This window comes from Trichechus manatus, unplaced genomic scaffold (genome assembly GCF_000243295.1).
Source record: "Trichechus manatus latirostris isolate Lorelei unplaced genomic scaffold, TriManLat1.0 scaffold00054, whole genome shotgun sequence".
Classification (NCBI taxonomy): domain Eukaryota; kingdom Metazoa; phylum Chordata; class Mammalia; order Sirenia; family Trichechidae; genus Trichechus; species Trichechus manatus.
The window spans coordinates 16,036,592-16,103,137 of record NW_004443990.1 but is presented as its reverse complement, the minus strand read 5'-3'; the positions used below and the strand labels follow the sequence as shown (position 1 = coordinate 16,103,137).

At 54.9% G+C, this 66,546-nt stretch overlaps 6 protein-coding genes across 13 annotated transcripts in view; 1 reads left to right on the top strand and 5 right to left on the bottom strand.

The window, feature by feature from the left end:
• Positions 1–5,470, bottom strand: part of ERBB2 (erb-b2 receptor tyrosine kinase 2) — a 22,026-nt gene extending 16,556 nt beyond the window's left edge. For 2 of the 3 annotated variants that reach the window (XM_004378033.2, XM_012555959.1), the window contains exon 1: positions 5,137–5,464. In XM_004378033.2, coding sequence (XP_004378090.1) covers positions 5,137–5,209 — 73 coding nt within the window. In that variant the 5' untranslated portion in view covers positions 5,210–5,464. Of the gene's footprint in view, positions 1–5,136 lie in introns of all 3 variants that reach the window. The other variant, XM_012555958.1, reaches the window with a different exon arrangement.
• A 9,805-nt stretch (positions 5,471–15,275) lies between these two features.
• PGAP3 (post-GPI attachment to proteins phospholipase 3) lies at positions 15,276–31,188 on the top strand. Of its 5 annotated transcripts, none has more exons than XM_004378035.2 (8): positions 15,276–15,514; positions 16,848–16,945; positions 17,803–17,955; positions 25,157–25,219; positions 25,899–25,960; positions 26,325–26,461; positions 26,714–26,918; positions 27,084–27,147. In XM_004378035.2, the coding sequence occupies exons 1-8, from the start codon at positions 15,334–15,336 to the stop codon at positions 27,145–27,147; spliced, it is 963 nt and encodes a 320-aa protein (XP_004378092.1). In that variant the 5' UTR covers positions 15,276–15,333. The 5 variants fall into 5 exon arrangements, with proteins under 5 accessions (XP_004378092.1, XP_004378093.1, XP_012411443.1 ...); XM_004378036.1 differs by lacking the exon at positions 25,157–25,219 and adding an exon at positions 31,178–31,188 and having other exon boundaries at positions 15,301–15,514; positions 27,084–27,158; XM_012555989.1 differs by lacking the exon at positions 17,803–17,955 and having other exon boundaries at positions 15,334–15,514.
• Positions 29,722–31,375, bottom strand: PNMT (phenylethanolamine N-methyltransferase). Its single transcript, XM_004378037.2, has 3 exons — positions 31,167–31,375; positions 30,374–30,581; positions 29,722–30,247 (listed from the first exon to the last, which is right to left on the bottom strand). Exons 1-3 carry the CDS (start codon positions 31,366–31,368, stop codon positions 29,806–29,808), a joined length of 852 nt encoding a protein of 283 aa, XP_004378094.1. The 5' UTR covers positions 31,369–31,375; the 3' UTR covers positions 29,722–29,805.
• A 1,878-nt stretch (positions 31,376–33,253) lies between these two features.
• Positions 33,254–34,699, bottom strand: TCAP (titin-cap). The gene is made up of 2 exons (XM_004378032.2): positions 34,297–34,699; positions 33,254–34,044 (listed from the first exon to the last, which is right to left on the bottom strand). Exons 1-2 carry the CDS (start codon positions 34,404–34,406, stop codon positions 33,660–33,662), a joined length of 495 nt encoding a protein of 164 aa, XP_004378089.1. The 5' UTR covers positions 34,407–34,699; the 3' UTR covers positions 33,254–33,659.
• Positions 34,700–36,273: 1,574 nt separating this feature from the next.
• STARD3 (StAR related lipid transfer domain containing 3) lies at positions 36,274–54,347 on the bottom strand. 2 transcript variants are annotated; one of them, XM_004378030.2, is made up of 15 exons: positions 54,198–54,347; positions 44,322–44,591; positions 42,643–42,720; positions 42,072–42,149; positions 41,904–41,957; positions 41,376–41,493; positions 41,063–41,161; positions 40,775–40,830; positions 40,308–40,400; positions 39,565–39,627; positions 39,312–39,407; positions 38,892–38,971; positions 38,692–38,796; positions 37,403–37,496; positions 36,274–36,963 (listed from the first exon to the last, which is right to left on the bottom strand). In XM_004378030.2, the coding sequence occupies exons 2-15, from the start codon at positions 44,538–44,540 to the stop codon at positions 36,859–36,861; spliced, it is 1,338 nt and encodes a 445-aa protein (XP_004378087.1). In that variant the 5' UTR covers positions 44,541–44,591; positions 54,198–54,347; the 3' UTR covers positions 36,274–36,858. The 2 variants fall into 2 exon arrangements, with proteins under 2 accessions (XP_004378087.1, XP_023588585.1); XM_023732817.1 differs by having other exon boundaries at positions 37,403–37,526; positions 54,198–54,314.
• Positions 54,348–54,860: 513 nt separating this feature from the next.
• On the bottom strand, positions 54,861–63,185 carry PPP1R1B (protein phosphatase 1 regulatory inhibitor subunit 1B). Its single transcript, XM_004378029.1, has 7 exons — positions 63,105–63,185; positions 61,398–61,458; positions 61,039–61,061; positions 60,556–60,631; positions 57,589–57,801; positions 55,764–55,883; positions 54,861–55,674 (listed from the first exon to the last, which is right to left on the bottom strand). The coding sequence occupies exons 1-7, from the start codon at positions 63,183–63,185 to the stop codon at positions 55,625–55,627; spliced, it is 624 nt and encodes a 207-aa protein (XP_004378086.1). The 3' UTR covers positions 54,861–55,624.
• Positions 63,186–66,546: the final 3,361 nt, after the last annotated feature.

Below are 66,546 nucleotides of genomic sequence, written 5' to 3'. Positions count from 1 at the left end.
GTGTCCAGCTGAACTCGTTTTTCTGCTCTGTGGAGAAGATGAATCACCTGATGTGTCTGGCCCAGGAGGGTGTAGAGGGGAGAGGAAGGGGGAGGCGGAGGGCACCCTTGGTTACACAGGCCCACAGGTGTCTGAGCTACCCGGAATTCCTGTTGGTCCCCTCTGACGGACTATACTACGTGCATAGTGGGGAGGGCACAGTGGCTGGCTTCAAAGTCTGACGCCAGGGCCTCTGCTCTCCCAGCCACTTGGAGCCTAAGGTCAAATCCTAGGGGGTAATAAGAGACACTCCCTGCCTCTGAGAGCTGGGCTGGTGCCCAAGAGCTGGTAACCTTCCTGTAACACGCGGAGGGGTCTCTATTCCCAGCCCACTGGGCAGAAAGGGAAGGAAGCAAAGAGGGAGGAAGGGGAAAACTCAGGAATAGAACTCAAGGGTCCATCTCCCAGACTGAGAAAGACAGAGACCGCCAGGCCTCCCCTTCCATGCCTCACCCACTGACACCTCCTCCTTCCTCAGCCCCTCCCCCCTAAACTCCCAAGAGAAACAGGAGCCCAGGGTGGCAGGCCAGGCCCAAAATAACGCCCTGCTGCCAGGACCTCCCCCGACCTCAGCAGTTTCAGCTGCTTCACAGGCACAGCTGTCTCCAGGCCCGGAACCCAGGCCCTGGCCCAAGCCTCAGGGACAGGGACCCACAGGTCTGGGGCAGAGGCGTCTCCACCCCCTGCGGCTCTCTGCCACCTCCAAGGGACATCAGCTGTGGCAGCCAGGCAACAGGAAAACAACGGGAAGTGGGAGCAGCACGTTAACTGGTGCCTACCATGTCCCCCTCATAACATCCTCCAGAGCCTGGGCTGCAAAGAAGGAAACTGAAGCTGGCAGGGGTTAGATTCTCCCAAGGTCACAAACTTGTGCGTGAGAGGCAGGATTTGAACTCGGGTCCGTCTGAGTTTAAATCCCACATTCCTTCTACTAGGCCTAACTGCACACACACAAATACACTCCACGCCCCATCCAGCATAAAGACATGCCAACTCTCCTGGTGCCACCGATAAACGTTACAGGGCTCTAGGCAGGGCAGCTGGACTGGGCTAGGCAGGAGGGTCAGAAACCTGGTAGCCCTGCCCCACTAGTGAGTTTGTTTACCTGATTTGTGGTTGCTTTGAGTCTGATTAAGACTCTTAAAGTGTTTGCAGACAGGTGGTAAAATTGGTACTCTAAGTCCTACTCCCAGGGAACTGCAGGCTAACTGACGAATCCCCCCGCCAACTTGACATGAAGCCAAGAAGGCCTTTTTGACACCTCCCTAGCCTTCCCTCCCACCATTATCCCCCCACCTCTTTCCCACTCCCCCATCTCCGCACGAATCTCCCCCTCACCAGTTCTCACCACAGCCCCCATGTTTTATTTGGGGGTAAAAAGTCCTAATTCCACAGGGGGAAGCTCTTTATATCCAGGATACCTGCCCCTCAGGAGCTCCAACCTCCAATTCTCCACGAGAAAGACAGTGAGGCAGGACCAGTGCAGAGCAAAGACAGGACACACAGTGATAAACGGGATAAGTGTTAGATGAATGAACGAATGAATGAATTCCAGTCAAGAGTCTTCAAGTCAAAAGGGACAGGTTGAGGTCATGGTGTCCATCCTTCTGATGAGAGGCTGGTCAAGGTCCTTCATGTCCCTCCTGCTAGACTTGGGTGGTCAGGATTTCGTCCCAGCCCTGGATGGATTCTCTCCTCCCTCCCGGCCTCCAGCCCCAGCTGCTTCTCTTGCTCACCAGCATGGAAGCCAACACTTCCTTTGGTCTCCACGAACGCTACAGGACACCTACCTGTGACCTGGGGTCAGAGCCCACTCTAGTCTCACCAGGGTGCATCAGGCCTGAGCTCAGGATCTTTAGACCAAAACCCTAGCTCTGCCACTCACCGTGTGACCTTGGGCAAGTCCCTAGACCTTTGGATCCTGCATCCCAGCCCCTCCAGGCAGAAATCTCTATGCCTTTCGGTGCCTGCTATTAAGTAGACGTTCAGTGAATATGTGCTGACCTGAACTTGGTTTAAGGAGAGGATCATAAAAACTATAACAACTCTTACTCTCCTCAGAGAAGCTAAATGAGAGCTAAATAAGATAATGAACGGAAAAGCAGTCTGTAAACATGACAAGGCTTTGTAACGGAACTGGGGCAACACAAACACTAGCTAAGAGAATTCTCCGACTCCCCTCAGCTCTTTTCCCCGGGGTGGGGAGGACAGGTGGCCTAGCCAGAGATGGAGGTGTCATCCCAGAAAGGGCTTCTCATAGGCTGAGAGCAGGGAGGGGGTCTCTTTCCAGGTCATTCCGGCCCCCGGGGCAGGCACAGCTGCACTGGGACCTACACCAGCCTTCCAGCCCCAGCCTGCACTGGTCTCTCATGCTTCCACTCCAGCTGTCTCCCTCTGCTCACAGCCATGCATGTCCCAGTGGCCTCCACTCCCATCCTGCCCTCAGTCCCCTGCCGTGCTAGGAGGGCCCAAGAGGAAGGCAGGCGTGGGCTGGACAGGGAGGGAGAGGACTCTGAGGCAGGAGGGTCCCCACTGGGTTGTGGGAGACAGCTCCAGTTTCTATAACCTAGCTAAATGGATAGGAAGGTCATTCACCTAAAAATCAGCGTAGTGTCTCTATGCTCTTCTGGGCACAAGGCTGACCCTAAGCCAGGGCTTTGCTCAATGCATTCCTGTTGAATGGAATTAAGACTTTGACTAACTCTTGATGCCTCCTTACAGGAGTCAAAAATGCCTTGGGCATTATTGGTTAGCTGGGGAGTCTTGGATAAGTCATTTCATTTCTCTGAACTTCAGTTTTCTCATCTGTGCATCTACGTCACAGGAGTGTTGCAAAGATTAAATGAAATTGTGTGCAAGAACTTGGAATACAGGAAGTTAAGGCAAGAGACATTAATACAGCAGAAATATGGGAAATCTCAAACCAAGAGAACATAAAAAGTTTTGTGTTTGACTTTGGAATGCAAAATCTGTTCTCTTTTTACATTTGAGCCTATCTTTTCCATTGTTTTTTTTTTTTCTTGACTATTAAAATAAGGCTACTTTCCCTGAGCCCCTAAGTATAATAAAAGGAGAAGGCTATTAGGAGAACCATACTGGAATTAAAAAATGGGCTCTGAATGATAAAAAGGATGTGTTTGCTGCAATTTACAAAACCTCTAAGAAAGGGTGTCGGTAAAATCCTGACCCTCTGGGACTTCCCCCACATCCCCTCCCCCCACTACATTCCTGCCCCTGCCCTCAGCCCTGAGATATAACAGGGGTGTTGGAGGCAGCTGGGTGGTGGTGTGCTGCCGTTTTAACCATTCCCTGCACAACACACCCAGCATCGCTCCCTGCACCCAGCAGTGCAGGCTGAGGGCTGAGGAAGCCCCAGCGAACAGCGATCCAAGGACCCCTCCCTCACAACCCAGCTCTGCAGCAGCCCGGTCCCTCCCTGCCTGACGGCCCAGCCTAGCCTCACCCTTCTCATCAGAGCACCAGGGGTGACGACGCCCGCCTGGGAAACAGGGAGGGGAAGGATGGGCTCCCCGGGAAAGAGGAGCCTCCTTCCTCAAAGAGAAGGCGTGGAGCCACCTCTGCTGTTTACGGCCTATCTGGCCCAGCACCTTGAGGGAGTTCCTTGAGAGGGCAGAGTTCAGCCAAGTGCCCAAGTAAGCGGGGAGATTGCTGTTTGGCAATGCAAAGCCCAGACACACAAACACCCAGACCACACAACTCAGCAACACCCTGGCGTAGACACGCAGCCTCACACACGCACGTTGACACCCTTCAGATAGCACAGCAATGCACTGACCCTCCGGCAATGTGCAGGCACTATGACACCACCACCCCTTGGCTCTGTAGCCTTTGGGGACCACCCACTACTTTTGGAACACTCTCATTTTGTTTTCTCCACAACTCGGGAAAGCAGGGCACAGTGTCCCCCTTGTTCAAGGCAGATTAATACAGTGATTTCGAATGTGTGGTTGGGGATTGGACTGCCTAGGGTCGAATCTGAGCCCACCATCACTGGCTGTTAGTTAACCTCATTAATCCCAGGTCTTCACCTGGAAAATGGGAATACTAGTGGGACTTCCCTTAGAGGGTGTTGAGGATTAAAGAAAGGAATACATGCAAAATGCCATACACAGTGCCTAGCACCCAGGAGACCTCCAATACACTGTTAGCTTTCAGCATTACTGCCTACAGACCGGCAGATAGGTGCCCCTCTGGAGACACACACTGCCCCCGTGTCCCTTTCCCACACACAGCATGAGGGAAACGGCAGCTTCACAGCCCAGCCTTCTACATACCCCCACCTGGCCCATTTCCTACCCCCCCCAACTGCGCAGGAACCCCTTCCTTGGAACTCTCCCTCTTTATGCCCCAGAACCCGAAGCCCCCACCACCACTCCGCCACCCACTGTGTTCTCCAAAACTCATAAAGCACCCAGTCCCTAAGCTGGCCCTGAAGAAACTTGTTCAAAACAACCGTCTCGCCCTCCCCGCAAGCCCAGACCCCAGCATGAAGCAACTCTGCAGCCTGCCCGGCCGCCCTCTCCTCCCGGCTCCGGCTGAACAGGTTGCTCTCCCCACCTCCCCCTCCGCACCCCGACCCTGCCAGGAGCTGGAGTAACCAAACCCTAGCGACTGAAGGGGGCGTGGAGGGGGCGGGGAGGGACAGGGCGGAGGGGACCCCCCAAAGGAATCCAGTCCAGTCCAGTCTGGGGGCGGAGGCTGCCAACTGGATAAGCTTTGAGAAAGTTTGAGAGGGCTCAAGAGGGGGGAAACACACACACTCTTCACCGCGCAATCTGCCCTTTAGGGGAAAACTTTCTGAAAAATTTCCGAGAACTTTTTTGACAAGTTCCCGGAGCCAGTCTCCTCAATGGAACTTCTAGATCCGCTTCGGTGTAACTGCCCACTGGCCCACCTTCTTTTGACCCCTCCCTGCCCGAGTGCCCGGCTGCCCGGAGCGCCCCGACTGTCCCCAACTTCGGGTCCGGAGAGATCGCGGGCCCTTCTGCCCCGGCCCGTCCGGTCCCCGCTTTCTGCGGGGACCCAGGCTGCAGGGGCTCCTGTCGCTGCTCCATGCGCTCCCCACCCCAAACCCACCTTGGGTGCCTGCGGCTCCAGGGGGCAGGAGGGCGAAGAGAAGCCCCCAGCGGCACCAGGCCGCCAGCTCCATGGTGCTCACTGCGGCTCCGGTCCCATGGCTCCGGCTGGACCAGGCTGCGCGGGCGCCGGGCGCGGCGGGGCGAAGGGCGGGCGCTGGGCGCCGGGGCGGCACCCTGGGAGGGGCAGGCGGTGGCCTTGGGGTGCTCCTCTTCACTCCCGCCACGATCGAGGGGAGTTTCAGCTCCACAACTTCATTCTGTACTTCCTCAAGGCAGCCCTCCGCCTCCTCCTCCTCCTCCTCCTCCTCCTGCTCCTGTGATTGGGAGCAAGCGCGCTCGCAGCTAGCCCCCCCACCCCCTCCAACTGCATTCCAGCAAGTCTCGGGGAGTGGCCCGGCTTCACTTTCTCCCTCTCTCGGCGCAGGCCTGTGAGCGTCCCTCCGAGGGCTGGGACGCCTGGGTTCCCTGCAGCGGTTCTCAAACGCTTCCGTGGAGAACCCCTGAAAGTCTGGGGCAAATTCTTCGGGGGCCGCCTGTTATCCTTAACACTTTTAAGTCGCCTGTTTTATCTTAAACATTCCTGGCGAGTTTGCGTCCTACACATCACATGGCTATTTGTTTTAATATCAAATAATGGTTTTCCCACTGCATCCTCAAGCAAAATTGACAGACAAGGAGGGTAGCGTGTTCTGTTTAACTTGTGGCTTCCGGGACTCCGTGGAATACCTTTTCAAATCTTTTAGGTATCTTCCCCGGTGTGAAAAGCATGGTCCTAAGGGGATCTACAAAGGGAGGAGGGGAGAGACGTTCAGATTGGTGGGACCTCCTCCCCATCCTTGGAAGAACATCCCTTTTGTTTCTTTATGCGGGCGTCCAGCACCCAATTCATTCAAGGTTTCTTCTCTGTCCCTTGCCTTTTACTGTTTTGTTCAATTCCATCTCCCCACCCTGCATTCCACCTGGAGCCCCTGACCCTGTTCCTCAGGCTCCGTGGTGGGGTGGGGTGGGGCTGGGGATAGAAAGAAGGCATGTTTTTGCTGGAAATTCCAACAAAAGAATGCACAGCACATACTTATACTAACAAGTTATTCGTTGTTTACCTGAATTCAAATTTAACTGGGCATCGTTGTTTTTATTTGCTAAATCAGGTAAATCTAATTGGAATGCCCCAGTCAAGAGAGGGTCAGAGGCACCTATTGGGGAGTAGAGAATGAAGGACACTAGCATTTCTTAAACTGCTTCCATGTTCCTGGCATGGTTACAAGCAGGCACTTGTACAGTGGAGGTAGGGGTGGTGACAGCATCAGCAGCTCTGGGATCAGAACGACCTGAGTTCAAATCTCTCTCTTCTGTCACATATCAACTATGTGATCTGGGGCAAGTGACTGAACCTGTCTGGGTCTCAGTTTGCTCATCTGTGAAGTAGGGTCTGGAATAGCATCTGGCATGCTGTGCTAGGGGTTAAATGAAATAATGCTCCTGAAGCACTTCGCACCATACTTGGCACATAGTAATTGCTCAATCAATAGTTCCAACTGTGGAACTGGAGCCCTGGTGGCACAGTCATTAAGAACACAGGCTGCTAACCAAGAAGTCGGAAGTTCGAATCCACCAGCTGCTCCTTGGAAACCCTGTGGGGCAGTTCTACTTTGTCCTATGGGGTCCCTATGGGTCGGAATCGACTGGACAGCAATGGATTTTGGTGGTTACACTGGGGCAGATCCAGGTTTTGTGGGGGCCTGAAGCTCATAAACTTTGGGGCACTCTCTTTAAGAAAAGGAATATCATACCAGTTGCCATGGAGTGGAGTTGATTCTGACTCGTAGCAACCCTATAGGACAGAGTAGAAGTGCCCCCATAGGGTTTCCAAGGCTGTAAATCTTTACAGAAGCAAACTGCCACATCTTTCTCCCACGGAGCAGCTGGGGGGTTAGAACTGCTGACCTTTTGGTTAGCAGCCAAGTGCTTTAACCACTGTGCCACTAGATCTCCAGGAAAAGGAATACAGGAATCCTCCAAAAAAATGGAATCCTCCAAGAAACAGGATACATTAGATGGTCATGAAACCAATTGAGACTATCAAGATCTGTATTTTTTTTTTAAGAGATAAAACAAAATAGAAAATACAAGAGCATCACATGTAGTAAGGGTAAGTATGGTTTTGTGTGTGTGTCCCAGATAGTGATATAAAATAGATTTATTCCTTGCATGACAGTAACAGATGTGTTCAAGAAACCCTGCCATACATGAAGATACAGCAGCCCTTCAAGATGGGCATCCAAATTCTTATTTTCTCTAGAGTTGGGTTAAGGAAACTGAAGCTCAAAAGAGTTAACAATTTGCCCAGTACTGTCTTAGGGCTAACTGGGGAAAAGTTGAACATCCAGCAAAATCAGCCCCTCACCTCCACCCCATCATAGAGCCCAGAGCCTAGTCAATGTGCCTCTCAGCCCTTCAGGGAGAGGAAGAGGAGACGCTGACTTGGTTCTAAGAGTCACTTGCTGATCACACATCAAGGCTTTGCCCCTGGGTGAGAGCACATGTGGCCTTCCAGAAACCATAAAGATGTTAGGGTCAAGGTCAGGGTCAGGGTTAGAGGTGTCCCTTCTCCCCAAGAGTAAAGAAGGGCTCATCCGATCAGGAAAGTTGTGACTCTCTCTCCTAGATCCACAGTCCTCATGTCACTGAGTCCTCGACGACGTACCAGAGACCTGTGTGATCAGTCCCCTTTTACAAAAGAGAAACCCCAGGATTCCTAGAGGCAAAGGAACTTGTCCAAGACCACAGAGCAGAGCTGGGAGCTGAACCTGGTCTGTGGAGCCATGGAGGTTTTCGCTTGGGCCATTAGCCTCAAGAGCCCCAAATGCTGGGTACCCTGAACCCACCCTCTCCCGAGGACCCTGCAGGGGAGCTAGAGGAGACCCCCTCCGAGAAAAGAAGTCTGGGTAGCTACAGCCCTTTCCGCTGCAAAGATTCTGCCTCCCCCTCCACAGCAAGCCCATCCACTCGGTATCCCGGATCCCAGGGAGACAAAGCTCAGCACTAGTGGGCTGCACAGAAAGGCTGGAGCCAGCAGAGTGGGGGCAGGAGAAGGGGTGGGGGAGGAGCTGGGGTCAGAACTCACGCCCCGGGGAGGAGGCTAGAGAGGGGCTGAATCTCTCAAAGAGAATGAGCCCATTCAGAGCCGGGAAGGAAGGGGAAAAAACCCTGTCTGCTGCTTGACAAGAGGAGAGGAAGGGGGGCAGGGGTGGGCGCTGCTGATTCGATTCTCCCTTCACTGTCCCTCCAGCAGGGCCTGGCAGGAGTGCCAAGGAAAGAGGATGTCTGAGGGACAAAGAACGAGAGGGGGAGTTTCAGCGGGGAAGAAACGGTGGCTGGAGAGTGAGTCAGGATTGTTGGGGGAACATGAGAGTCCAGGAGAAAGGCTTAGTGAGGGGCCTAAGAAGAGGGAAACTGGGGTACAGGGGAATGGTGACTGCAGGATAGAGGGGAGCAAACCGAGGGTCGGAGGGCATATGCATGAGGTCTTTGGGTGACAGGTATAGGATCCGTGGGCAGGAGAGGTGACCACTGGCACTGAAGAGGCAAGACAGGGCTCTGGCTCACAGAGGTGACCTCTAAGGGTCAACAGGCTGCGGTCTGGAACAAGCAGCCTGTGAAAGCCAGTCAATCATTGACCAGCCACTGGGACTGGGGGACACACAAGGCTGTGTGTGTGAGGGTATTTGTCTGTGTTGGCACCGGAGTCTCCTCCCCTCTGCCTACCTCACCAGCCAGCCAGGGGTCAGAGGATTGAAAACAAACAAAAGAAGGGAGGGGAGAGTCCACAGTCCGAGGTCCAGGCCACAAATTGGAGCCTGCCCCACAGGGCCTCGGGCCTGGGGCATGGATTCCTGGGCAAGTGTTTGTGTGAATCGTTACTTAGAGTCCTCTGAGAGTGGACACAAGTCCTCCCTGGGGCCACAGGAGAGTAAGTTAGAAGCTTCTGATAAGAAAATCCATCCTTACTACAGGTGGCCATTTATGAATACTTGTAGCCTAACCACGTGGAAGGCCTGGGCCCAGGGTTAGAGAAAAGGCAGCGCCCAAACTCACCAGACCCACCGGCCCTGGTCATGCCATTTGCCTCCCTCAGCACCTCTCACCCACATCTCAGGAATGCAGGCCCAAGGCCCCTTTCTCTCCTCAGGCTGCTTTGCAGAAAAAGCACTCTCTGTCCTCCGCCTCACCTCGCTTTAATGCATATACATGAAGGAATGAGTGACTTTTTATCCTGGCCTGTGCGTACCAAGCTGTCATGGAGCCCATTCTGTGTGTGCTGTGTGTGCTGTGTGTGTGTGTGTGTGTGTGTGTGTGTGTGTGTGTGTGTGTGTGTATGTGTGTATGTGTGCACCCTTAGTTTATCTGGGAGTCTCTCCTCTAACAGTAGCTTTGCTGTGTCGCCTTGGATAAGGCCTCACTTTGCTGTCTGAAATATGAGAGTTGGACCGGATGGTTCCTGGTCACAGTGTTTTAGGATTTGGTGTGGGGACAGTGACCCCTCCAACCCCCACACTTGTCCCTTGAAAGCCCCATTGAGCCAACCCTCTCCCAGATTCCTTGTTCCACCAGCCCTGAGTCTTCCCACTCCCCTTGGCCCTTCAGGACTCCAAGCATATCCTCCTCGATGCTGAAGTACAGACCAGGAGAGTGTAAATGGAGTCACTCTTGCTTCTGACTTTTGGTTTTGAGAGGAAGAAACTAGGAAGTTTCCAGAAGCACAAAACTACGGCAATCGTGAAATCCTGGCTTTGGAGGACATTCCAGTTTCAGATAATTACACTATGTCAAAAAATAAATAAAAACAGACATCTTACTTTGATTTCAAGGAGCTTCTCTCTCACCAGTGATACCACAATTAAGAGTAAAAGCCTAACACAAACTGCAAAACTATTAACTTGTGTTTTTGTTTATTTTAACCAAGAAATGCTAACTACTCTGAAACATTGTCAACTTGCCTTTTCCGGCTTAAAAACGGGTAGTCAATAGCAAACCCATTATCTCATGATTTAATGAAAAAGACTGTGTGCTTCCTAAATTTTCATTTCAAGAGGTCTCCTAGCTACAAATATGTAAAGAGTCAAGTTTTCAGGCGATTTTTTTTTTTTTTTAATGCCATCTCAATCATCCTTAAGTACTTTGTCATTATGGAAACTTGAATTCATTAAGAAAAAAAAAATGAATTTTTTAAGCCTCTGTAAAATTTCCAGTCCTTGGGAGGTTTGCTCTCCCAATTTGCAAATTATTCATTAAATCAGAGAGCAATCATATATTGCATTATTGTTTTGAGCTAATTTAAAGGTTTATTTTTAATAATTGTAGCTAGCCTACTTGTTTTCAGAAACAAAACTATATCCCTGCATGCATACAGATTAACTGCTTGGAATAAGCTCTGTGTTTTAATTTCTTTGTGTTATGATTATTTTTAACAGTTCACTGCACTCACATTGTTGGTTTATCTCTTTTCTTGCCCATTATATCCAATCATTCTTTAAGATCTTTTCCATTATACCTATGTTATTAGTGTAAACTCTATCACTTCTCCTCTGGGGTAAAGCACCAGCTTTTGGTCTCCCAAATGCCACTCTTGCCACCTACAGTCCTTTTTCCCCCCAAGGTAGTCCAAGCAAATGTTTTAAACATAAATCAGGTCATGTCATTAACTCCAGTGCTAGAACACCCCGCCATGGCTTCCCATTGCCTAAACTCTTCACCACGACCTATGTATGAGACTGTAGGATCTGGTCCCCAGATGCGACAACTATTTCCAGTTTCTTGCACAACTTTCTAGATATATTCTCCAAAATAACAAACCTAACACACACTCTTATTTTTCTTTACACATAGTAGCATACTATATACATAGTATATTCTGCACCTTGCTTTTTACACTTAAAAGTATGTTAAAGATTTTCTATGTCAGTACATTACAAATTTGCCTGATTATTAGTAATTTCTGCTCAGAATTCCATTGTATGAATCTCCCCTCATTAATGTAATTCATTTCCTATTGATGGACGTTTAGTTGTTTGTTTGTTTGTTTTTTGGCTATTGAAAATAATGCTGCCGTGAACAGCTTTGTACTTGCATCATTTGCACTTGTGTAGATACACTGGGAAGCCCTGATGGGGCAGTGGTTAAAAGCTCAGCTGCTAACCAAAAGGTCAGCAGTTCGAATCCACCAGCTGCTCCTTTAAAACCCTATGGGGCAGTTCTACTCTGTCCTATAGGGTCGCTATGAGTAGGAATCCACTCCACTGCAATGGGTTAGCTACATTGGAGCTGCATACCTAGAAGTGAAATTGCTGGGTTGGAAGGTTTATGCAAATTGTTGAGTTAAAGACTATGTACAGTTTACAGTCAGATGTTGTTAGGTGCCATGTAGTTGGTTCCGACTCATAGCAACCCTATGTACAATAGAACGAAACACTGCCCAGTCCTGCGCCATGCTTACAATCGTTGTTATGCTTGAGCCCATTGTTGCAGCCACTGTGTTAATCCATCTCTTTGAGGGTCTCCCTCTTTCTCGCTGACCCTCTACTTTACCAAGCATGATGTCCTTCTCCAGGGACTGGCCCCTCCTGATAACAGGCCCACAGTATGTGAGACGTAGTCTCGCCGTCCTTGCTTCTAAGGAGCATTCTGGCTAGCTATACTTCCCTCGAGACAGATTTGTTCATTTTTCTGGCAGTCTCTGGTATATTCAATATTCTTTCCCAACACTACAGTTCAAAGGCATCAGCTCTTCTTTGGTCTTCCTTATTCATTGTCCAGCGTTTGCATGCCATGAGGCGATTGAAAACACCATGGCTTGGGTCAGGCACACTTAGTCTTCAAGGTGACATCCTTGCAAAGGTTACGGTGAGATAGTGCTAAGTTATCCTACATAGTGGTTGTAGCAATTTACTCTTCCATTACCAGTGAAGTCTTCTTGGTCTTTTGTTTGGTACTGGTTTATTGCCTATCTCTCTCCTCTGGCCATGAGAAGGACAGTGTCTTGTTCATCATTCTGTCCACAGAACCTTGTACATAGTAAACATCAATAAATATTTGTTGAATCAGGAGCCATCATACCTGTAGACTATCCCTTGATTTTTGCTCTAACAACATGGTCAGCTTGCCCATATTGAGCCCTTAATACATCGTACCATTAGCTTTCTCTTTCTCCTGTCTGGACTGGGAACCGTTTCTGATTCATCTTTATTTTCTTTTTTTCCCTAGCATCCCAATGGCTGACAACCAGTAAAGCTCAATAAGCCTGTGCTGAAGGAATGAATCAATGATAATTTTGCAGGCCAAATACAAATACAAATTAGGAGGCAGATTAAGCTAAGGGGGCTCAGTGCGGAAGTGGGGCTGAAAGGCCAGGAAATTGCTTTCTAGAAATGCAGGGTTGTGTTGACAGGGAAAAACGATCCTGAGATGTCCCAGAGAGAGAATACCCTTTCTCCTACTGGGAAACAGGACAAAAGCTTCCACTTCCCCCTCCACCTTTTACCTGGCATCCATCACATATGTAAACATGGTTTTCCAATAACCTGTGAAATGTTTGAGACCTGAAAAAAATTTTTTTAATTGGTAGCTTCAAGGTATAAGAAAACTACAAAAACTAATGCTTTATTAAATGTATACAAAGCATAACAATATGTCAGCTATTAACAACTTGATTCAACTATATATACAAAAAAAAAGAGAAACCCGTTGCTGCCAAGTCAATTCTGATTCAAAGCAACCTCTATAGGACAGAGTAGAACTGTCCCATAGGGTTTCCAAGGAGCAGCAAGTGGATTCGAACTGCTGACCTTTTGGGTTGCAGCCGAGCTCTGAACCACTGCCACGAGGGCTCCCAACTATATATAGCTATTTATAAATGTTACTTAATGTGGGATGTTCCCACATTTTGGTGTTTGATATAGGTTGAGCCTTCCAAAATTGGAAGCTTAAACGTTTTAAATGAGCACTATCTCTACCACATGTTTGGTAAGGTAGAGGGTCATTGAAAAAGAGAAAGACCCTCGACAAGATGGATTAACACAGTGGCTGCAACAATGGGCTCAAACATAGCAACGATTGTAAGAATGGCACAAGACCATGCAGTGTTTTGTTCTGTTGTGCATAGGGTCGCTAGGAGTCGGAACCTACTCGACAGCACCAAACAACATCTCTACCTCAGAGTTCACTCGTAGCAAGGGCCTGCCTTGTCAGGATTTTATCCTCTTTAATTCTGAATTTCCTTACCTGTAAATGGGGAATCCTTATAAAAAGACTCATCCCAGAGTTATAGTAAGGACAAAATGAAACAATGTACAGTAAAACCTGTGAAAGCCGGAGCCCGTGTAAGGCAGAAACCTGTCAAAGAAGGAAAACACAAATATTTTCCACTAATACGAGTGGTAGAAAAGTGGTAAGACTGCCCCCTGTCAAAGGTGGACAACTTGTGAGGCCTGGAAAAACAAGGCAGTCCCGTCGAGTTCCGGCTGTCACAGGTTTACTGTATTATAAAAGGAGTAATCTGCAAGTGCAAAGTAGTACTAGCGCATGATTGTTTCTTGTTAACTCCTGGAGGGCTGAATGGTTGTTTTCTCCATTTTAGCTTCCCTATTCCCAGGCTCAACTCCAGGAGACACTATTCATGTTCTTTTTCAACTCTTAGAGGCAGTATTTACAGAAAATGCAATGTGAATGGTGCTCCCCTGAGCGTCCTTCACAGAAAATACAGTGAAACCTTTGAGAGCCAGAACTCGCCGGTACTGCCTTGTTTTTCCAGGTCTCACAAGTTTTCCACCTTTGACGGGATGCAGTCTTAACACTTTTCTATTGCTTGTTTTAGTGGAAAATATTTGAGTTGTCCTTTCTGACAGGTTTCTGCCTTACACAGATTCTGGCTTTCGCAGGTTTACTGTACAACGTGAATAGTGCTTTCAGGAGTTATCTCGCCTAGCAAGGGCTAGTTGTTGTTATTGTTAATTGCCATGAAGTCGATTTCAACTTGACTCCAGCAAGAGCTAAGGGCACAGGAAATGTTTGCTGAGTGAATGAATGGAATCCAATTTTACTTCTCTATCATGCCACTATCACCACCCCCTACCCCCAGGATAAAAAGGAAAAGTTGACCTGGAGTGAAGAGTGTGGGGGAGGAGGAAAGGCAGTCCCTATTATTATGCTTTTAGCTACACGGCACCATTGAAAAGGGAGTTAGGGTGGGGAGCAGCACAGGTGGTATTTGTGGGAGGGGCAGGGATACCAGAGAAAGCATATTCCTAAGGGTCCTCCGCTTAAGTTCTCCTTGAAATATTACATCTCTCCTGTCTCAGGGTGGTCCGAATCACGCCGGTGATTTGACAGCCCTGGATCTGGCACCCACCGAGTCCTTATGTTGAATTACGTTATTCTTTAAAAAAGCCTACTGAGCGCCCTAGTTGGGAAAACAGACCACTGTGTGTTACATCACCCTCGCGTGGTTAACAACCACCCTGAGCGGGCAGTGTTTAAGCTCAGACCAGAAGAATAAGCAGGAATGAGGGTAACAGCCTAAGTCTGGAGCATGGGAATGAGTGAGGCCAGTGGATAAAGACCAGATCATACAGGGTTGTGAGGTTTGATTTTATCCTGAGGATAATCGGGAACCCGTAAAGAATTTTAATAAGTGACATGGTTAAATTTGAATCTTTGGAAATGGAGCGTGGACTGGAAGGGGCAAAAGTAGAGGCAGAGAGAACCGTTAAGAGATTAGTGCGGCTGTCTCGGCGACAGATAATGATGGTTTTACCAGGGTGGTAGAAGTGGAGATGGAGAAAAGTAAACAGTTCCAGGTACATTGGGAGGTGAAACCCGACAAGGCTGGTGACTTGAAAAATAGCCCTACCACAAAGAAAAAGACCCTGGATAAGAAACAAGACGGATGTTGATAGCAGACTACTTTATTTTACCCTTTAACCTAGACGTCCTCCTTCCCTTAACTCCGTCGCCTCAATAACTGGAGGCAGTAAAGGCATGTGGGGCGGGGCAGGCGCCCACAAAAAAACCCGGGAACTTTAATTTAAACTGGGTGGACGAAGGTGGAGAACAATGAACACAAAGCACTTCCGGTTACTCCGGAAGTAGAGACTAGACACGGTCCTGAGCTCCTCCGCCGGCGGCGGGCCAGGGAAAAGGGATGGCCTGGCGGGCTGTGCGGCTGGTGCTGCTGGCCGGGGCGGCCGCGCTGGCGAGCGGCTCCCAGGGCGACCGCGAACCAGTGTATCGTGACTGCGTGCTCCGGTGCGAGGAGCGGAACTGTTCGGGGGGCGCACTGAAGCACTTCCGTTCCAGCCAGCCAATCTACATGAGTCTGGCAGGTAAGCTCCGCCCCACGGTAAGCCCCACCCATTGGTCTCGGCCCCGCCCCTTTCGCGCCCTCCCCTTACCCCTAACCCTTCTGCCTTCCTGCAACCTTAGTTGACCCAGGGGTCGGTTATGAGTCTGAGAGGAGGCCCAGGGTAATTAGAACCTTATCAGCTAGCCTTGCTTTCCCACAAGCTTTCATTCACTTTTTTATTCGGTCAAATGAGTGTTTATTAAACACCTCCTCGGTACAAGGCCCTGGAGTAACAGAAATCAAAGCTGGATCCAGCCCTTATGAGGGCATTAATCGTCTCACGTACAGGGCCTAAAGGACCCTTAGGCTAAGCCCTGGGAGCATTCAGGAGAGGAAGAAATCCCTTCTGGCTTTGAGGGGGTGGAGACAGGGATCATCTAGGGACACTGTGTGAAGGAGGGACTTTCCATCTGATTTTTGCCCGGTAGATAACATTAAATTTGGACCTGTGGTCATAGTGGGCAGTGAGCCAAGGTATTGAGCACCTCCTGTGTGACAGGTGTCACAGTCAGTCAGTTAATTTTCACAACAACCCTTTGAAGTAGTTGCTCTCATTATCCCAATTTTACAAATAGGAAAACTCAGAGAGTTAAGTGCCCACCCAAGGTCAAGCTAGTAAGTGGTAAAGCAGAGTTTCCGGCTCTGACTTGTCTGACCACAAGCTTGTTCTCTTCTCACTACCCCCTCTGCAATCCAGTCAGAGGGAACTGAAAGAGTGTAGGCCTTGGGCAGCTGTGGGCACTTCAGCAGCTTGGTTTATTCAGGGAGCAGGATGCGTGAAAAGGAATAGTGGGAAATAAGGTTGGAAAGGCAATTTGAGACCTCAAAAGTCAGCTGAAGAATTTGGGCTTCATTTTCATAGGGGAAGGCAACAAGGGCTCCTCTCTGGTGAGAAATGAGAGCAAATCTTATGTTCAGGTGGGGCAAACATAAACTCAGGTATCCATAGATGAGTCCAGTGGAAGCCAAGATCCCTATCTTGGGCAAAAGAAGAGAACATCTCCACTTGCTCACTGTATATCCCCTCACCCCCAAAACACTTACACACACACTGTCTCTCACACACACGCATATACATACACTCTCGCACACATACACACACGCACTCACACACAGTCACACACACTCTTTCTCACATGTACCCCTTCCCCTAATGTGTATGATGTCCCACCATCTCTCATCCATCCAAGAGGGAACGCAGAATTTTTAGATTTCTTCTAGTTCTCTCTAACCTGCAGACCGTTCTCCCTTGGGCCCCATCCAAGGTCTTTCCTGTGCTAGGGAATTTACCAGGCCACATTTTGTCTTTTTAGGCTGGACCTGTCGAGATGATTGTAAGTATGAGTGTATGTGGCTCACTGTTGGCCTCTACCTCCAGGAAGGTCACAAAGTGCCTCAGTTCCATGGCAAGGTGAGTTGGAGGGGTCAGGGTGGGTGTATGGTGGTGATGTGGTGAGGGTAAAATACTCCCCAGTTGGACCACACTGTCCAAGCAATCTGAGGCTGGGGCTTAGGCCACGGGGTGGTGGTTGTGTGTTTGGGGTGGGTACTTCTTCTTCTCAAAACCTAGTATTCATGTAATTACATGGGACCAATGTGTCCTGCCTCCGGATTTATGTCATGATTTGGAGAAATATGATCTGGGGGGCTTTGGGGTCTCCTCACAGAATGCTGCTGGGCTCTTTTGGGTGGTTGCAATACCCACCTTGCTGCAGAAACAAATCCCCTGACCCACCATGGCGTGGTTTTGGTTGCTTCTCCAGTAGGGGGTCTGAATTAATAATAATCTTGCCAGTGAGGCACAGTTTTCTGGTGCCTTTTGATTCAATATTGTCTCATTCTAGTCTGGTGAGGTTGGCAGGAATTATTGTCTGCAGTTTGCCATAGAGTAAGCTGAGTCTCAGAGGGCTTGTGGTCAGTGATAGAGGAGACTCTAGGTCCTATGTCTTCTGGACGGCAGATCTGTGCTGTTTCTACACCTGCTGTGTACCAGGCTATATTGAGCCATCTGCACTGGCCCACCTGATCTCCCCAAAGACAAGGGCTGACGGTGTCGTGAGTGCTGGCCAGGATTGGGAGTGTGACCCTCAGCCAGGGACTGGAAGGGAGCTCGTTGGCCCGAAGGGGGACTGAAGCTGAGGCTTTGGCCAAGGTCCAGAGCTGAGGAATCAGCTGGGTGCCCTTTGATACAGCATGTCAAGAAATGATAGGTTGGGCCAGTGAGGGGTTCCCTTCCCCTTAGGCCTCCTCCATCTGCTCCTTTTTCAGTGGCCCTTCTCCCGGTTCCTGTTCTTCCAAGAGCCAGCTTCTGCCGTGGCCTCTTTCCTCAATGGCATGGCCAGCCTGATGATGCTCTGCCGCTACCGCACCTCCGTGCCGGCCTCCTCGCCCATGTACCACACCTGCGTGGCCTTCGCCTGGGTAGGTAACCTGATGGGATTCCTGCTCCATACCTTTGTCTAGGAAGGAGGAACTCTTAGGTCCTCATTCTCACCCAGCGGGGCTTCTACCCACCCAGCTTCCCCTATGCTAAAGTTGCAGCTGGCAGTGGTCAGGCCTGGGGAGAAAACAGGGAAGGTCCTGAATCAGGCATACCCTTCTAGCAGAGCCGTAGGCCAGGCTGTTTGGGAAGGAGAGAGGAAAAAGCATTATTCTTATCCTGAAGGAGGAAGCAACTAAAAATCCCAACAGAACAGTTTACAGACGCAGAGGGAGATGGGTGGTAGGGAGCATGCTGGAACCATGGGTCTTTCCATGGACCCTTCTGGGGCATTCCAATCCCTAGTATCAGGATGTAAGACCCCTTTAGAGGAATGAGCAATCTCAAATCCAACCCGGGCCTGGTAGGCAGTGGCAGCCACAGCACTCTCAGTCTAGAGCTCAGCCTGGTCTTAGGCCATCCCTGGAGAAGCCAAGGGATGTTCCATCTGCATATCGGAGAGGACTCTAAGTTTCACAGTGTGGCTGGTCAGAGGAACCGACATCCAGAACCTGGAATTACATGAAAAGTGTGGCCTAGGGGACAGATGGGAACTGTTACCTCCTTTGGGAGGGTGTACGAATAAGAGGTTGCAATGGATTCTCTAGATCAGAGCTACAACTTTAAGCCCTAAGGAAACATTTCCCGCTCACTCACCTTCCTGCCATTGAAAACAGCCATTCATTCATGTATTGAGTAGCTACTATGTACCAGCTACTTCGCTGGGTGCTGGAGATACAAAATGTATAAAAACAGACTGGTCCCTGCCCTCTGGCATTAATCACGATCACACAATTGAATGTAAAAGTATAGCTATGAAGAAGTACAGCAGAGGAGAGGTGGTTTAGTGGTGTGTGATGGGGGACCAGACCAGTACAGGGCAATCAGGGAAGGCTTCCCTGAGGAAGGGGTATTTGAGGTAAGATGGGAATGATGAGGCAGCATTAACTAGGTGAATTTGAGGAGAGCAGGGAAAGTCTTTTAAACAGAAGACTGTTTAAAACCTTTAAAACAGGCAAGAGAGAGAGTGCAGGTCTTCTATCAAGGACCTGGAAGGCCAGGAGGCCTGGTGTACAGGAAGCCAGGGAGTGGGGTGTGAGATGAGCAGATGGGACGGGCCCACGGAGGGCCTGGCGGCACATTAACACTTTAGATTTTGATCCGCAGAGCATCAGAAAGCACTGAGGGATTATAAATGAGGGGAGGGAGAAGGAGCTTCATGATAGATTTGCCCTTTGGAAAGCTCATTTTGCCTATAGTGTAGAGAACAGATTGGAGTAAGCAGGAGTGGATACAGTTGGTAGTTTTAGCACAGGGCACAGTAGCTAGAGTAGAGAGGTGGCCCGGGTCGGGGTGGGGAGGGCATTAAAGAGATTTGAGTGTGTTCAAGCTATGTTTTAGAGGTGACATTTAAATTTTTTTAAATTAATTTATTTAATAAGCATATACATAGCTGTTACTGTATGCCAGGCACTGTTTTAAGCGTTTTATAAATTTTAACCTTGGTAATCCTATAACAAGCTTATGAAGTAGGTATTATTATTATTCCCAGTTTACAGATGAGGAACCCAAGGACTGGAAAGGTTAAGTAACCCGCCTCAGGTCATGGGGCCAGGATTTGAATACGGCCTCTGGCTCCAAGGTCCACACTCTTTCCCTCTTGGTTGTGCTGACAAGCCTCAGTGGTGGACTAGCTGAGGAGAGAGCAATCAAGGATGACCCCTGTGTTTCCACTTGTGAGACACTATGAGTGTGGATGAGATCACCAAGGGAGAACTTAGACAGTGAGAAGAGAAGGGGCCGTGGGACGGAGCCCTGAGGAACCCCAAAACGTAAAGGCTGGATAGAGGAGGATGAGCCAGCAGCGGAGACAGAGAAGGAGTGGCTGGAGAGGTAGGTGGAGAACGAGGAGACAAGACGGTGTGATTGGGGGAGCCCCGGGAAGGGGACAGGGAGGAGAGAGTAGTCAACTCTCCTGACTTCTGCTAGACAGCCGAGTGAGATGAAGCCTGCAGGATATCACTGGATCTGGTGACCCCAGGGTGTCTGAGGACCTCAGGAAGACTGATGGTGCCAAGAAGTCCAGGCTGAATCCTAGATGTAGGAGGTGGGGATCGGAAGGAGGCCGTTAAACCTCTGAGAAATCCTCCCTAATGCTTTCTCATCAACAAATACTAATAATTATAGTTCTGAATTATGGTGCACAAACCATGTGAAGGGCCTTGTCCTAAGCACTTACATACATTTCTCATTTGATGCTCATAATACCCCTGTGAGCTCGGAGTTAACAGCAAGCTGTGGAGGCAGGGTTTGCATCCAGGGCTGTCAGACTTAACAGTGCCTGCACGCTGGGCCACCTCTGGGCCACCTCCATGTACTGTGAGGGATGTCTGTGGAGTGTTTGCTGTGGGTGGAGACAGGGTGTGGCACTTGTGGGGACTAAAGCCCCTGCCCTAAGAAGCAAAGCCTGTTGTTGTTGGCAACACTCAGTGGAGCATAAAGACAGGTGTAGGCCCATCCAGCCTGGGAGGCAAAGTGCAGGCAGTGCTGAGGAGAGATCTGAGAGAGGGCCCTGGGAGTTCTGAGGCTGGAGAGAGGCTCTTCTACGTGGGGAAGTCTATCAGGGAGGAGGGGAGGTTTCATCTGGGGCTTGCAGGCCTGGTAAGGTTTGGACCTTTGAGAGGCTGGGGGTGTACGAGGCTGAAGAGTGAGAGACCTAGACAGGCAAAATCAGCCTGGCCACAGTGTGGCTGTGTGAAGGAGGGAGATCAGATGGAGCAGAGAGGGCTCTGAGTGCCAGGCCAAGGGGCAGGCAGGCCAAGGGGCAGGGTCTTGTATGTAGACAGGGGCCTGCCATTAGCAACACTATTCCAGGCAACACTTCCTGTTTAGTCCTCTTGCAGAGAAGGGAATCTGGTCCTGGCCAAGAAAACAGGAAGGGCACCTGTCCCCTTCCCTGTTCTTCCAGGGACACTGCTTGTTCGGGCCCACTGCCTGTATCTCTGTCACACCCCGGCCCCATGGAAGAGCCAAAGACAGCCCTGCCTAGATTCTCTGAACAAAGTGCAGAACCTCTTTGGATAGAGCCACAAGTCTAGGGGACCTCAGGGGGTCCCAGCCTTTGTCTTCATGACATGTGCTAGGGGCCAGTGGTCACTTCACAACTCTCGTCTTGTTCTCCCTCATTCTTGGATCTTTTATCTCACAAGTCTCTGCCACTCAACCTCCTTCTTGGCAAGGGGCCACACCTCCCGGGGTGTCCCGCAGTCCAGCATCACTAAGGACCCTTAGGGAAAGAGCAGACAGAACCCAAGCCCTGTATCTTACAAGCCTTGAGCACCCTATAGGATATGAGTTTCTGAGACATGGGACCCTCTCAGGCTACCACTAGGCCTCCGAGGGATACAGTCTCAGAGCCCACACTCCCCTTGACAATCTGGTTTGGATTTTACACTTGATCGTGGTCGTGTGTGTGTGTGTGTGTGTGTGTGTGTGTGTGTGTGTGTGTGTGTGTCTTTGCAGGAGGGAGGGACCCTGAGCTGTATGGAGGGTGTGGCAGTGGACCTTGTCCTGGGCTGGGTCTTCTGGAATGAGTGGGGCTCCTGATTTCTGTTGGTTGGGGGAAGGCGCTCCATCTGCCCCAGGTTAGCTCTTAGTGTGGGTTTCAGTCTATCTTTCAGGGAAATGAGGAGCCCCTGCCCCCAGCAGGGCTGATGAAGCTTTCGCACAAGAAGGCAGCCCCTGTGTTGCCGTTTAGGCCTGGGCAGTGGCCAGGCAGGGCTGGGTAGCTCACCAAAGCTGGCACACCACAGCCCTTTGACCTCACGGAACTGGGGGCCCCTGTTCTCTGCCAGAACTGGGCGATCACACCAGGTCGCCGCACACTTCATTTAGCAATAACAGGTTCTCAAATGTAGAGGTAGAGGGTCAGGGGGCGGGGAAGCCCAACTGTCTTTGTAGGATGGTTTAGGAAGGTAGCGACTGAGGAAACTTTGAGAAGAAATAAGTTGAGTCTGCAGGAGAATGATGATTAGACTTCAGGAAGGACTTCCCGATGGTCAGACAAGAGCCAGTGGGACAAGCAATGGCAAGAAATCAAGGAATCCTTTTTGATGGTGGCACATGCCCTCCCTCTGCCATCTCCATCCTCCTCTTCACCCTTCTCTCTCGGGAGTGAGCTGGGGAAGACTTGCCTTGCCTGAGGCAGGGGGTGAGACCTGGTGGCCCCTGGGGGGACGCCCAGGATGGCAGCAGGCGTCATATTTAACATTCTGCCTCCCCCACTTCTGAGACACTGAGCTATTTAAAGACCCTCTTGTCCCCACTGCCACGGTGTCAGTGACAGCCCTGAGCACTGGGGCTTAGCGCTGGGGTCGAATTCCTGACAGATCTGGCTCACTTGGCATCCAACCAGTTTCACGGCTGTGATATTTTTGTCTCAATTTTCTTATTTTCCAACAGACTGAAACAGCCTCCTGCTTTCCCTGCACCCAGCCTTTCCCGTCTCCCCCAGCCCCACTCCCTTTGGCACCCTGCCCCCAGCCACCCCCTGTCCTCCGTGTTTACACGTAGCTCTTGGCGCCTGTGGGGCCAGCCCACGGCCCTCCTGGCTTGTCTGATTGGCCAGTTACCCTGTCTGCCCAAAGCTAAATAACTTGCCTAAGGACACACAGGGAATGGCAGAGCTGGATTTGAGCCCTGTTGGCATGGTGGTTGAGAGCTCAGCAGCTAACCAAAAGGTTGGCAGGTCAAGTCCACCAGCTGCCCCTTGGAAACCCTATGGGACAGTTCTACTCTGTCCTATAAGGTCGCTATGAGTCGGAATCGACTGGACGGCAACGGATTTGGTCTTTTTTTGATTTAGTCTGGTTCTAGGAGCCCTGGTGGCACAGTGGTTAAGCACTCAGCTACGAACTGAAAGGTCAGCGGTTGGAACCCACCAGTCCTCCATGGGAGAGAGAGGTGGCAGTCTGCTTCTGTAAAGATTACAGCCTTGGAAACCCTATGGGGCAGTTCTGTTTTGTCCGGTAGGGTCACAATGAGTAGAATCGACTACACGGCACACAGCAGCCTGGCCCTACAGCCTGCATTTTTACCAACGTTAGACCTTCCAAGTCTGGGGAAAGAGTCACCCTCGACAATGAGACACTCCCTAGAGGAGAGGGGACTTTTCAGAGGTGCAGAGTCCAGGCTTCAGGTGGGTCTCTGTCAGTGGAAGGCACCCTGGGGAGGAGGGTGGGCAGTAGACCGAGCAGCCCCCACCTCATCCAGTGGCGCTGAGCCCTGGCCCTATGCATCTCCTCCCTCCCTGCTTTCTAAGTTCCAACTGCCACTTAGCTCAGCCCTCTTGTCACCTTCCCCTTCCTGCTATGGGTGACAAGGAGGTCTGGCTGGCTGCCAGTTCCTGCTGCCTTCCCCTCTACCTCCTTCCCACACTGGCCCCAGGGCCACTCTCTTCCCCAGGGATGTCCCTGTTCCTGGCCTGCCAGGGAGTCCTGCCCCATGTAAACACTTAGGCCTGTCTTAGCCCTGAGCCCACTCCTCTCCCTGCACTGTGCCTGACCATCATGTATCGGGAGCAGTGTCCACCAAGCCACCTGGTTCCATCCTGCTTTCCAGCTTCCAAATCAGGCCTCCATGACTATCTCTGGGGAAGGGGCAGCACTAGGGAGGAGTCTTGAACCAGGTGTGTGGGGTAGGATGGCTGGCCTGTGTGTACCTCAAAGGAGGAAGCAGCCTGACCTAGAATAACTAACCTGACATCAGGGCTGGGGAAGAACTGAGGGCTCACTTAGCCAGCCCCTGATTTGTCCCCAGGGGAAACTCGAGCTGAGAAGGGGCAGTACCTTTGCCCAGGTCACAAGGAGCATTAGCAGCAAGGTTCAGCCTAAGTCCCAGGCCAGACAGGCTGCACCTGGCTACCATGAGCCTCCAGAGACTCCCAGGGCCTGTCATGAGAATGGTCGACTGGCTTTGGGGCAGAGCCCTGCCCAGCCTCCACTCCATCGCTCTTCCCATTCTTTCATCAGCTCCCATGGGCGTGCAGTAGGGAACTCAGCCTACTGTCTGACCTCCATCCTTCCTGCTACAGTACGGGATGGAGAGTGGCTTGTTACCCTGCTCCCCCTGCTCCATGCTGGGCCAGTTTTCCTTTCGTCCTGGACCTAAGTGAGCAGCTCTGGCCTTCATCCGTCTCTAGCAGGCCCATCCCACCCTAGCACATCCCTCCCCACCTCCAGGGCATTCCAGGCCTGGCTCTGGCTCTGTCTTCTTTGGTTGTCACTGGTTTCCCAGCCCTTCCTCCCAGCCCAGTGTATATATCCCCACCCCAACCCACCCTTCTTTCAGCAGTTTGGGCCTCTGCTGTGGACACAGCAGTCCCTGAAAAAGGTGCCAGCACCAACTCCCAGAAGATCTGGAGCTCATTGGCAAGATGATTTATATTCTCTTTCCATGTGGGTAATTTCTAGGCAAAAGGCCTCAAACCTTCCCCGGGGCCCTTGCCCAGTGTAGCCCTCCAGCCCTGCTCCTCTGTTCCTTCCAGGGCTTGGGAGCAGCCACTGGTCCAGCGGGTTGGACCGGCCCAGCCAGGAGCACCCGGTTGGCCACCCTCCTCCCCAGAGACTTGGCCCCAGTGGGATCTGCTTGATCTCAGAGGCTCCCTCACTTGCTAGTTTGGGACACACCCCAAACTGGCTCAAACCCCTCCACTCCACCCACCTCATTCCCGCCCCCAGAGCTGAGGTCACTGACTCCCTTGGGCCCAGGTGGGGCTGTCATCACCTGCGGATTGGGCAGATTGGGTGAGGAGGCGAGGCCCCCAGGGAGGGGGGCCTGTTGTCTTAGCGATGACTGAGTAACCCCCAGGGACTTGGCTCTGGCGGAACTGGTTCCCTGTGGAGGCTGAGCCTCTGTGGCCCTGGAGGTTCAGGGTGGTGGAAAGTCAAACCGGAGGGAAGTGGGATGAGTTGGGGTGGAGGCTCCAGGAGCCCTGGAAAACACTTCTGCCTCATCGGATTCTGTCAAGCCATTCAGAGGCCTGGTAGAGACCCTTCTTCGCAAAGGATGTGAGCCCGCTGGGGGTCTCCCCCACCTTGGGGCAGCACAGTCACCAGCCAGCTCACCAGCCCCCTCCCTCCTCAGGTCTCTCTCAATGCTTGGTTCTGGTCCACAGTCTTTCATACCAGGGACACCGACCTTACAGAGGTGAGCACCTCTCCCGCTCTCCCACCAGCAGGGACTGTCCCAGAGGGGTGGGGCAGAGTGGCCTCTTACATCTAATACTAGTTACCATTTATGGAGCACTTACGATGTGCTAGGCGTAGGGTCTTCATGAGTCGGAATCTACTAGACAGCAATAACAGCAACAAAGTGCACTTGAGCCTCTCTTGAACCTTGTGAGGTGCTCATGATCATTAGCTCTTTTCAACTGGTGAGGCAGCTGAGCCTTGGGGAGGCTAAATAACTTGCTCAGAGTTGCCTGACTAGTAAAGGGGTGCCATCAGGACTTGACCCCACGGCTGTCGAACTCCAGCTCTTAATTCTGTGGTGTACTCTCGTTTGTTTTTGAGTCTCAGTAGGCACCCTCCGCCGATGCTCCTAAAGCTTCGCTACTGAGCATGTTTTTAAAAATTTGTATGATGTGAACACAAGGGCCAGTCTGTTAAATTCAAGAGGGAAACAGCTATAGACAGAGGGAGCAGGAAACACAGTGCCCACTGACCATAGGCCAAGGACCCCCACGTTAGACTCCGCTTTGCTTCTGCCACCCCTCTCTGCTCTCTTCCTTAGTGGGTGGGTCCTCCCTGGGCCCTGCCCTCTAGGAGGCCTTGCCCACTTCTGTTCCCTTCACACTGGCCCTTCATCCTGCCCTCCCTGTCCTCAGAAAATGGACTACTTCTGTGCCTCCACCGTCATCCTCCACTCAGTCTACCTGTGCTGTGTCAGGTGAGGCCCCCAGGCGGGATCAGGCCCTAGGGGCAGAGAGGGGTTCCCCAGCTCTACCCTGGGGGTGCTGTCTCCGGGGCCTTCTTCACTAGCTCCCCAACACACACACACGCACACACACACACCCTCCAGGCTGTACTGAAAGGGGGCTCTGGAATAGGACTGGGGACCCTGGCTCCTTACCAGGATCTACAGCACTTGGTCCTCTAGGGGGCGGGGACCTGCCTAGCTGGTCTGTTTTGGTGGGAGAGAGGGGCGGTGGCTTCCAGGAGCAGTACCAATGTTGGGGCCAGGAGATGCTTCAGGGAATGCTGCTCTGGGGACGGGCCACCCGTCATCTGAGCAGCTGTGGTCGGTGGAGCAGGACCGTGGGGTTGCAGCGCCCGGCTGTGGTCAGTGCCTTCCGGGCCCTCCTGCTGCTGCTGCTGACCGCACACATCTCCTACCTGAGCCTTGTCCACTTTGACTATGGCTACAACCTGATGGCCAACTTGGCTATTGGTGAGGCGGGACTGGGGCCCTGGGGGCTGGACTGGCTGCAGAACTACTGGCTGGAGGTGGGGGAGTGGGTTGGTGCCATTCCTGGAGAAGGAAGTTCTAGAGCGACCCTTGGGATGTGGGAAGGGAAAAGAACATGAGGCGGGAGAGAGGGATGCTGGGAGGAGAAGCTGAGCGAGGTCCTGGGGATGAGGAGACCTGGAGAGGGAGAAGGAGGTCCAGGAAGTGAGCCTCCCCTGCCCCTGCGGCACCCAGGCCTGGTGAACGTGGTGTGGTGGCTGGCCTGGTGCCTGTGGAACCACCGGCGGCTGCCTCACGTGCGCAAGTGCGAGCTGGTGGTCGTGCTGCTGCAGGGGCTGTCCCTGCTCGAGCTGCTGGACTTCCCACCTCTCTTCTGGGTCCTGGATGCCCATGCCATCTGGCACATCAGCACCATCCCTGTCCACGTGCTCTTTTTCAGGTTGGTGCTACTCCCTGCCTGGTACAGCCCTTCTTGGGTTCCCTTCCTTGCCTCTGACAGCATAGCCCATTCGCCCACTCCAAGCATGCCTCTCACCCCTGCCTGCCCCAGGAGAGGAGGAGTGCTCAGAGCCATGCCTCAGTGGGCTCCTCCCTTGGCCCACAGCTTCCTGGAGGACGACAGCCTGTACCTGCTGAAGGAATCAGAGACCAAGTTCAAGCTGGACTGAAGACCTTGGGAGTGGGTCTTCGCCTCCCTGCTGGCCTCCCTTCTCCCTCCAACTCTTGAGATGATCTGTTTTCTCCTTTTAGCTTCTTGAACTTGGACATGAGGGGTGTGGCCTGAGAATCATGTACCCTGCCCACCCCATTGCCAGCCCCTACGTGGCCTTCACAGATCTTGGAGCCTGTTTGGGCCTGGCCTCCCAGTGTCTGGGGCTGAAGAATGGGCAGCCCCTCTGGTTCCTGGAGTTGAACTGGGGGAGCTGAGTGTGTGCTTTGCCCCACGGAGAAGAGTGCTGCGCCGGCCTCTCGCCCCTCAGACCCCTCCCCACCTCCCCATGCTGCGCTGCTCTGGCGGCCTTCCCTCGAGCCCTAGGTCTAACTGGGAGACCGGTACTACAGGACTTTGGGGATGTAGCGGGTCCCCTTCTGGTCCCCCCAGCCCTCACCCAGGGAACCACTAGGTGGCAGTGGATGCTTGCACTTTGGCTGCTAGTGACGTTTTAGGCTGCTGCTCTCATTTTCCCCTGGAGTATTGAGGGACCCAGCTGCTGGGATTGGGGAGGGGTCCCCCTGACTCTTGCCCCAGCTAGAACCCCTGGAGGCCTCACCATACTCCCACTCATGGAGTCCCTCCAGCCTCTGTGCTGCTGCTCTGAACTGGGAACCGGAGCGTGGGTGGTAGGGGTGGTAGGGGTGGTAGGGCATGGGCCTGGGGGGGTGTGGCACGCTGGGTGGGACAGTGTGTGTTAGCACAGCCTGGGTGTGCGTGCGGTGTGGAGAGTGTACGAGGAGGGTGTGTGGATTGTTGTTTTTAATTGAGGTGAAATTCATACAAAATTGATCATTTTAAAATGAACAATTAAGTAGTGTTTGATACATACAGAATCTTGTGCAACCACCACTTCTATGTAGTTCCAAAACATTTTTGTGAGCAGTTTTAAAGTGTGTGTGTTGAGGGAAGCCATTGGGTGAGGCAAAAATACATAGTCTGAGTGTGAGTGTGTCTGTGGGTGCGTGTCTGAGATGAGGTGTGCCACACAGTGGGGGAGGCTGGAGTAAGATGGGGGGATCAGGTCACTACCAGCAATCATTTACTGAGCACCAACTCTGCACAAGACCCCAAGCCAGGCAGGCAGCAGGGATATCCCCATGATCTGGCTGGGAGGATGGGTATCCAGGCTGCACGTGTGTGTGCGTGTGTGTGTGTGTGTGTGTGTGTGTGTGTGTGTGTGTGTCCCTGTCTTTTGCCCCCTTGCCCTTTTGTCTCCAAGCCTCACAGAGCCCCCACACAGCTGATCACTCTCCAGAACCAGCCTCTTGGAGACAGAGGGAGGAAGGAAAATGCAGATCCGTCTCGCCCTCTCCCACCTCCCTGTTTCCTTGCCTAGGCAAGTTTGGCCTCCCCTTCCCTCAGTTCCTGCTTGCCAACCCGTTTGAGACAGCCTGGACCTTGGGGAGGGATGGAGCAGTCAGAAGGAAGAGGGGGAGAAAGCTTGTGGCTGGATCTGGTTTCTACCCTCCCCAGAGGGGCTATCTGTTTTAGGGTAGCCCCAAGACAGGAAGGGGCCACACTGTATCTGTACCCTTGTAAATGTTACCCCTGCCAGTTGCTGGCAGCCCTGGCACGTTCTTGCCCTCCAATGACAGAATGGCAATTTGTGGAGCTCCAGAAACTTTCATCCCAAAGGCAGTCTCTGTGATTGGAGCAGAGACTGGATCCTTGCTCTTTCCTTGCCCCCTTGTGCCTTCTTGGGGAGAGGGGAACTATGCTAGGACTCCAACCTCAGGGACTCGAGTAGCTCATATTGGGTTCTTTTGATACTGGGAGCTGTTTTAAGACAAGAGGACAGCAAGGGGCATTCTTAATAAACCAATTCTGAGTCTCACCTACTCTTGTTCAGCTCATTTGTGTGGATAGGGTGGGCAGGAGGGAAGGAGGAGACAGAGCTGTGCCAGGAAGAGGAGGACCCAGAGCTGGCTGGGAAGGGGCAGGGGACAGAGGTGGAGTCTTTTTGTAGGCATGCGGAGGTGGGGATGGCAGGGACCAGAATGCAAGGCTGGGCAGAACACAAGTCCAGCTTATGGAGGAGGGAGAAGAGGGAGCCAGGTGCCAATTCTTTCTCTCCTACTTCCCTGGGCCCTTGTTTGTGCCTCAGTTGTATAGCCTCCCCACCCCACCCCCCGCCCCCAAACAAATTTCACTTCAGTCTCCTAATTATCCCCATTGTCCTCCCTGCCTCCAGGTAGGAGACATTATAGAAAGATCATTTGAGACTTCTGGTCTGAACCAGGCTTTGCTATTTGTCACTTGAACTCTCTTGAGCTTCATCTGGAAACAGGATAACAGGACCCACCTCTGAGTGTGAGGGCGGAATGATGCCTGCTGCTGGGTACACAGTAGGTGCTCAATATATATGGCCTGACCTTGGTCTTAGCTTGGGAAGAATGGGTGGTACAGAGACCTACCCTCATGGAAACTTCTGGAAGAAAGGCTAGAGTTGTTGGTGCCTACTACATCCCCACACTCACAAAAGAGATCTCTGGGCCCTTATTGGTTCAGACAGCACTGACATCCAGCAGCAGAGGATGTTTTCTTTATTAGGTGCCACCTCAGGGAATCTGGGAGGGTGGGGGCCACCCTGGCACTGGGGACACTGGCCTTCTCACACTCCCACCTTCTTCTGGGCCCAGGCAAAGAAGATGCCCTTGACATCATCCACGCCGGTCCGCAGGTGGGCAGGCATGACGTAGGTGCGCAGGTCCCGTACCTCATAGCCACTGCGCAGGAGGGCCTCTCTCACCTCCTCCTCATGCACAGGGACCACCGCCAGTCTGGCCTCCCCAGCTAGGTACCATGACTCCTCCAGGGCCCCGATGAGGAGGAGGTGCCCCCCAGGCCTCAGCAGAGTAGTGATGTGGTCCAGGGCCTGCTGGAAGCTGGTCAGGTCTGGGCTCACAGCCTCCAGGCAGAAGGTGGACACCAGGGCATCAGCAGGCAGAGGTGCCAGGCTCCCAGCACCCAGGGGTTGGGACTGGTGCACATCAATGGGCAGGACCCGCTTCACCTTGGCTCGAAGCTGGCATTCCTTCTCCTGCCAGGACTCACTGTGCAGGGACAGAAGGTAGGGGTCAGGAAAAGGGCTTGTGGCTGCTCCACGCTAAGTCCTTCCTTGCTCCTTCCAGAAGATTCCTGGGGAACCCCCTGCCCGCACCCTCACCTCTGTTCCTTACCCCTTGCCTTCGATGAGGCAGACATGCTGGCTGTACACGCTCCAGTTGAAGGCCCCCGGCTCCTCCCGCAGCCAGAGCCCCAGCTCCTGGCGGTTCACCTCCAGGAAATCTGTCATGGTGATGTCTTCAAAGTGAGCACAGGCGCTGAGCAGCTGGTATATGGTGGGGCCTGAGCCGATGTCAATGAGGGTGTGTCCAGTTACCTCACCTGGATGGGGCAGAGGAAGAGGATCCTGGTACCAGACCTGCCTCAGTCATACCCTCTTCTCAGTCATACCTGCTTCTCCCTCCCTCTTGATCACTTCCTTCTCTAAGGGTGTGTGTCAGTATCTGGAAAGAATATTGGCCCGGACTCGAGTCCTGGCTCTCACATCAGCTGACTTACCCTAGGAAAGGTACAGGAACCTCTCTGAGTCTCAGGTACCACATCTATAAAGCAATACCTACCAGTGAGGATTCAGTGGGAAAACCCCTGGGGTGCCTCACGATTTCTCCCAGTTGTCTCTCTCCTCCCCAATCTCTGGCTCCATCTCTTTCTCTGCATCTCTCTTTATCTGTGTTATTCTGAACATTCTCTCCTCCTCACTTTCTTTCTCAACAGTCTCCCTCTTCCGCCTTTCTCCCAAAAGATGTTGCTCCTCTTTTCTACTTGCACCTCTTAACTACTTATCTCTGATTCTTGGTCTTTTCTGGCTCTCTCTTTGTCGTCCCTTTTCCTCTCTCTCCTCCTCTCTTGCCCCTTTCACTCCCCAGGGACTTCTTGTCCCCCGTGCCTCAGGTTTCCCGCGCTCACCTGTGGCAAAGGTCTGCGCCAGGCAGCGCAGCTTCCAAGGCCCGACGCCGTCCGGGCTGCTCAGGTCCCCACGAGGGGGCGCGTAGTTGTTGTGGAGGTAGGCGCGGGGCTCGAAACGCTGGTAGGCTGAGGCGACCGCCATCCGGCCCAGGTCCGAGTCAGGGCCCGCGCCCGCAGCCTGGCTCGGGTCTGCGCCGCTCATGCTGCTCCCTCGGCGTCCCTGTCCCCCACCTGCCTCGCGGCCCCTATATCTGCGGCCGGACCCCCGCCCAGACCCCTGCGCTGCGGGGGCGGCTGCTGAGCGACGGGCCGCCCGGGGCCCCGCGCGCTGCGTCTCCCTGGTGCCCATCCATCTCCCTTAGTGTCCGAGCCGCCGACGCACGGGAACAGGGGTGGGGGCGGCCGCGGAAACCTCGGTTCCCGCCCTGCCCTGCTTCGTAGTGCTCCCCGCGGCCCTGCCACCCTTGGCCTCACTTGCTTCCGCGCCCCCCCTCAGCTCCCTATCGCCCAGATGCTTAGATTCCCCCCGCGCCCCTGCCAGTCTCCTCTCCCCCTTCTCTTCTCCAGTTCCCCCAGCCACTCACCCCTTTTGCCCTGCATCCCATCTTTACTCTTCTCACATTTCCAGTTGGCCCCTTTCCCCTCCCCATCTCCCAGAGCCCTCCTCCCACACCCTGACGGCCGCCAGGCACCCCTTCCTGCAGGCACTCTTTCCTACACCCACCCTATTTGCTTAGCAACATCATCCCAACTCCCCTTCTCCACCTCGTTCCAGGCCTCTCTTTCGTCCTTTCCTACCCCACCCCCCCGTCTCCAGCGGCCACCTCTCCCTCCCCACCCAAGTCCAGAAAGGACAGTCCGTTCTGGCTACCACCGTGGTCGCCCCGGGGCCCCAGAGCGGGACTCCAGCCCCGCCCGTCCGATGGCAGCTGCGATAGAGGAGGCCGGGGAGCTGGGCTAATGCACTTAGCGGGCGGAACAGTGGGGCCTGTCCTGCGGGCCCCGCGGGCTCCCAGCCACTTATCTGGGGAATGCTGGGGGTCAGAAGGTTCGGGACGTTCCAATCACGTCGGGTGCACGGGACTCGGGTAAGGGTGAGAGGGCGCGGGGAGCACGCTCCGGGCCGCCGGGCCACCAGGGGGCGCAGTCCAGGCATTCAAGCGCCTGCGGATTTGGGGCCCTCCGGTCTGGCGTCTCTGCCCCGCTGTCCCCATTCAGCCCACCCTCCAGATTTCTCTGAGGAAGAGGGCCAGGCCTGCAGGTCCTACTTGGCCTTCAGGTAACGGAGCTGCCAAGATGCCAGAGTCTCCCCTCCTGTCACCCAAACGGGGAGCAGATGCTCCATGGTCTTTCTGGAGTGGGTGCCCTCCGGATCAGGTGCCCCTCTACTCTGGCTAGGCTACTGCCCCTACCAAGATGAGGACTAGCGTCCCTGGGTCCAGGCCTCCTCTGTGGCCCTCCCGTCTCCTTGGTGCAAGGAGAAAGTGTCTCCTTGTTGGGCTAGGCGGCCAGGTTGGAACATGAATCACAACAGCTGCAAGGGTCACAGACAGGAACCTGACCCCCTACCCCACCCCCGACGACAACCCAGCCCGGGATCCCAGGGCAGAGAGGGTGAAGCACCTGAGCGCAGCCAAGGATTCCGTCTGGATTCAGAACTGAGAGGTCGGCCTTGGGGTCACTGACCCTGTGCACACCCAAGGACAGTCTTGGTGCCAGCCCCTTCCATATTCTCCATGACACATCATTTAAACCAGCCCTGGGTGCCAGCTGGCCTGCTGGGCACTGCCCAGTGCCAGGGGGTTAGACACAGAGGCCAGGACTGGGCAGCAGAGTCAGGGTAAGGGAAGGGGATTGGACAGGCAGCAGCCCTGTTTACAGCTCTGTCCCTGCCCCCTACCCCCCAAGAATGAATTGTACTCACTAGCTCTGCCTTATTTAGATGCAGAGTCTGTTCCCTTCCCTAAGTGGGTATGGGGGACAGTGACGGGCTGGCCCTCACAACCGCAAGGAGACACAACACTGAAACATGATTGAGCATTTATTGCAGCGCTAACAGAGAGTGCTGGGGGCTCCACCCTGCCTCTGTCCGCTTTATGTCCCCCTTCCTCTGGTCTTCTCAAGCCTCCTTCCCAGAGGATTCCAGATGTCTCTCACACATTTCTCATCCTTCTCTGGAGGTGAAACCTGGGCCAGTGTCACTCTTCCCAGAGACCTCTTGCCCTCATCAGCATCTTTTGTCCCTTCTCCTGGGGCTGGGGGCACTTGGCAGTGCTAGCCCCCACCTCTCCACCCTTAGTGCCCATCATCTTTGCTCCCCTCCCTTTGGGAGCTCAGGGAACCCAGGCATCCTGGTCTCTGGCTCCCTCCTCCCCCAGCCCCCAACCCTGGGCAAACTACAAAGCATCCATGACCAGCAGCTCCTCTCTGTGCTCCTAGCCAGGAAGGGCCCAGCCTGGGATGGGCACAGTGGAGCCTGACTCGCAGCACTGCTCAGCCTCTCTGTGCTTCTTGGGACATGGAGCGGGACAGGGATCGGTGAAGAGCACCAGGCTTGCTGACAGGTACCACGGGGGGCAGCTGCTTGGTGATCTCAGCCACATCTTGGCGGTCCACACACTGGCCACCAAGGGCCGCCTCCAGCGCCAGCAGCTGGAGGGGGGTGTCCTCGCGCTCCTCCTTGGCGGCACCCAGCTTGGTGGGGGTGAAGATGGGCAGTGGCAGCACTCGCTGGTAGGGCAGCTGGTACTCCTGCAGCCCTCGGCCGAGGATGCCCATCCGCATCATCAGCCAGGGGGAACGCTGCACCAGCGCCTGGCACTGCCCTTGCTGGTGGTAGGTCTCGTGCAGCAGCACATCCTCCTCATGCAGGGAGCAACTGGGCAAGGAGAGGGGAAGGGGCGGTGAGCTCCCGAGAGTGAGTGCCCTCCACTCACAGGCTAGTTGGGGGGCTCCCTGGGGCTGCCAGAACCTGGAGTCAGGAGGGGGGCTCCACTTTGGTCTCCCCAGTGGGCCCCATCTCTGCGTTCATCCCCCAGAAACGTCTCCAGGGCTTTGTGCCCTGGCCTCTTCAGGCTCGGGGAGGGTGCTCTGGGGGAGCAGAGGCAGGACCCTGCTGGCCGGCACTCACCCCTCCTCAGGTCGCGTGGACAGTGTCAGATCGTTCCATTCAGCCCGAAAGGCCTCTCGGCGCTCATGGTTCTCCTCAGACACCTGGCAGCTCAGCTCTGAGGTGGCCATGATCTTGCCGCACTCCTTCTGGGCTCTGCTCCTCCCAGGCCCTTTAAATAGCCCCCTCCTCCCCCTCCTCCAGGGGCTATTTTCAGCCCGACTGGCGTCAGATGCTATAAGCAGAGCCAAGACTCAGTGATAGGGGGACTCTGGGCCCAGGGCTGGGACTGGGGTACTTGGACTTGGGCTGCCCCCAGGTCAGAGGTCACTTCCTGAAGCTATCAAGCTACCCTTGTGGGGACGGGGGTCCTCAGAACGACACCTGCAGGTGTCCCAACACTCCCTAGATGCCATCTCAGGTCAGGCACATGCCCAGCCCCGTGCCACCTTGGCACTTGCCCTCTGCCCCACCCCTTCCCCCTGGCCCGGCGCAGAGGCTTGTCTGTAAACAGAGCAGGAAACAAAGGGAACCGATGCCCCGTCTGTGCTCCGCACCAGGCTGTGAGGTCCTGCCCCTACTGCTCTCTCTTCTGCATGGGCTCAAGGGCACACCCCACAGCGGCGCTCCTCCACAGGAAGCTCCTCCACAGGAAGGGACGGTGCAACCGCATTCTCAGGCGTCTGCACCAAAGCCGCCCCCCCCCCCCACCTCAGCAGAACTGGAAGTTAATTCCACACCTGGGACCCTGGAGCACCAACCTTGCTGGGAGTATTCCTTCCCATAGCCAGTCAGGGCGGAGGGGCAAGGTGTGGGAGGCAGCCCCCAGCTCTATCGCCAATACCCCAAGTGGGGTGAAATGGGGTGAGATGGGAATCTAGGGGCTCTGGGGAGTGGCAGAGTCAGGAGACCTGGCTCTAGTCCGAAATCGGCCATGAACAGGCTGTGTGACCATGGGTTAGTCCCTGACCCTCTCTGAGTCTCACTTTCCCCACTTTCTAGTCACAATGTGCTGACCAGAAGAGCTGTGGGGCCTGCCAGCTCCGAGGTCCTAGCCTGGGAGAGGGCCGCCTCTCACTCCTGGGGAGCAGGGAATAGCCCAACACTGAAGGGCAGGTGCTTACAGCACAAGAAGCTGGCATACAGGGCAGCGGGCGGGCGGAGGAGGACAAAGCAAAGGAAACCAGAAGAGGCAGTGACCAGAGATGGGTGGACTTCGTGAGACAGCAGAGCGCCCAGCGGGCTAAGGCCCGTGGGCACCCACCTGGGTGCAGGATCACATACTCCTGATGACTGAGCCCTAGGCCCGATTCTTTATCTCTTTTAATCTCACAACTCTATGGCATAATGAGTCCCATTTACAACATAAGAAAGGGAGGCTCAGAGGAGTAGACGAATGTGCCCAGGGGCACACACCTAGCAAGGACCAGGATAGGGTCCACCTGACTCCCTGATTCTAAGCAAGCCAGTGCTTTTAGAAGCCTGCAGGCAGGCGAGAAGTAGGGGAGCAGGTGTCCTGGTGCACCGACCCACGACCCCAGGCTCTACACTACCCCTGCTGGGGATGCAGTGGGGGCAGAGAAAGGATGAGTGGAGCCTGAGAGGCTGAGAGTTCCCAGTGTGGGGAGCCCAGAGGAGCCCAGTATGACCCTGAAGCCCAGGTCCCCCATCCAGGCTTCCCTGGCCTCAGGACTCTGGGAATGAAGTCAAGGCTCACTGCTGGCATGGCACTGCCCCGTCTCTCCCTGCCCCCACCGTCCACTTTGTGGTTGGAGACCTCAACCTGACCTCCCCTCACAGGACAGGTGGGCATTTTTCTCTGACCAGTCATCCCCTGAGTTGAAGCATTCAGGGAAGTATGCTGGGATTCCAGGAAGAGGATTTCCACTGGCTCGGCCCACCCGTGTGAGAGGGTGTGTGGTATGGGGCTGGCCCTGCAGTGCTCACCCCTTCCCCATCACCAGGTTCCAACAGGCGAGGCAAGCGGGAGGGCTGTTGTTTTGGGTTCAGGTTTTTCATTGGCTCAAATTACAAAGAGGAAGCCCTGGAGGAGGGGGAGAATCAAGCAGAGGCAGAGATTCACTTGCAGCACCCCTACCTCCGCTGCTTCCCCACAAGTGCATGTGGAAAAGGGTCCCAGACCCTTTAAATAATCCTAAAAAACCGTGACACGAGAGCCCAGGTTGTCCTGGCCTTGGTCCTGCCCAGGGCCCTGCCCTCCCCGCTACCACGTCTGAGGCTCCCAGCCCAGACCCTGCCCCTGGCAAGGGTGGGGACAATGGATCTTCTCCCCCAGGAGGCAGGGATGCCATGTAAACATCAGCAGGACAGAACCCACGTCCCTCAGCCAGCAGAGTCCAAATGCTCAGGCCCAGGCCCTGTTCACGACAGGGCTCCCGGGCACAGGGAGGCTTGGGTGAGGGGTAGCTTGGGGCCAAGGTGCTGCCATGGGAGGGGCCTTCCTCCTCCCACTTCATGAGGCCAGAGCCTCCGTGGGTATGGGGAAGCCCGGCCGGCTCCCTTTCTGGCTGTGGAGGCTGTGGTGGCAGGACCCTGGCCCGCAGGGTGGGCGAGAGGGCATGGTTATGCCCGGGCCCCCAGCTCCCGGATGCGCTGCCGCAGGTGAAAGGCAAATTCAAACATGGTGGCTGCGAGGCTCTGGTGGATGAGGTACCGGGGCAGGCGGCCCTGGGGGAAGTCAGGAAGAAGTTATACAATGGCTTGCTCTCAGCAGGGTCTCCCCTTCAACAGTTAGCACCAGCAGAGGGTACACTGGGCCAGACTGCAGGTGCAGCTCTGGAATCCAGCCTGGCTTGGCCACTGCCCGCCCCGCAGGAAGAACATGCTGTGCCCAAACAGACCCAGGCTGGGCTGGCAGCTAGCTGCCCTGCCGAGGCCTCGGGAATCTGAGGTGAGAAAGGGGGGGCACAGACCCTCCAGCAATATCAGGGCTGACAACCATTGGGACCCAACCCCAAATTTTAGAGTGAGAAAGGAGGCTGAGATCACGGGAGACCCTGAATGGGGTAGACAGCCCCCAAGGTCATATAGTGATCAAGTTGGTAGCAGAGTCCCCTCCACCCTGCCTACAGCCCCCCACCCCTGGTACCCTGCCCTGCCTCCCCACCTTGAGATCTGTATTGAGGATCCAGATGAAGGTGCACACTCGGGGGTTACTGGCTGACTTGAGCACGACGAAGCCACCAGGACCATTCTCTCCCCTGAGGAGAGGGACATCACTGGGTGGGACCCTGGAACCAGGCAAAGTCCCTAAAGTCCCCCCCGCCACCTCCATCATGGCCCAGCTTGGACCGAGGTGGAAGCAGAAAGGGAGTTGCTGGGTCAGGAACTCAGAACAGGTGTCTGGGAGCCACAGAATACACCCCTGTACCCTTGCCCCACCATGTGAGGCTCAAATCCTCCTAAACAGCCCGCCAATGCTTATACACCCCAGTGGCAAGGAACTCACCACTTTCCCAGCCCTCATCCCCCCCGTCCAGGGACTCTAGGGTCAGCTCTGCTCTGGCTGTGAGCTGGTGGGCTGGGCTGGCACACCTCACCCCTGCCCAACTCAGGGAGCAGTGCAGTGCCGCTGGGCTCCAGCAGGGGGAGCCTTCTCAGCAGGCAGCCAGGGCCTGGGCCCAGGGCCTGAGCAGTATGCTTGGAATTCCGAGGCCATTTAATTCTCCCCACAGCTCCACTGAGCACTCTTCAACCCACTCTATAGATAAGGAAGTTGACAACCAGAGGGGAAACAAGCTTGTCCCCTGTCACCTAGCAAGTCTGTGGTGGTGCCAAGACCAGAGCTCCAGTTTCAGATTCAAAGAGCAGTGCTCACTGCCGGAACCCAAGGCAGGGAGTGGGGAAGAAGGGGACATATGCAGCACTATAGCCTAAGATTAGAAAGCAGGGAGAACTAGGAGGATGCCCAGGAGCAAGCAGCAGGAAGACTGTAACTCCTTTTCTTTGGGGGGACTTTGGAGCCACTCCAGGAGAACGTCAAGGCAGAAGGGATAGAATAAGGAGGATGAGAGGGGACCCGAGTCTCAGGAAGGAAGACGAAGTCCCGGAACTCAGCCTCCTGCTCAGGTCAACCACCCCGGCACCACCTCAGGGATCCCAGTCCTCTTCCCTGGACAATCCCTCCCCATGGTCTACCCTGGCCTGCTGCCCACCGCACACTTTCCCTCCAGTGCTTGAGGCTTGGCTCCAGTCATTATCCCCTTGTCCCCAGCAGACAGAGCATCAAGATTAGCAAGATTAGGGGCTGGGAAGGGCAAAGCCCAGCAGGACAGGGAACAGGAATGCAGACTCAGTGGGAGAAAGCGCCCAGCTGTACACACTGTACCCTGTACTGCCCTCACTGTTCCCAGGGGAGGGGCGGGCTGGGATGACCTTGGGCAAGGCCAGGCTCACCTGACATATTTGTGTGTCGGGGGCTTGGCGCAGTGGGTGGTGGCAATGCCGGATGACAGGTATCGGTCTCTGCGCCGCTCAATGCGTCGGGCGTTCACGAAGTCCCTGGGGAAGGGAGAGTTAGATGGGGGTGTGAAGCCCAAGATCCAGGGGTGGAGCCAGGAGAGGACTGACTGACAGGGGACTTGGTGGGCGCTCACCTTGGGGAGACCACACCACCAGCAGCCCCTGAAGACACATCGTAGGAGATGAGGGTGTTGTCTTCCACTCGCTGCAGGATCTGAGGGCCATTGGGGGAGACGTGAGACACAGCCCACTCCAGAAGACCCCAGGGCCCCACCACTTCAGGACACCCCTGGGCCAGTCGTCTCTCTGGCCAGGTCCCTCTACTAAGAGCCAGCCATGCCCATTGGTGGTCCCTTGGCCGGGTGCTCTACGGGCAATCCCCTTTCCATTCTCCCGACCCTCCCCAGAAGGCACTATTACCATCACCCCCATTTTACAGATAGGGAAGCTGAGGCACAGAACGGTACAGTGACATGACCCAGGTCCCAAGGGTAACTGGTCACTCCGCCTCTGCCCTGAGCAGTGGCCAGGCTGGGCCCCAGGGCTCAGCTCACCTGGCAGGCGGTCACCGTCTTGTTCCACAGCACCATCCTCTCAGGCTGCAGGATCACCTCCTGGTACACCAGCTCCGCAGGGCAGGGCAGAAAGATCTAGGACAGGGTGTGCAGAGGGCTGGGTGGTGCCAATGTCCCACTCGGACATACCAGCCCTTGGCTCTTGGGGTGGGGAGGACCTGCAGGGGGTCTTCTGGGCCCTTCCTGGAGTCCCCGAGCATGAGGCTCCAGGACACCTGCCTCCCTCACTCACCTTCAGGATGAACGTCTTGCCATGAAAGGGAACCTCGATGGTATACACCGTGTCCCCATATTCCTGTGCCAGGGACAGAAGGGTGACAGGGAGGTAGAGTGAGGGCATGGGGAGCTGGCAGGTGGTGCAGGAAAGGGTGACAGGCAGGGTAGAGGCTTTTGAGAGCTGAGGGTGGAAAACTCCAGGGGTTGGAGGGTATTTGAGCAGCCGTTAAAAAACAGTGGATCTGACAAATGTACAGCAACCAGAAGAGAAAGGCTTTTGACATCAAGTTAAAAGAGCAAAGCACAGCTGCAGCTGTGACCGCGAGGAGCCGTGTCTCCATGCCGACAAGGGCTGCCAGAGAAACTGGCTGGGGAACAGGACGGTTGGGCTGGCGAGTGGGATCGGCATGTTTTCCCTCTGTTTTCCAAGCTCTCTGCCATCTTTTTAGATAATGTTGCTTTGATCATGACACGAAACACTGGACACAGGGCAAAGGCCTGGCTTCCCCTTCAAAGCCTGGGCCCAGGGAGAGAGCAGTAAGAAGGTGAGGATCCCAGGGGGAGCAGGAGGGGGACAGGGATATCATCCAATCCAGCCCAGCCTCCTTCAGAATGGCCAACCTCAGGGCCCAGCCCTCTCCTGAGGCAGGAATTTGGCCCCAGCCCGGGCAATCCCTGGGCTTATTTCTCAGGCCTCAGAAAAGGGAGAGAAAACTCTCAGCACACACGGGAGGGTCAGGTAGGAGTGGGGCTTCTTACGTTATTCTTCTCAAACTTCCAGTTCTCCTCCTGGGCCAAGATCTGGTCCACCACCGCCATGGCCTCCTTCCCCTGGCGGATGTACTCCCGCTCCTGGCCAGGGGTGGGGGCAGGAAGGGGTCAGCCTGGGGCCCACACCCTGCCTTGTTTGTGTCCTGTTTTCTCTGGGAGCTCCACACACCAAGAGGAGCCTGACCCCACCAGATGCAGGGCCTGGGCTGGTCTCCTTGGGCCCTGGGGGGCTCCTGAGGCCAGGAGATATGGCTGTGGCTGCTCCCTCTGCCCCAGCCATGAGGCAGACCAGTGGGCCTGACCAATGATGGGGCAGACGCTGGCACTGACCCGGATTCAGGGAGCGGAGGTCTATCCTCTGCTGGGAAGCCCCTGCCCACCCCGGCTGAGCCCAGCACCGGCCCTTCTCTGCTGTGTCTGTTCCCAGGGTAGGGTGGGGGTGGGTAGCCAAGTACCTGAGGAGAGAAGCTTTTCTTCCCAGTAACTTCTTCATCTGATTCATTGTCAGACCCTGCAGAAAACAAGCCCCAATGACAATGGGAAGGGGTGGGGAGACAGTGCGAGGAGGCAGAGGGGTTCGGGTACTTGAGTGCAAGAATGTGGGGGGATCAAAGTGTGGGTGGGAGAGGGTTGCTGGCTTTCCCTAGGGAGCCTAGGAGAAGGAAAAGAAAAAACAGACCCAGCCTACCCGCTCCTCATAAAGCCCCTCCCTGAGGGCAGTTTCCCCACCCACCAGCCCTCACCTGCAAAGGATTCTGGAGGTGAATAGAATTGACCCTCGGACAGAGCACCAGAGAAGAGAAGCGGTCCGCGGGCGACAGCAGCCTGGGCAGCGAGATACCCTGGGGGAACCGAGATGGGCAGTCACTGTCCCAGACCAAGGACAGCCATGCCTTAGCAGTCTAGGACATCCCCCACCCAGGCTCACCCTTAGGTTCTTGCAGGCTGCTCAGAGTTGGCAAGATGGCTCAGAGCTGCTCTCCTGCCTGAAACTCTCCTGTGTCAGGGCTGGACTGAGCCTCTCTACACCCCGCCCCTCACCATCTCAGCACTCACATCGCTCCTCCTCGGCCTCCTGGGGTAGGACTTTGAAGTCAAGGAACCAGGTCTCCAACCAAGCAAGGACAAAGGAGACGATGGGGAGCAGGTAGCCAAATGCTCCTTTGCTGAGCAGCTGTGGAGAGAAGGGGTGAGCTCCCTGGCAGGGAATCACCCCAAACCCAGAGCCCCCTCCTGGGACTACCAACTCTGGCCAGCCAAACGGGCATACAGCCCGCTCCTGGTCCCAGCCGCTTGGGGACCCTCTGTGGTACATGCCTCTGAGATGGATTAATTAATTCTGCAGCAAGATACACTGAGGTTAAGCTGAAGGAAGAACTCTGCTTCTTGGGGCTGCAGGGGGTAAGTGGGGGAAGCCAGTGAAGGTGATTTCTTGGAAATATCAAAGGACACATCCCTTCTCGCCCCAGCCCTGACAACAGAATTTGGGGCAGACACCCAACTTCGAGAAACGGTTCCTGCTTAGGAGCAGCCCAGCCCTCAGGGCAGATGCCCAGCAGACCTGGCAGACTCAGAACCACTGACCTCAGAGAGGATGACTTTGACGATGAGGAACGCACTGGACACCAGCGTGGTCACCTGCCCAGGGGAGGGAGGGAGGAAAGCAGAGGCTGGGGAGTGAGTCCTCCTCCATCCCATCCCTTGCACCAGTGTCACCAGGGCCCAAGGGCTGCCAGGGAAGTGGCATCTTACCGCTATCACCCACCAGTGCCGGAGCCGCAGCACAGCGTAGCCCAGGAGCAGTCCAGAGAAGCGGAAGAAGGCCAGGACCTGGTGGGGGGGAAACCAAGCATCACAGAAGGCTAACCCCCCACCTACTGCTGGCGGCTGGCCTCCCCCACTGCCAGGCACCAGCCCTCTGCACACCCATGCGCACATGGGAGAGGTTCGAGGGCGTCTCCCTCACGCAAGGCTTCACTATGTGCAGGACATCCTCTGGACCTTCTCCCAGCCCACCTCCTCCAGGAAGCCTTCCCAATTAACCCCTCCAGTCCTGCTGCCCCAGGTTCCCTTTACATGGTTGAGTTACTCTGTCTTTGCGGACAATTTGGATGTGACCTTCATGGACAAGGAGTCTTGTCTTCCCTTTTCCGCTTAGGGCTATCTGTAGATGTGGCCTCATTTAGGAACCTTTTTAGACTGGGGGCTTCCGGAAGAAGGGAGCCAAGTCTCCCAATCAGATTAGGATATGTCATTGCAGAAGGAAGAGAAACAAGCATTTCCTTGCTCCCTTCCCACCCCTAGGGCCCTCAAGCTCACTCACAAAGATGTCAAAGAAGGAGGTTTTAAAGTTGTAGTGGATGATCTCCTCCTCCAGGTTCTTCTGGATGCCTGTGTTGGTCTAGGAGAGGGAGACGGGAAGAGCTATGCTGGCAGAACTCCTGGGGCCAGGGATGGGGCAGGGAGGCAGGGGAGACTAGGACCTGGAGGAGACACTATACATGCTAAGCCACTACCCTCAGGGGCCCGAGTCCCTAAAACACCAAGAGAACTCAGCCAGAGGCCCAAAAGCCCAGGCACAATTATTCCTCTGAGAATCCAAGTAGCCCAGACTGGCAGAGCTGGGTCCAAGTACCACCCCTCATGGGTACACTGCCCAGGAAGGAGTAGGCTAGGAGGGCCTGGGGGCTCTGGAGGGGAGGCAATGGGTCAAGCCCTCACAGCACATATGCAGGCAGGGAAGACTGGAAGATGGGGTGCTGGGAGCCTGCCACTTGCACAATTTCATCTCCCACCCACCACTGTGGTGCTCCATCTTCCAGCTAACAATCCATCTGGGGTGACGGGGGCCGGGAGTGGGCAGTGGTGTCAGACGGAGCCCCAGGTGGCAAATCAATTGATTAGGTTTGTGCTTAATGGGCAGTATCTATCACGCTGCTAGACAGGATGTGGTGGTGAGTGAGCATTGCCCCTGTCCCTGCCCCGGCTACCAGCACGTTTCCACTGGGACACCCTGCCTCTCCCTCCAGCTTACCGTGCCCAAGATCAAACATATGCTCTTTGCCCCTAAACTAGCCCCCTCCCCAAACTCTTCACTTCTATCACAAAGTCGTCGTTTTCCTAATACTCAAGCTTGAGACCTGGAGAACGGTCACTTGCCACCCACATCTCAGGGTGAGCCCACTATGCAGAAGAAAAACTGGGGGGAGGGAGCACAGAGAGGCCGAGTCCCTTGCTGAGTTCACAAGTTAACATAGAGGATGAGCTGGGATGGCACCAAGCCTGGGATACCCTGCTGGGCCCCGTCAGTGCCATGAGATGGAGCCCCACTACTAGCTAGACCGTGTTCCCTAAGGGTGGGCCAAGCATTCTCCAGGGGCAGGTGCCTACACACCCTGCACTGTGAGGCAGCGCCATCTCTCCAGGCCGCTAGCTAGCAGAATCTCACCAAGCCTGGAGAGGTCAGACTAGGAGGAAGGGCACTGGAGGAGGGTCCAAAATGGGAAGGGAGAACTGACTTGGGATCCACTGGGAACTGGGAATTTTTACCATGCCCTCTGCTTTTAGTATGGTGCCTGGTACACAGCAGGGACTCAAAAAATGTTTTATGAATGAATGAATGAATGAATGAATGAATTGGAGCCAGAGAGTAATGTAGAGCGGAAGGAAAACAAGATTCTAACAGCTCAACCTGAGGGTTCTCCCAGGTGTCTCCACTAGAGGGCAGTATGGAGCAGAGGTCAACAGTGTGAACCTGGAAGCCAGAGGGTCTCAAATCCTGCCTCCTTCACGTACTTGTTTAGGGCCTTTGGCCAAGTACTCAACCCCTCTAAGCCTCATTTTCTTCATCTAGAAGATAAAAATAGCTGCTCTTATCTTTCCATTCTTCATTTTACCCACGTATCAACCCCTTGGGAGAGGCTGCCCTCCCGTTTGACAGATGGACTAAGGTCCAGGTGACCCCCCAACTGGGCTTGTGCCCCCAGCCTCACCCCCACTCACGTTCAGTTCGATGATCCACAGCAGGGAGATAAAGAGCAGGTCAAAAGTGACAAAGAGGCAGAAGGTACGGCGGACATCAGAGATGGCCCGGCGCTTCTCGGGTGGCGGGAGAAAGTGCGATGAGAAGCTCTGGCTGTGGGACAGCGATGAGCCGAGGGAGGCCACAGCTGGCAGGCTGCGCTCCAGGTCGCGGGCCAGCTCCCCAGGCAGTTTGCTCATCCTGGTGGGCCCCCACCTCAAGGTGGGGAGGACAGGGCCTCAGCGGCAGGGCTGGGAGTGAGGCAGAGTAGGTGGGTCAGGCCATGCACAGCAGGGTCCTGGAGGTCCCTGCTAAGCTCCTTCCATCCTTCCACACACAGCTCCCAGGCCCCACCCTTGCCCCAAAACACCCGGGCCCACTCCCTGCCCCAACTCCACTGCCCAGGGCACTCTCTGCCCAAATTCCTTCCACGAGCCTGATTTCCCAGGCTGGTGGGGTTTTAGCATCCCTCCCACTCTCTCTCTTCCTTTCTCATCCCCCTCAAAGCCCAGGGGCCCTATGGCCACCCTTGGAGGGCTCTGGGGTCCCTCTGCTGGGGACCTACCTGCCTCCCTGATGCTTGGGGCATAGCCTGCTCCTGCCCAGCCCAGCCCTGTGGTTTAGCCTTTGGGTTCTGTCAACAGCTTCTGGGCCCGTCCCCACCCCCAGAAGAGGGCCCCAAGCTCTGTTCTTTGTTTTCCAAGCACAAAGCCACATTCCCTCCCAGCAGCCAGCCCTCCCCTCCCCCCCATTCCATGGCAACTGGGAGGGACATCCTAGAGCAGTGTCTCTGTGTGCTCCCAGCTGGGACAGGGGATGAAGGGGTGGCAGATAAGGAGGGAGGACATCTTGGTCCCTTCTCCCTATCTCACCCTACCCCAGGCCCAACCACCATCATCTCTCACCCAGGCGGTGGGTCTCCAGGCTGCCTCCAACAACCACTTTTCCCCACAATAGCCAAAGAAAGTTTTTAAAAACATAAATCAGACCCTGCCATTTCCCCACTTACAACCCTCCAAAGAACCCCCTCCACCCAGAACAGTTCTTAGGGTAGCAAGCACCTTCCTCACTGCGCTGTAGGCCTAGGCCCGGGAGCGTGTGGCCTCCGCCTAGCTCTTCTTACACGGCATGCCCGTCTCATCACCGCTGCCACTCTGGCCTTCCTACAGGTCCCTGGACATGCCAGCCCTGTCCTGCCACAGGGCCTTGGGCTAGCTCTCCCCACTGCCTGGGATGCTCGGTCCTTTGAACTGGCAGCTCAGAAGCCCCTCTCAGAGCACCTCCCACCCTCTGACCCCTAGTCACAGCACAATAGTATATTTCACTGCTTTGTTTTCATCAGTGAACTCATCACTATCCTGAATGACTTCATTGCTTACACTCTCTCTCTCTAGACCGTAAGCTCCATAGGGGCAAGGGCATGATCTGACTTGGCACTGCTGTCTCCCTACTGCCTAGCACAAGGCCTGGTACATAGTAGGGGCTTAATAATTGACTGTTGAATTAGTGAATGATCCAGAGGGTCTCCTGGCCCTCAGTTCCATGTTACGAAGCAGAAAGGAACAGGACAAACCCCAAAGAGGATAAGAACTTGTCATCACCCAAAGCTTGCCCAGTGCTTCACTGCCCACAAAACACTATGTCCATGGTCACGTTTCATGGCCACACAGGGCAGGTTCCTCCTATTTACATATAAGACAACCACTCTGAAGACAAACGGGGCCCTGGAGCACTCCTTTCCGACCATGCAGCCTCCAGGCCTGAGGTCTCTGCTCCACCAGTTGGCAGGGCAAGAGGCCCTAAGAGGCCCTGTCCCCCGCTCTCCTAGGCCAGGCCTGGTCGGGGGAAAGACTGAGCGAGGGAAGGAAGGAGGGTGAGCAAAGGATCAGCTTAGAGACAGAGAGGAGATGCTCGGGGTGCAATGATACCTCAGCACAGCAGGGCCTGGGCTTCCAGGGCTCAGGCTCCATCAAGGGTCTCCCTGAGTCATCTCATACCCCAGCACCAGACGGCAGGATTGGGGGCTGGTAGAAGGCAAGCCCTAGATGTCTGTCCCTGACCCTGGTAAGATCTACCCCTCTCCTCTTCTCAGTCCTCCCTGATTCCCTGACCCGTCCACACCTTTGTTATGTCGACTTCCTCCCTGGGCCGCCTGCTCTTCTAGGTCCAACACAAGCCCCAGGCGTATGGCTAGCAGGTTCTGAAAAAGTCAGCTGGTCCACCCCTGTGCATCTGTACACCCCAGTTTACAGGAGCAGACTGTTCTCAGCAGAGGCTGGGGCCAGGGATGCAGAGGCAGCCGCCCAAGGCTACCCCCAAAACCAAACGCTTTGGGTTCCCAGGACAAGCTCATCTGGAATGTATCAAGGGGAAGCTAAGCCCAGCTCTGGAAGGAGGTAGTCAGAAGAGGGCATGTGACAGGCGCCCGGCAGCCAGACCCCCCAACATCCATCAGCTGGACTTGGTGCCAGATGCATGCTTGGTGCATCCCTCACTGTGACAGGGCTGCAGCTCGGGGGCGCGTGACATTTCCCCGTCTCTAACGGCTCTCCTGTCTCCTGCCAGACCTGTCTCCTCTCCTCTGTATCTCCATCTCTCTACCCCTCTTTCCCGTCTGTCTTTTCTTTGTCGTCTCTTTTTATTTCTCCTGCCTGTGTCTGTCTTTATTTCTCCCCCCTCTCTGGGTCTGTTCATCTGGTCTCTCATTTTTGAGTCCTTCTCTCCACCCCCATCAGTCTCTTCCCTCCTTTCTCCTGCCCCCCCCCCCGCCATGCTTCTCTCTCCCCTTCTCATCTCTGTCTCCTGCCCTGTCTCTCTCCCCCTCTTCCTTGTCTCACTGCTGGCTAGGGAGGGGCTTCCCTACTTTCCCTCTGCTGCTGGGTCTGTCTGTCTTTACCCCTGGTCTCCCTCCCTCCCTCCCTGGGGACAGGACTTGGGTGGCAGCAGCTTGGATGTGAGACACACTTACAGTGGCAACAGCATTGACACTCAAACACCCAGACATCCCTGGCGAAGCGAGAGATACAGATGTGGGCTGTGAGCAGAGGTGTCGGGGGAGCCTGGGAGTGCCGAAGACACAAGGATAGGGGGCAGCCAAGCAGGGATGGGGGCAGCTGGCCAAGAGCCAGAAAAAGAAAGGGAGTTCTATATCCCCAATGAAGGTGCTCAGAGTCCAGCCAAGTGAGAGCTTTGTGGAGTCGAGAGAGCACCAGTCAGGGAGTCAATAGCACTGCGCGCCGGTCTTGGGGCAATCATTAATTCCAAGCAACTTAGAACAAATCATTTCTCACTAAGCCTCCATTTCCTTACCTGGGAAAAGATCAGTAGTTTTCAAACCTTTTTTTTTTTAAAGCAGAGAAAACCTTTAAAAATATAAAACCTTACTTAGAACATTAATATATAAAACAATATAGTAACAAACAATAGCCTAGCTTAACTAGTAAAGAATGTGTGCCTCGAGCCTTATGCTCTTGTAAGAACTATCTATAGGGGATCAAAGTGATGAGCAACTCGAAAGGTCAGATAGGAACCTTAGGGGGCAGTGAGTTTATGTTAATGGGGGAGGAACAACCCAGAAAAGGAGGGTGAGCCTGGCTGCCCAACTCGAAGAACGTGATCCATGTCACTGAACTGTACATGTACAGACGTTGAATTGGTGTCTGTTGCGCTGTGTACGTTCTCAACACCACCAAAATAAGTAAGTTATAAACAACAACAAAGATACGGTGACTGGAGTGTAGAGTGTAGGGGTGGGGGGACATCAACTCCCATAAAAGGTGAGGGGGAGGCGGCCACAGAGAGCGCCACTGGTCAAACCCCAGGGTCACCCTGAGGCAGCTCTGTGGGCACAGTTTGAAAACCACTCAGATGACTTCAAGTGAGTGTAAGAGGGGAAAACCATCTCAGTCTGGTTCTCTGGCCAATTCCAGGTCCTGGCCCTGGAGGGGGCGCTGGGCAGGGCAGAGGTCCGCAGCTGCTAGCAGAACAGCTATGGGAGACTCCACCTAACCGGGGTCAGGAGTGTGGTGGGAAGCTGGAGACAGCCAGGCTGCCACCCAGCCCCCTGGAAGCAGACCTCCCTGGCAAGCCTGCCACCTGCTGTCACCGGCCCCCTCCCAGTCGCCTTCTGAGGTGTCGGGAGGAGAACAGTGTATGTGCCATGAAAGAGTCGGCCTGGGATGGGTGCAGACTTGACACCGGGTGTGTTTGTGGAAGCTGAGCTGCTAAGGCTCTGGGAAAGTGAGAGGGAGGGAGGAAGGGAGGAATTGGAGCTTTTCTTGTCCTAGGCTGGAGGGGAAAGAAGTGTGGGGTGGGCAAGTCAGGTCTCTGAGCACAGGGAGTCCTCCCCTGAGGCAGGGGAGAGGTGGCCATGGCCCTCACACCCCTCCTCAGGCCTTCTCTTACTCACCCCAGTAAACACTAGTACCAACCCCATTTGCAACAGGGGCTTCTGGGTGGGGTCCCAGACTGGGGCAAACAGCAGGAAGAAGCTGGTATCACGAGTCAGGACAGCTTGGTTCCCTCTCTCTATCTCTACCACCCCCACCCAGGCCTGACCACCACCATCTCTTGCCTGGACATCTGGGGTTCTCCCTGCCACCTCAGATAACCATTTCTCCCCACAAGGGGGCAAGGGGAACCGACTTCCTGGGCATGGCAGCTGCTCCCCTCCCCTTCCCTTAGCCCTGACTTGCAGGGAGAGACTCAAGGTGAGTTCGGTTCCTTTGACAGCGAGGGTCCTGGAGGAGGAAGGACTCTTCCTCAGACCACTTCTCTCTTGCTATGGAGGTTGATGTTTCCCCACCCCTATACTCTCCACTTCAGTCACACTAGCCACAGACTCCTCCCAGAACACACCACACCACAGCCATCCCCCTTCCGTGCCTCCACTCCTCGTTTTATCATTCTAGAACAATCTCCTCACTCTGGAGAACTCCAACTCTCCCTTCAGAGACCAGTTCAAATGTCAGCTTCTGGGCAGAGTCTTCCCTCACCCTCCAGGGCTCCCCCGACCCAGATCTCAGGACTTGGGAGTCAGCACTTCCCTTACCCAGAGCCTTGAAGCATCTCTCCTCAAGCCCCAAGGCCGAGGCTGAAGCTGGTCTGTGAATCTGTAATGTCCACCCTGGGACAGGGCAAAGGGTTCCAAACCTGGAGTCAAGAGCCCGAGACCATTCTGCATTAGGCTGTGGGCCCTTGTCCAGATCAGTGAATCTCTCTGAGCCTCGGTCTCCTCATCTATAAAATGGGGATAGTATAGTGCCCACTTCACAGACCTGTTAAAAGGATTTGAATAATACACGCTAAACATTTAATGAACAGCAGCTATTACTGCTACTACTCTCCCTGAGTACAGGGTTGTAGGCAGGGTCCCAGGCTAGACCGGGGATGTCCAGCATGGCACTCTGCCCAAACTGAGGGTCCCATCAGTACTGCTGGATGGAGAGATGGGAATGGGCTGCAGGGAGCTGACCCAGGATGACACGTCTGTAATTCAGGGCTCAGCGGCCCACGCCATCAGCCTTGGCACAGTGGCTTATTGGCCCCTACCCCACCCCACCCAACAAAGGGGGTTTGGAAAGTTCCCTGTAGAAGTGGGAGTTTAAGGAGAGGGGGGCAAGGCAGCAATGAATGACACACAAGATCTCCAAGTCAAAGCCCTGCCGCTTCTCCTTTCCTTCTGGAGAAGTAGAAGAGGAAAAACCAAGCCAAAACAGAAACTAAATTCATCACCATACCCACCCCTTCCCCAGCCCAGGAAGTTCTGGAAAACCCTAACAAATGCAATCCAGTCAGCCCTCCTTCCCTCCCTCTCCACATGCCACCCCCATTAAATGTCAAGAAGCCCCTAGTATTGTGACCCTATGACCCCTGGACCCCTGGCCTACTCAGGGGCCGGTGAGTCCGGCTTCACCCTCACCCCTGTTGGGTAAAACTTGGGGCTGAAGAGGTCAAGTTCCCAAGGTCAGTCTGAAAAGGGCCAGTCTACTTCCTGGAGAGATCTCCATCCCAACAGCCCACTCAAGGGTAGGCCCCCACGGAGGTGAGTGTGCTCTGCACATACTCCTCCCAGCACCAGCCCTGACCCAACAAAAGCCAGGACCAGCCAGAGAGAGTTCAGATGGGATGCCTTCCCCATCCCTTGTCCCTTGTCCCACTGATGTGGCAGCTGCCCCCTTCTACCCTAGGGCCCCCACCTCTTCAAATACGTGCCATGCAGTTTCTGGGAGACAGCTGTGAACATGGAGTCAGAAGACAGCACTTTAAAGCCCTGCTGAGTGACCTTGACCTTATCTCCCCGAGTCTCAGCTTCCTCGTCCATACAATAAATCCATCAATCTCTACCATTCAAAGAAATAAGTCTGTGCTGCCCAATGCCCAGGACTTTGGGTCTTGCCTGCACTCCCTACCTAAACAGGTCCAGGTGTATGAGAGCTCAAGTTACTACAACACACTTTTATTGAGAGCTTACAGTGTGCTACATTCTGTGCTGGTCTCTGGGGACACAGGGCTTCCAGGCTGGTGAGGAAGGCTAGCAGATAAATACTACGTGGTGTCACACTGTCATCAGTGCTTTCCAGGAGGAATGAACAAAGGATCGTGGGCTCTCAGAGAAAGGAGCATCCAACCCAGGTTGCAGTGAGTGAGGTCACGACAGCCACAGGAAGGAGGGGTCCTCTGACGCAGGCCTTGGAGAATCAGCATCTACCAGCTGGAGGCGAGGAGGACAGGGCATTCCAGGCAGGCAAACCAACATGAACAAAGGCCCAGCCCAAAGCCATTCATGTTGACCCTTCCCCCAGGCACTAGGGCTCCAGGCCTTCCCGGGGGATGGTCCTCACTGGCTTCTAATCCAGGGGGACTTCATGGCCAGGCGAGTCATCACCAGGTTCAGCAGAGGAGTCTGCCTCTGCCCTCCTGCCTGCCCCAGCCCCATCCCCCCTCCCTCCTCACCCTATCATCACCCACCAGAGCTCTGTCCAGAAGACCCAGCTCTCTGTTGTCTGAGCCCACCTGGCCTCTACCTCTCTCTGGTAAACTCATCCTCTTTGTCAGCTCCACTGGAAAGCAGCCCCTGGCCTTTTTCTCTTGGGTTCCCAGAGCTCCACGTACATTTCTCTAGAATTTAATACTTGCCATGCAACATTTGGAGTCCCTGGGTGGTGCAGACAATTAACGTGCTTGGCTGCTAACCGAAAGGTTGGCAGTTAGAGTCCATCCAGAGGTGCCTCAGAAGAAACGCCTGGTGATCTACTTCCTAAAAATCAGCCATTGAAATCCTTATGGAGCACAGTTCTACTCTGACACACATCAGGGAGTCAACTCGAGAGCAATTAGGTTGAGAGTTTTTTTTTTTTTAAATGCAACATTTACCTATCTCCAGATTCATTTTCCTGAGTAGACTGACATCAGGTCTGGGTCTTTTCCACCGTTGAATTCTCACTCGACAAATTCAGATCTTGCCCCCAGTGACCCCTACCCCAGTACTTTACTTACTGAGAAAGAGACAGGCATTAGGGCTCTGGGGTACAATTAGAAGTAAGCCACATCAGCTGTCCTCAAGCAGCTTATGAAATTAAAAATAATAACCAGTGTGCTATATTCTTATGTACAAATTTATTGATTGCATACTCATGTGCCCGGCACCATTTTAAGCCCTATATATACATTATTTCATTTAATCCTCAGAACAGCCCTGTGAAGTAGGTACATTACTATCTTCATTTTACAAATGAGGAAACTGAGGCACTGTCTTCATCAAGGTCACAGAACAGTATCAGAACCCAGGTAGGCTGATTCCAGAGTTTGTTTTCCCAATCATTATGCTCTTATAGAAGCTCTGGTGGTGAACTGGCTAAAGCGCTCGGCTGCTAACCAAAAGACTGGCGGTTCAAACCCACCCAGTGGCTCTGTGGGAGAAAGACCTGGGGAGCTGCTCCTGTAAAGATTACAGCCTAGAAAACCCTCTGGGGAAGTTCTACTCTATCACATGAGGTCGCCAGGAGTTGAAATCAATTTGATGGCACCAAACACCAACATGCTCTTATGGACGGGACTGAGAGGACACAGAGAAACACTGAGCCTTGGGTGGGGTGGGGGGGAGCTGCGTAAGCAGAGGGCTCAAGGACAATAGGAGGTAGCCTGGCAGATAAAGGAGGCAGCCCTAGCCTGGCAGGTGTGCAAAGGCACGGAGCCATGAATAGCAAGGTGTGGGCAAGGCACATCCTGCAGCACCGTATTATTGAACCTTAGGGTGCACACAGGAGATCTGTAGGGAAGGGGCCAGATTATACAGAGTTTTGTAAATTGTGTAAGGATTCAGCCTGCCTTTTCACAGGCAATGGGAAGCCATCAAAGGGTTTTAAGCAGTAAAGTCAGATTTGTGTTTTAAAAGGCTCACAAGAGTTGCAGTTTGGAGACTGGGTTGGAAGCAATCAGGGCTAGAAGTTGCTGGCAAGCTACTATAGTCATCCTGGTGAGAGATGTATGGACAAAGATGGTAGCAGAAGAGATGAAGGGATGGGACCAGGTTTGAAGGATGTTCAGAAGTCAGCTGGACTAGGTCACCCCTCAGATGTGGGAGTTGAGGAACAAGAGGGAGTGTGAGATAAGTCTCAGGTTTCTGGCTGGGATGGAATCACAGAGGAAGAACAAGTCTGCAGGGGAATAAAGCAGCTCAGGTTTAGAGAGTGAGTCTGAGGTGGCCCTGCGTGTGAACGAAATAGAGCTGTCCAACAGGCAGCTGGATGGCCAAGCCTGAGGCTCCAGGGAGGAGCTGCGCTGAAGACATAGATCTGGGTGTTTCTAGTATTTAGAAGGTGTAAAACTGGAACCATGGGAGTACATGAGCCCATCCAGATTCAGTGTACAGAATGAGGGGTCGGGCAGAAGAGGAGAACGTGAAGGTACTATCAGAGCTGTAGAAAGAAAACCAGGGGATGCTGATGGGAGGAGGGGGACATACATCAATTAGGAATGATTATCACTGGTGTTATGCACCTCTAAGAACTCAAGAAAAGGGTCCTTTTGATATCAGTTAAGGAACCCTGGGGGCATAGTGGTTAAGAGCTCAGCTGCTAACCAAAAGGTTGGCAGTTCGAATTCACCAGCCCCTCCTTGGAAACCCTATGGAGCAGTTCTACCATGTCCTGTAAAGTCGCTATGAGTCAGAATCGACTTGATGGCAACAGGTTTTTGGCTGATGGCACAAGCAAGGGTTAAGCGCTCGGCTGCTAACCGAAGGGTTGGTGGTTCCAACCCATCAGCCGCTCAGCGGAAAAAAGACCTGGCATTCTGCTTCCGTTAAGATTACAGCCTAGGAAACCCTAGGGAGCAGTTCTACACTGTCCTATAGGGTCGCTATGAGTCAGAATTGACTCAATGGCACACAACAACAACAACAACGAAGGAAGTAATTTACGACAGTTTCCAAAGGAAGTTGGGGAAGGCTTCGGATGACCGGGAAATGCAGAGATACCGGAATGTGTAAATATTTTCCTCCTCATTCTCCGGTCTTGATGTCTCCCCATACCCAACTCCTGCCCCTTAATATCCAGATATCTTCCCCTCGCCTCTGCCATCACAGTTAAGAGGAAGGCTTTGGTAGGCGATCCGAGGCCCTCCTCCTTGCAGCGCCTCGGATGGGCAGAGCCGCGGAGGGTCAGCGCGGGAGCCCCCCAACTAAGCGCGGGGCGGAGCGAGGCCCAGCAGAGGAAGGGGGCGGAACCTGGGACACGGTGGGTGTGGGAAGGGTCGGACGGAGCCAAGAACGGACACCGGGCAGGAAGGCGGGATCCGCTAGCAAGGTATAGCTCTTGTGCCATCACCCCGGTCCCCGTGACCGCTCCAGGACCCACCTGCTCCATGTCAAACACGGCCCTGGCTCTTCCTGCGCCAGCCGCAATCCAGCTCCGCGGCCCCGGCAGCGCCCTTGAGCGGAAGGGAAACTCCCAGCACCGCCACTTCCGCCGCTGAGTCCGCCCCGGAGAACGAACAGGGACCTGCGTACGACTTCAGTCCCGCCCCTTCGGGTCAGGCTCCGCCTCAAGTTCTCCGGCCCTCCGAAGACGGGCGGGAAATTGGGATTACAGCTAAAGCTAAGACCTTTAAGACGATCTTCCTAATGGTGGGGAGAATTGGAAAGAAACTCAAGGGCATCATCGTTATTGGGCCACACAGTCCTGACACTGTGGGAAAAGGAGGAACTTCTTTAGAGAAGGCCTGTGGGGAGAGAGGGGAGGACAGCTCCCTTGGAGGAATATGCAATAACTCTTGAAGGGCTTTCTCTTTTCCCCTCTGCCTCTCCCAGCTATTCCTAGCAGGATCTAGAATTTCCGTGGCCCTTCCCAAGAGTGCCCGAGCCTGTTTTCTGCAGGAAAAACTCCTAGACTATTCGACTGGACACTAGGGTCGCGGCCGTGACCCATTGCATGACCACCGACCAGGACTTCGACATCAGTAACCCTCCTCACATCTCCCCCTCCCTGCTCCTTTCCCCTGAAGGACGAGTCTCAGCGCAATTATTTACAAAGATTTATTACAGCACGGGAGGGGTTAGGACCTGGGGTCAGGGAAGAAGGGGAAGGGGGCAGAGCAGCTGGAGAACAAGAACCTGCCCCTGCCACAGTGCGCCCCCACACGGATGCATACTAGGCAGCATTCCTGGCATCAAAGCACACACAAAAGGCAATAAAGCAGCCTCCGTCAGTCCATGTTCCAGGCACCCAGGCCAGGGAGCAGGGGTGGTAAAAGGAAGATTTCCAAAGTGTCGAGGCTATGGAGAAGGATGCCTGAGTCCCCGGCCCTGGTAGAAGCCAGTGAGAGGGGTGGTAACTTGGAATCCCCCATATAAGAGGAGATGGAGAAGAATCTAAGGGCACCTACAGGTTCTTAGTACCCCCGTTCCCCAGATCTTAGGGTCCTGCCCTGTGGTCTCCTGTGCCCAGGGGAGGGGGCCTGGGAAGTAAATTGTGAAGGGTGGACCTTTGTCCCCAGGTTCCTGGATTTTCCAGTGTGGGCTGTCTTACATCCCACCTCTCACTGGGTGAATGGGAGAACAACTGGCAGGGGTAGGCATCAGGCAGCAAGTGCCCCGGAATCTGGGCATCAGCCAAAGGTGGGCAAACAAGCAAACACAGACCAGCCTTAGTCTCCTAGAAATCAGAAGCCGCAGCCCTAGCAGGTGAGGGGAAGGGTACAAAATAGGATGAGGACAGAATGGGATTATGGAGAACAGCGATGCTCCCTCTACTTCCTCCCTCCTGGGAGATGCAGGATTTGGTGCCTATGTGCCAGGCTCAGGGGGTGCAGCGCGCTGTGGCTCCTCCCCCGGCTCTACAAGGCAAGCAGAGACAGACTCAGGAGCTGGCCCCACTCACCAAGATCCCAGCCCTACCTCCCCCATCCCACACTCCAGGCCTCACCACTTTGTGCTGGGTCTCCCACTTGATCCTCAGAGCTTCCATCTCTCTGGGGCTCATCCAGAGGGGGTGGGCGCTCCCAGGGCCCCTCCAGACCCTGGCCACTGGTTGCTTTCTGTCCCGCTGGGGACAGAAAAAGGGATAAAAATACAGGCTGTGAGCATCCAGCTGTCCTGGAGCGTGAGCTGTATCTTTCTGATGGTTGAGGCTGAGCTTTCTCAGAACACCATGGTAGAGTGGAGAGAGCACTGGACTAAGACAGCTCTTCCAGTGACTAGCTGTATGACTTAGATGAGTCATTTTTACCCTCTGAAGGGGACAGGAAGAGGGAAATTGTGTAGCTGAGCTTCAGTAAGATAATACACTCTCCAGCCCAGTGCCAGCACCAGGAGCCACCCGCTTCCCCAGTGGTGGTGGCTGATGTTGTTCCTTGGTAGTTGTCATTTGACCCATTTTTCCTGAGCAAACAGTCTCCTGTCGCCTCCTTCCCACCTGTTCTGGAGTCTCAGTGGAAGTTGACTCAGCTCTTCCAGCTCTACCCCATTGCTGGCAGCAAAATCTGGGAGATTTTCCTTCCCTGGCTGATGCCCCCACCACCAGAGATGCAGACAGGAGGCCCAAGCCATTTTGTCTGGGTGCGGGGCTAGACACTTCAAGTAGGGGTGGTCAGCTGCTTTTCATCCCCATAAATAATGAGACTAAAAACCTAGACATGTGGGAAGGATAGAGAAGTCCCTAGGTGGTGCCAATGGTTAATGTGCTTGGCTGCTAACCGAAAGGTTGGAGGTTTGAGTCTGCCCAGAGGCACTTTGGAAAAAAGGCCTGGTGATCTACTTCCTACACATCAGCCATTGAAAACCTTATGGAGCACAGCCCTACTCTGACACACATGGGGGTCACCATGAGTTGGAAATCAAGAGTGACTGGTTTTTTGTTTGTTTTTTAGGAGGAATAGGTGTGGCGCAGCTGTCTATGACCAGGCATGGAAGAAATAACCGTGGGAGAATGCACTCTTTCTGCCTTGAAATTCTCTGGGCCTTGGGACCCTCTGTGATGTGCTTTGGATCTGGGGCCTCTGGTTCTGAGGCCGTCTGTGTGAGTCTTAGGTCCCTCCCTGGTCCCTCTCCCCAGGCAACTGGTGTTGAAGGTACAGAGGACCAGGTTGGTTCTTGAATCCTGATTTCTTCATCTGGACACTAGAGGGCACACTCTCATTCCCAGCCTGGGGAATACAATCTTGCTGTCGTTGAGTTGATTCTGACTCATACAGACCCTGTAGGAAGAGTAGAATTGCCCCATAGGGTTTCCAAGGGGCAGCTGGTGGATTGGAACTGCCAGCCTTTTAGTTAGCAGCCAGACTCTTAACCACTGCGCCACCAGGGCTTCTAGCCTAGGGAATAAGAGGAAGAAATAGCCACAAGGTCCTGGAGAGGACATATTAGCTAGCCCTCTGCCTTGCAGCCGAGACCACATCCTAGGTTCAAAATGCAGGTGAAGGGGACATTGGACTCTCTCAATCCTCTATCCCTGCATCTCCTTGTGCCCACTTACCCCTATGGATGGAAAGTCCTTTCTTGGGTCTAGCCTCAAACCCCATGTGCCTTAATTCTTGTGGAAGAGAGGAATCAGGGACAACCTGATCGGTGGAGCGACTGAGCCAAGAATGGGAGCAGCCCAGGTCTCAGGACAGGCTAAATGTGAGTCCTCAGATAGGTAAGCAGATTGGAGGGGGGGCCTGTGGTGTCACTGCAGATTACAGGATGCTCAAGGAGGACCCATACTTAGCCCATGGTGGTGGGACCCAGGCGTTGCAGCCCCTTCAGCTTACCAGATTCCCTGCTGCCCTTTAGGACTTCAGCCTGGCTGTCCTCTTCTTCATCTTCCTCTTCCTCCTCCTCCTCCTCCTCCTCCTCCTCCTCCTCCTCTTCTCTTGGGTAGCCCAGGGCCCGCAGCTCCCCCAGCTCATCCTCCTCCTCTGAGGCCTGGTTCTCACCCAGGTTGCTGATGGACTGCAGGTGAGACTCGGCAATGCGCTGTACAGCTGGAACAGAAAGGCCCAGGAAGGCAAGGGTCAGGCCCAAGAAGCAGCCCACAGAACTAGCCCCCAACCCCCTTCCCATTGGCCTGGGCAGAGATAATCGTCTCAGGACTGCAGGTCACCCTTCTGGGAACCAGATCTTGGCAGAAGTAGGGAGTAGACTCTTGCTTATGTGTGGCTCTTAAGCTGCCCCAAGATGCTGGCTCCCTGGAAGCTGGCACTGAGCTGCTCCCATACACCACAGGGAACCAGGCTGGGCAAGACCAGACGGGCACTGCAACAGCTTAACATTCCCTGGCTGGGAGCTCCCAGGTTCACTAGGTACCCAGTGCTGGAGACAGCGTCTACCAGCTTCAGCCCACTGCAGAAGTCACAGGGCTATGGGCCAGAGTCTGAGGGATTGGCCCCTTTCAAATTGTGGAGGAGTGCCTAGCCTGCCTAGGGGTCCCTGCTCTCTCTGATCCTGCCCGCCTTGTGCTCAGTCCCCACCGCGGCACTGTCCAGTCATAGATGCCACTCCACATTCTTCTTCCCAGGTTCCAAGGGGCAGGAGCAATCAAGGGCCAGAGGACATAACAGTCTGCAGGCAGTGGAGCCCATGGCTGGAGATGCAGTGTGCTTAGACGCGGCACCCACAATCTTGACCCACATCCCCAAGCTCCCAGCTCCCTCTGCGGTGACCTAAAAAGCAGCAAACCCCCCGCCCCTCCCAACACACACACCACCAAGACCTGCTCTAGGAAGGGAACCATGTGGGCAGCTGGAGAGAAGTTTGCAATAGATGGAAAGAAGCAGGGGACTGGAGGAAGGGGACCAGGACCAGGGGACCCTAGGGGGAATGGCAGGGGTTGAGGGGACAGTTTCGGCAGAGTCAGCAGGGAACCAGGAGCTGGTACGGGATTAGAGCATTTGGGACACTAACTTCATAGCCCACAGAGGAGATGCTGAAAAGCTAGGGGGTGGAGATGCTGTGGCTCCTTTTAGGTCCGAAGAGGGGAGGGGCCCCTTGGAAGCCCACAGGGGTAGATCCAGGCTGGAAACCTCCAGTGGAGTGAGTGGGGCATCGAGCTCCTGCCAGCTCAGAGGCAGGCACAGAGGATGCATTGTGTGTCCCGCTGCCCTGCCCTGCCTGAGCTCCCAGCCAGTGCCTCCTGCTGGCTCTGGCAATTTAACCAGGCAATAAAATAGCAATAAATTGCCCTGCCCCGGCCTTGGAGATGCGGCAAAGCTTCACCTTGAGCCAAGTGTGAACACTCCGGCCTTGGAGAGCACCCCCTGTAGAGGCTTAGTTTTGTCCACCCTCCCCCAAGGGCCCCTGACTCTTCCCCCTACAAACCCCCAACCCTGCCAGGCGCTTTCCCTTGGCTGTAGCCTACAAACAATGCCCTCCCTGTACAGAGGAGGAGTAAAGGTGTACAGAAGAAGCCCCAAGAGGGAGGAGAGGGTCCTGTGAGGGGTCGACGGGAAGGGAGGAGGAGAGGGGAGGAGGTGGCAGCTCAGGCAGCACCCCCCACCCCACCCCGCCCCGCCCAGGCGGGGGAGGAGAGTTCGTGAGCAGCAGTGACAGTAGGTGTGTGCAGTGCCTGTGCTGGCGCCCCGTGAGCCTCCCTTGTGCCTCGCGCCTGGCAGGGCTCTCTGGGGTCCACCCCTCGCCTCTCCCAGGCTCTATCCCCTTCTCTGTCTCCATCTCTGGAGCCCTGAACTCCTCACCCCCACCCCAAGTCTCCCTTTTTAAGGTCAAAATGTCCCCAGCACAGCCCCAGACTGTCCACCCTCTCCAAGCCCCTCTCCACTTCTCTGCATCCCCCTACTTAGAACTTCCCAAAGTGCAGCTCAAAGGGACAGTGGGAGTGGGGGCACGTTTCTGGTCACTGCTAGGTGAATAGGAAGCGCCTTCCCCCAACATCTTCCGTATATTTACAATCAAGAGCTCAGGGGACCATTCTCCACTCCACCCCACATCCACTCAGCCCCTCCCCAGCAGAGGATGGGGAGAACAGGGATTTCTTACATGCTCCTCTTCCCTTATGCCTGCCATTAGGGCCCTTCTCCCATCCCTACAGGTGGGGAAGTCCTTCCAGGTGCTGAATTGCACTCCCTTCTTGCCGCAGCTCTGTCCCTTCACTTTCCTTACTGGGGGAAGAGGAAGGATCCCTGCCTTTCTCTCCTTTCCTCCCAGCCACTCTCCTCTCAGCTCCCACTCCTGGCAAGCAGGCTGACAGGCGCACCTGTTGACCTTGGCCAACGCTGGGAACTCATTCAACCCGCCCCCGGAGGGAGCTCTCAGCACACCCTTCTGGCCTCCCTCCCTATCTCCCTCCGTGGGAGGAGGGGGCTGGCCCAGGGCAGGAAGAGCCTCAGGCAGGAGTTGAGGATGGGGGTGGAAAGACTTCCTAGGGCTTAGTTAGGAAGAGACCTCCGCACACCCTAATCTGCCCTACCCTCTCCTCCAGGTGTATCACCCACATCTCCCCATCTAGAAGCCTAGTCTCCAGAGAGGCCCTAAAGACCCCTGTGATTTCACACCTCTTCTCCTTTGCGTACCCTCTTCCTTCTTCCCTGAGTGCCCTTCCCTGCCTTGCCATCCTGTTGAACTCCTATTCATCCTTCAAATCCAGGCTTAAACATCTCCCCAGTGAAATCTCATTGACCCCTTAAACAAAAGGGCTTCAGGAGGGGAGGGCTCAAATTCACCAATGCCCAATGCCCACCAGGTTGGTCAAAGGGACAGCCAGACTGACGAGTCAGGGGCAGTACCTTTCAGCGAGGGGGGCGTGTAGGCACAGGGGTTGGTTCTCTTCGACTTGAGGTGGTGACCCTCTCCTGAGGCTCTCTGCCAGGGGAAGTGCCGGGTTTAGTGGGATCTCTAGAAGCCCCTTCCATTCACCATCCCTCCATTCCATCCCACCCCCAGCACCCTGGGCAGACTGATCTGGCCTCTGCTGCTGTGTCCAGGTGCTGATGCCCTTCTGATTCTGCACCTGGGCTGAGGCTGCCCCATTGCTTTGGGAGGGCCCTTATAAGGGGTGGCCTGGCTCAGGGTCGGACCTGCGTCTGACAGAGGAATGGTGAGATCAGAGAATCTGCCGGTGGCACCCTGGCACCGGGCACTCCCAGCGGGTGTGCCGATTGATATGCTAATGTGTCCTGGGGGTGGCTGTGTTGGTTGGGAGTCAATCCTGTCCACCCTACCCCAAAGGGCCCAGGCATCTCTCCTTCCAGCTGCCCCTGAAAACTCACCTGGTGCGGGGAGGCCTCCTCCTCTGAGGGAGGCCGCCAGTGAACCGTGGACAAGGAAGGAGGAAGAGAGCAAGAGAGCGGGAGGGGGGGGAGAGAGAGAATCGGAGTTACTTTCTCCAGAGGCTCAGTCTCTGGGGAAGGAGCCTGTGCACTTTCCCTCCCAATGCAGTGCTGGGTAGGGCCTGGTCAGCAAATGAATCCAGAAGAGTTGGCCTCCCAGATCTTATCCCTGGTCTCCTGCTCTGCTTGGCCTCCTGCTCCTGGGACTTTGGCAGGGCCCCCAGGAAGGCATCACAGTTATTGTGGGGCCAGGGCTGGGGAGACCCAAGGCTGGGGGGGGGTGCAGGGAAGGGCCCCACCTGGTGAGGAGTGCTCTGAGAGACGGAACAGCATGGCAGGGGTTGGTCTCCGGCGCCGGATCTAAGGAGACAGAGGAAGAGGTAGGGGGAGCAGCACAGACACCTGCTGACCACCCCTACCCTCACTCCCCAGACAGCAGGGAACAAATGGTGCTTTGAAATCCCCGGGGAACCTTAGAATCAAAGACACGTCAGTGCTGAAAGGAACTCTATAGCTCATCCAACCCCCTCATTTTACAGAGGTGGAAACCTAGGCTCAGAGAGGTTCAGCAATGTGCTTAGAGCCACACAGCACACCCAGGCAGAAAAAGGACAAGAAAACTCCAGTCACTGATTCCCAGCCCATGCCTGTCCTACCCCATGGCCACTCCATCTTCTTCTACTGAGGCCCTTCCTCTCTCCAGTTTCTGAAGGCATCAGACCTCAGGAGCCCAAGTTGGCTCTGGCTCCAGCTGCCAGGGAGGGGCCCTCTGGGGAAGATGCCCCATGGGCCATGGCACCCAAGTGGCCCTGCCCACCTAAGGTCAGCTCAAGGGCTCCAAAGCAACCAGATCCAGCTGCAAAGGGAGGCAGAGCTGGGGCACTGCAGACAACTCCAGCCTCACAATAAGGCCAGGGATGGGCCTGAGCCCCTTGACTCACAGGGGCCTGGAGAGGTCTCTGGAGCCTGGGTATGGGCCCCTCTGGCAGTCTCTCTCAGACTGTAGAACTCTTTGCCCATGCTTGTAAAAACGAAAAGACGCCCTCCTTGGTACAGGAGCCACACTGAACAGTTGGGGGTGGGGGACGCTGAGAACTCCCAGCAACTCTCCCCACCCCCTAGCTTGGCAATCAGACCAACTATCAGTTAATTAGGTCCCCTTAGAGCTCCAGGGAAATTCACAGAGAACCAGGTGAGTCAAGCTGAAACTGCCACCTCCTCCTGCTAGACTTTCAACATGCCCTTCAGATAAAAAGCTGCTTAGGCCCAGGACCCCACCCCCACCCCCATCATCCCCCATCTCTCCACCTAAAATGACTTGGCCCCACTGACTGCTCTGTTGAGAGCTAGCTGCATCCCAGCAACAAGTGACCCACCGCTGGGACTGTGCGAGGCGGAGCCCTCCCCTCACCCTTGGAGGCCTGGGGAGGAGGGCCAGGAACGCTCTCCGAGGATTCAGTGGTCTGTGGGAAGAGGTCTGGCTTCTGTGATAACTGGGGTTGGGGCTCTAGGGACTGGCAACAGAAGAGGGTCAAAGCCAGATTCTGGGGCCCCAGCCCAGGCATACAGGGTGGGACTAGAGAAGGGCAGGGCGGCGGGGCAGCCGAGGTGGAGGCCTCAAACCCCTGCTCTGTAAAATGGGGTCAATGTACGGTATTTCTACATCTGACTGCGCACTGGGGCTAGAACCTGGGCAGAGTGAACTCGGTGATATCTTAGGGAAGGAGGACACTGCGCGGGATCGAGAGGACAGTCCCCCTCCTGCGCCCGGCCTCGACGCTCCCTGCCGGGAATTCTCCGGGCCAGCTCAGGACTGAGGCTCTACGGGAAAAGTTGCAAGCGCTTCCAGCGAACTTCGCGCGCCGCCCTGCGCCCCAGTCCTGTCCAAGGAAGGTCCGGGCTCTCCCTCCGCCCCACCCTTAGGCCAGCCGGGACCCGGCCGCGCCGGAGCGCAGAGGAGCCCCCGTGTTGGGAGGCGCCGCCGCGGGTGGGGCGCGGCCCCTTACCATCTCCACCTGGCGGGGGTCGAGCTGGCTGGGGGGCGCGGGCACGGAGAACTGAATCTTCTTGCGGTCCTTGGGGTCCATGGCGGGCGGGGTGGTCGGTGGGGCTGGGGGCGCGCGACTCAGGGTCCCGCGCGGTGGTCGCTGCTCCGCTCCGCCGCGGTGCTCCCAGCGCCTCGCTGACAGCGGACTGCGTGCCGCTAGGAGGAGGAGGGCTGTTCACGCACAGATAAAAATACCGCGCTCTGCGAGGGGGGGCGCGAGCGCAGGAGGAGGGGTCGGTGCGCCGGGCTCGCGGAGGGGCCCGCTCGGCGCCCCCAGCCTCTCGGCTCGCCGCAGCCGCGCCCCCTCCCCCTCGGTCTGCGCGGAGCTCGGACCTCCGCCTTCAGGCACCGGGCTCCTTTTCTCCTCTCGCTAGCTCTCGGCCTCTCTCTCAGTGCCTCTGTCTCTCTCCCTCCTTCCCTCACTCTCTGTGAGGGTCTCTATGTGACTTCTCCTCGACTCTCCCTCCCTTCCGCGGTCTCCTACTCTCGGCCTCGCTTCCTCTCGATGTATCTGTCTCTGCCTCTTTCTCCGGCTCTTCTGGGCTCACCCCTCTGGCCCCAGCCTTGGGGTCCCCAGCTCGTCCGTCTCCTCGGCCTGGGACTGGCCCGGGTGCTTAATGGGAGGGCTTAGGAGAATGTGGCCAATGAGCACCCGGATCTGTGTTCTCCCTGGAGCTGGGAAGAGGGTGGGGAGGGAGAGCCAGGGCAGGGGGAGCAGGCTGGGGGCCCCCTGCCGTCTCCCCAGAACTGGAAGCTGCATTATTGACGGAGCCCAGCTGGGAGGATAGTGGGGGGAGAGAGGGGCAGCGGGCAATGGAGCCAAGGGACTCTGGCTTTAACCCCTTCATGGCCTGGGTACTTGGAGTTTCTCGGGGAGGCCTGTGAGGTCGTGGAGAGAGTAACAGCATGTCACGCTGTGAATGGGGGTGTCCTAGAAAGTGTGTGAGTGTGAACGAGCGGGTTGCCTGTGGGAGGACACATGTCAGTCATCATGGCAGGGAGTGTATGTCAGTGAGTGCCAGGGAGCCTTATTGCCTATAGCTAGGGAGTATGTGTGTGTGTGAAGGGGGTCGGTGTGGTGTAAGTGTGTATGAGTCTGTGTGAGTAAGTGTGTCAGAGTGTCAGGGATGCAGGAGTGAGTGGCAGGGTGTGGGAGGATGGCGCGTGTGCTGAGGCGGGTGTGGGTGTGGGGGAGGATGTCAGAGGCTGTCAAGGTGATGGGCAGACGTGTGCCAGCTAGCAGGCGGTGGGGGCACTGTATCCACACAGCCTGAGAGCCTGTGAAGGGGTGGGGGGCAATGAGGTTGTGAGTGTGTTTGGTGGGGGATGTGTCCCTGCCACGATGTGCCCCGGATTCACGTGTCTCCTGCCTTTTCCCCCAGGGGACAGAGTTGTGGTGTCAGGGTCTGCTTGTACCAGTACACGTGCCAGCACGTGTGTGAGTTTGGTGTGTTCAGGAACAGAGCTGGGGGAGAGAGGTATGTGTGCTTATTTCTGAGGTGTGAGTCTCTCTCTGCAGAAGTGTTTGTGTGGGTCTCCGCAAGGAGGAAGGGGAGGGGCTGACCCTGTGGGCTGAAGTGTCCCTATTTATCTGTCCAGGCCCTGGATGTCTTTGAGGAGTGGGTGTTTCCTTCTGCCGGGCTCTGTGTGGGGGTCTGAATCCTCTCTGTAGCACTGAGAGGGTGTGTGCGTTTGTAGATGTGTACATGTGTGTGGGTCTTCCTGGGGCTCTGTTTACGTTGGCTGTCTTCTCTCCTGGAGCAGCCAGGAGCCCTCCCTAACCCCCAACTCCTTCAGCAACTTTTCCACTCCTGGCCCCAGCCTGCTGGGTCCTTGGTGGAGCAAAAAGCCAGGGAAGTCTTGTGAAAATGAGACCAGGAATGCCACATTCAACCACAGGGTCTGTGCCCACTTTGAGGGTCGGGGAGAGGGTGGCCACAGGGCAGAGCTTTGCTCGTGGGAGAGGGAAGTCCTGGCCTCTCAGCTCCACACCCCACCCCCGACCCCAGGCCTGGCTCAAGTCCAACTGTGTTTGTTGACTTATATGCTTGTTGGGAAACAGCTGGATACCAAGTTGCTGGCCCTGGGTATGGGCATCTCTGTAGCCCCTGGCTTGGCCCAGAACCCCTCTTCCAGATGGGGTGGGGTGGGGAGTGGCAAAGACCAGTTTGGCAATGCCGTGGGAGGGTAAATAAGGTAAGGAGAGGCACAGGAAGGTCATGAGCAGCCACTGGGCCACGGTGTGGGCCTGGCACCTCCAGTGCTGGGGGACATAGGCAAGGGTTCTGGGGTGGGATGAAGGGGACAGAGGACAGCTGGGTGGGTGGTGAGAGGACAAGGACAGAGCAGCATCTTGCACTCTGAGCTGAGAAAGCCTTTGGGAACCCTGTAGCTGAAACTCATTTGACCAGGGAGGATTTGTTTATAGAGGATTTGCCAAAAGTATTGGCGCTCTGGGAGGCCCTGAATCAGAAAAAATTCCCCTGGTCCCCATCTGGGGCAGCTGGGAAGGGGAAGCAGAGCAGAGAATCTTCCCTCTCAGCCAGGTCAGGACACCAAAACTTTTGAGGTAGAGGGTATAGTCATTACCCCCTTCCATCAGCTTTTGCCCAGCCACCGATGGCTGCTAAAACCCAGAGGAGGGGAAAGACTGGCTGATAGAATTACAGACAGAGGAGTGGACAGGAAAGAGGAGAGAGGAAGGAAGGAGGGCAGAGACAAGGGCATGGAGTCAGGAGGTGTGAGAGAGATAAGGGGGGAGGGTAGGAAAAAGCGAAAAGAAAGAGGGAAAGCATCTGTGAGAGATGGAGAGACAAAGCTAGGCAGAGGGAGAAAGAGACCGCTCACGACGAGCGAGAGAGGCAGGAGACAGAGATGGAGAGAGTAAAAATAGCTCAGCATTAAGATAATTGCAGCTCACAGCTCTGCCCTCTGTTAGGAATTAAATGAGGTTTTATTACTTTGATTTTTCTCTCCTGGATCCTACACGACTTCTCAAGAACTTAGGGAAAAGTTTTTCAGGTGGGCGGCCAGGTGGCAGGGGCTGTGTGGGTGACAGAGGAGGAAGGAGCAGGACTTCTGGGAGCTGAGGGAGGGGTGGCAGTGGTGAAGGGTGGGAAGGGGCTGGTGGGGATGGTAGAGCCCAGCCTGGGCTGGGGGAGACACGTGCCCGGGGCTGAGAAACGAGGGGCCAGGGTGACCTCCATTCACTTTGACTTAGAATTAATCATATGCAAATGAGATGTAAAAATAATATGCCACTCCTTAGTTATTATTCTTGAGTTAAAAGCACAGGCCGTTGGGTCCAAGGAACAAATTCAAGACCTTGTTTGACTTAACTCTGATTGAACTATGGGTCTTTCTGCTTGGTTTCTTGTAGGACCGACAAAAAAAAAAAGTTT

Excerpts from the sequence above, each read along its gene's own strand:
- PGAP3 (XM_004378035.2), top strand. The coding sequence starts at position 15,334 with ATGGCCTGGCGGGCTGTGCGGCTGGTGCTGCTGGCCGGGGCGGCCGCG. Across the intron at positions 16,946-17,802 it reads TGCCTCAGTTCCATGGCAAG|TGGCCCTTCTCCCGGTTCCT; the intron begins GTGAGTTGGAGG and ends CTCCTTTTTCAG. Across the intron at positions 25,220-25,898 it reads GGGACACCGACCTTACAGAG|AAAATGGACTACTTCTGTGC; the intron begins GTGAGCACCTCT and ends CCCTGTCCTCAG.
- PNMT (XM_004378037.2), bottom strand. The coding sequence starts at position 31,368 with ATGAGCGGCGCAGACCCGAGCCAGGCTGCGGGCGCGGGCCCTGACTCG. Across the intron at positions 30,582-31,166 it reads GGCGCAGACCTTTGCCACAG|GTGAGGTAACTGGACACACC; the intron begins GTGAGCGCGGGA and ends TGCCCCATCCAG. Across the intron at positions 30,248-30,373 it reads TGCCTCATCGAAGGCAAGGG|TGAGTCCTGGCAGGAGAAGG; the intron begins GTAAGGAACAGA and ends GTCCCTGCACAG.
- PPP1R1B (XM_004378029.1), bottom strand. The coding sequence starts at position 63,185 with ATGGACCCCAAGGACCGCAAGAAGATTCAGTTCTCCGTGCCCGCGCCC. Across the intron at positions 57,802-60,555 it reads CACGCCCCCCTCGCTGAAAG|CTGTACAGCGCATTGCCGAG; the intron begins GTACTGCCCCTG and ends TTTCTGTTCCAG. Across the intron at positions 55,884-57,588 it reads AAAGGGCAGCAGGGAATCTG|CGGGACAGAAAGCAACCAGT; the intron begins GTAAGCTGAAGG and ends TTCTGTCCCCAG.
- STARD3 (XM_023732817.1), bottom strand. The coding sequence starts at position 44,540 with ATGAGCAAACTGCCTGGGGAGCTGGCCCGCGACCTGGAGCGCAGCCTG. Across the intron at positions 40,401-40,774 it reads AGAAAAGCTTCTCTCCTCAG|GAGCGGGAGTACATCCGCCA; the intron begins GTACTTGGCTAC and ends ACCCCTGGCCAG. Across the intron at positions 38,972-39,311 it reads AGACGGTGACCGCCTGCCAG|ATCCTGCAGCGAGTGGAAGA; the intron begins GTGAGCTGAGCC and ends AATGGCCCTCAG.
- TCAP (XM_004378032.2), bottom strand. The coding sequence starts at position 34,406 with ATGGCCACCTCAGAGCTGAGCTGCCAGGTGTCTGAGGAGAACCATGAG. Across the intron at positions 34,045-34,296 it reads TCCACGCGACCTGAGGAGGG|TTGCTCCCTGCATGAGGAGG; the intron begins GTGAGTGCCGGC and ends CTCCTTGCCCAG.